General features: G+C 37.9%; 3 protein-coding genes and 1 pseudogene across 4 annotated transcripts; 1 reads left to right on the forward strand and 3 right to left on the reverse strand.

The window, feature by feature from the left end:
* Positions 1-15725: 15725 nt before the first annotated feature.
* On the reverse strand, positions 15726-16339 carry LOC144648186 (uncharacterized). Its single transcript, XM_078507815.1, has 2 exons — positions 16330-16339; positions 15726-16153 (listed from the first exon to the last, which is right to left on the reverse strand). The coding sequence occupies exons 1-2, from the start codon at positions 16337-16339 to the stop codon at positions 15726-15728; spliced, it is 438 nt and encodes a 145-aa protein (XP_078363941.1).
* A 3165-nt stretch (positions 16340-19504) lies between these two features.
* On the forward strand, positions 19505-40201 carry LOC144649816 (mdm2-binding protein-like). Its single transcript, XM_078509410.1, has 27 exons — positions 19505-19619; positions 21552-21671; positions 22244-22326; positions 23326-23423; positions 24611-24678; positions 25582-25639; positions 26177-26266; positions 27274-27400; positions 28187-28272; positions 28699-28821; positions 29153-29222; positions 29680-29788; positions 30396-30587; positions 30927-31025; positions 31307-31397; positions 31753-31829; positions 32333-32399; positions 33442-33500; positions 33967-34055; positions 34598-34643; positions 35127-35190; positions 35547-35798; positions 36121-36200; positions 37594-37658; positions 38414-38527; positions 39367-39432; positions 40152-40201. Exons 1-27 carry the CDS (start codon positions 19562-19564, stop codon positions 40197-40199), a joined length of 2499 nt encoding a protein of 832 aa, XP_078365536.1. The 5' UTR covers positions 19505-19561; the 3' UTR covers positions 40200-40201.
* A 2320-nt stretch (positions 40202-42521) lies between these two features.
* On the reverse strand, positions 42522-50198 carry LOC144649806 (collagen triple helix repeat-containing protein 1-like; annotated as a pseudogene). The gene is made up of 5 exons (XR_013569946.1): positions 50180-50198; positions 48749-48823; positions 44529-44666; positions 43385-43557; positions 42522-43098 (listed from the first exon to the last, which is right to left on the reverse strand). The product of XR_013569946.1 is annotated as a collagen triple helix repeat-containing protein 1-like (transcript).
* Positions 50199-67575: 17377 nt separating this feature from the next.
* On the reverse strand, positions 67576-72061 carry LOC144649776 (uncharacterized). Its single transcript, XM_078509362.1, has 2 exons — positions 71841-72061; positions 67576-69056 (listed from the first exon to the last, which is right to left on the reverse strand). Exons 1-2 carry the CDS (start codon positions 71950-71952, stop codon positions 68200-68202), a joined length of 969 nt encoding a protein of 322 aa, XP_078365488.1. The 5' UTR covers positions 71953-72061; the 3' UTR covers positions 67576-68199.
* Between the last annotated feature and the right edge of the window lie 28 nt (positions 72062-72089).

The raw sequence follows: 72089 nt of genomic DNA on the forward strand, positions 1-72089 counted from the left end.
GCATGAAATTATTTAAGTCCATTCCAATAAAATGTTTCATTTGCTATAAACTCAAAGTTCTAATTCCTATAAATGCATTAAAAAAAGTTACTATGACACTTTTGAAATGAGCAGTTCAAGTTATAAAATTTTGGCACTGGTGAAACTCTTGACTTAAACTCCAACTTTGTTTTGTTGAATACTTTTCTTTTTTTTTTGCCAGCCCAGCTAACCCATATCCATGAATGAGGGTGTTGGAAGCAAGGCTGGACAGGGCATCTGCAGTGTTGGTCCTGTTCAGTGTGTTATACTTGGCAATGGCACCGTTTTAGTAGCAACATTATCCATTGTTGACTTAAAAATAGAGTCTAATAGCAACCAAATCCCTAAACGGTTGCGCATGCAAATCTTCTCCATAACTTGTCAAATGTGGTATGGCCATTTGACACTGTCAAGACAAAGGTGCAGGTTTCTGCAAAAATGGACATGAAGTTAGCAATAAACTCAATGCTAATTGGTTGTTTCAGTCCAAGTGGATGTATCTGTGATAGGCCTGTCATAAAATGCAGCAGTCACAGTAAAAGCACATTTCAGCCAGTCTGGCTAACTGTCTTCTTTATCTTTTTTGTTGTTGTGTGTGACTGAATAGTGAACTTAAAGTATTTGGTACAACCTGACTTTTTTAGGCGGAAACAAGAATGTGCCGCAGGAAAAGCAATTGTCCTTTCCGCCGACAGATTGAAAGCTTTAACCAACAACTCCACTGAAAATACCTTCAGACTGTACAATCGCGTGGACAAGTATATACAGTAAGCGGTTGACATTACCAACTTGTGCGCCATGTAATTATGTTTTTGTCTGAACTTGATTCAACCTGTTTGACTGATTACTTCAATGGTTTAAGGTCGCGCAGAACCCTTGCAATCATTAGTATGTATTTATTTAAAGAATATGCACAAACTGCCGGACTACTGAAGCCGACAACAAACGAAATATTCATGAGAATGTTTGTTTTTAAATTCTTTTGTACAAGTAATTACTAGTAATTGTTCTCAGCTTTGTGCCACGTGCACTGGAACATAGGGAATTATCATAATTAGATTCACAGCTTTGAATATATCACACGTTATGGTAAACATTGACTCGGAAGGTCTTCGGAAGCCTCAAAACCTTCAATTTTGTGTCCAAGTATTCTCCGCCGATATGGAATTTCAAGAGTTGATTCGCGAGGAACATAAACTTGGTGTTCTCTATTGTGCCCCGGCGAGAGCGAATTTTTAAATTTCCTTCTCAAAATGAAGATAGCATGTTCAAAGTTTAGATTTCACATTTTTACTCTCTTAGAAGCCATATAAGCTTGTAGCAGTTTTTGAAATCGAAAATTTCGTTCTAGTGGGAGCACAAAAGAAGTTACGATTTATCACTAGGCTATATAATCATTTAATTTGGTGCGCTGTGCTAGCTGAAAACTTGGACACAAAATCGCAATATCTTCAGTTAAACTTTTAAGGGCTTGTAACATCACAGACAATGGTCATCTCTCAGTAAAAGGACAATCATGATGTAATTCCATCATCCCTGAGTATCCTTATTAAATTTTAGAGGAATCTATATTTAAAATGTAGTGAATTAAAGCTTTCCAAGATAGCACTCCAATAAGAAATTTGGCTAATGAATATATTAATGAGCAAGGGTCCTGCGCGACCTTAAGTCATTCAGTGATCGGACAGTAGAGTCGTTCGAACAAATTGGTGTTTCATGCAAACAGGGACTAGGGTCTTCGGACATGTCGGCGAGCACTTTGGTTCCTGCTACAACAATCGCCATATATAATCTCCTGGAAAGAATACTAGCACTTCCTTGGGTTCTGTTAATGGATGGTTAAAACAAGAGATCACTGAGGCTTCCGTTCTTTGGTCTTTCCCATCCGCCTGAATTGGTTTTCGTTGTTTTAATAGTAAGCTTTCCCAGGGAATAAGCAGTTTCGTAGAGTTCCTACAAAAGAGAGGTTTCTGTATTCTCTGTCTTGGACGCTTTGAAGAGGCAACATTTTGGCAGCCTTCGATGCCAGGTTCAGTTAGATTGGAGGAATGAACATCGCTTTGAGGTTTGTAGAATAGAAAGTACGACGGAGTAAATACAAATCGTCCATTGTAGTGACTGTAAATTTGCTGGCTTAAACAATGGATATTTTTCAAAGTTAAAAAATTATTAAAAGTTAAACCATTATAGAATAGAACATCAAAAAAAGCTAGGACTCAACTTAGTAGTTTCAGGAAAAGAATCCTGCGAGGAAGGTCTGACAACAAATAGAAACAAGGCTGAACAAAAGCTGGAAGGCTACACGTGTTGCTAGTTGTATGTAAATTTTTTGTTTGTTGTTTTTTGGTTTTCTCCTCGCTTCACGCTTGGATTTTATTTAATAATAATTGTTAAAATAATTATTATACACAGTATATGAAACCTGGATAACTGTAGCTTTATGTAGAGAAAGAAATTTTGATTTTTTTACATTTTAACTTGCAATTTGCAAAGCTTTTTAGATGCTTTAGCCTACAATTATCATTTTTCATTCATCAATAAAATACCAACCTCCACTTGTGATTTAAATCACAGATCCAGTTCTTTGTCTCCTCATTCCCTTTTGTTTCAAATTATTCACTTGTTTTTTTTTTTTTTATTCCAAGTATACAACTTATACTTTTTTTTGAAGACTACTCCCGAGCAACGTTTCCAGCGAATAGGGTAGCCCTACGATCATTCCTCGACTTACAAAGTGAAAGAAAACAAATGGTTTGCCGCAAAGCATCGTGGGTATACTTTCCCACTCCCGCTCAGTGGTTGTAGATATAAAATACGTTCTTGCCAGAATCTTGCGGCTTTTCTTCTGCAGAAAAAGAAGCACGAGAATAAATAGTAGAAAGAATCCCTTCCATTCAACCAAGCAACCAATACAGAAAAAAAAACTAACATATAAACAAAGAAAGACACTCAGTGGACTCAACGCTGTCATTCCGTCGCACGCACAATAAAATTTGGCAGAGTTATCCCGACGTAAAACAACAATACTTTGGACAAAGTATTACCTCAGAAAAACACCGCCATGGGTTTTATTACGTCCAAGTGCATTTGCTCCTGGCATTGCCTGTGGTTAAAGAAGGCCCGGCGGGTCTTGAGGCATCTGAACTGCTTCTTGCTTAGGGGTTGCTGAAAACGTCTTTGCGTTGATCATAGTTCTACTAACTGTGCGTTGATGGAGCTGATGAAACCACATTCGAGGTTCCCGCGCAAACTTTTACGCCGAGCGATTCAGTGCATAAGTTCAACACTGATTGGCGAATAAACTCGCGCAAGTCTGCCTACAAATCAGTAAATACGCACTCAAATACTCATTTGTGGAAACACCCAGCCTGATGGCCTTATTCCGCAGTCAGGTCAAAAGGCTTGCGTTGCTTGTTTCCGCTGAAAGCTTGAAGAAAGGCACGGGTATGTTCCGGGAGCCGGAGCACTTGAACAATGTCAATTTATTCATGATTTGTACTTCTTGTATGCAATGTCGATAATTTATGCAGTGCGAATAGCTAACTATAGTTATCACCGTCTTAACTATAGTTAGTAGTCTAGATGTGGCCGCAGCCGGAAACTTTAGTTAGTTTGTATTGTTTTGCATCACCGAAGCGTAAATTTTCTTTCTAAAGCTAGTCTGAACAGAGATACGGTCACATTATCGACATAGTTAACTATAGTTATCCCCGTCTTAACTATAGTTAGTATCCTAGATGTGACCGCAACCAATATGAGCACTTGATGTGTGTGTGGAACACGTGTCATGTTTTATTTGAATACTTGCACGTTTTTTTCTTCAAAATAAACACTCAATTTGTACAACAACAACAAAAATACACGACGTTTCGTAGAAAAATTCAAAAAAATTGTCAATAAAGAAATTTCTTAAAAGCTCAATATATTATTAACTATGAAAAGTTCTTTAATTTCAAGAGGCCATTTAACAAGTCCTTTCCATTAGTTGCTTTCAAATTTCACCATAACCCATTTTTCAGCGTCAATTCGCCATCTTCTTGTACATTTTTATCAGCTATAACTAAAGCAGTGTAATCCTTGGAACAGAATACAAGGACCTCCTTTTGTTCAAGTCTTGTGAAAACTACTCCAAACTTTACTATCATCAAATAGCATGGTCAAACACACTGGTCACCTAATGTTTGACCAGGGTCTGCACACAAGCAATTGTGCAGAGAAAAATCTGTTTAAGAAAGTTGCCTGCGTACCTTAGACACATCCTCCGAGAGTTGGATTGCTTGTGCGTAAAATAACGGACCACAAAAAAGCATGTACCGTATTTACTCGAATAAGCCCCGCCCCCGAATAAGCGCCGCCCTCGAATAAGCGCCGCATTTGGGACAAAAAAGTTATTAAGCGCCGCCCCCGAATAAGCGCCGCAGTCCCGATGCGGCGCTTATTCGAGGAATTCCGTTTAACTAAAAACAACACTACAAAGCAACTATAAAACAAAGTTGGACATTTCTTTCCATCAAAAGCGATGTTTGGCAGTTCAAAGTGATTGTTTCACCACTCGCTCATTAGTTTTTCTATCCAAAATTCTTACAATACGTTCATGTACGTTGTTCTGTAAATGTTGCAAAGGCCGCGAACTTTCCCAGGACTGCTAGCGTCACTTCTCTCTTTAGAAAGAGACGAATACTGACAATTAAAAGACGCTATTTTCAGTTACTGTAAAAAAGAGATTCATTGTGGCGACCAAATTTTAAATAAGCGCCGCCCTCAAATAAGCGCCGCATTTGAGGTGCGAAAAATTTAATAAGCGCCGCGGCGCTTATTCGAGTAAATACGGTACTCACGATTGAAGATCTTGGTGGAAAGGTACATCAAGATGTGATCATTGGAAAATCCTCATAAACTTAAATTCTTGAAATGCTCTTACTATGGCTAAAATGGTAAATAATCACGAAACTTGGCAGTATAGCACAACATGGGCTGTTCTATTCAGTGCAATTCTCAAAATGTACGTTTTTCTGCTGAGTCAGCATTTCGTAAGTTACAATCAATATATCATTGTTCCTTATTGCCCTTGAGGGAGCATAGAGCTCACAAAGTTCTATCATCGTGCCAATTTGGGCCCGGGGGGTGGGGGGTACTCCCATATGTGGCCTATATAGGTATGTGCCGCCCGATAGGGTATGGTTTTTGGATTCTCGGTCCTTAAATAGGGTATCATTTTTGCTCCTTTTGGCAATGTGTTCTCGGTGTGATCCTTAGATAGGGTACCTAAATTCTATTAGCTAAAATAAACGCCCAGCTAAACGAAAAAAAAAAGGTTTCTTAAAACTGAATTTTCTGTTCAGGTTTTAGTAAAGCGATTTTGTAAAGATTTGTGTCTTGCCGTGCGCGGTTAGCCGTTATTTGGGTCATCACGAGACGCTTCTCCTCCCCTTGAATAGGGTGTCATTTTTCGGTTTTGTGCCTTAAAAAGGGTATCAATTTTCTCTTTCTTTTTTAAGAACCTTGGCGGCACACCCCTATCCGAAATCTATGGGAGTACCCCTCCCCCCGGAATTTGGGTCAAATGCAACTTGTAATAAAAGTTTGTATCATGAAATTTATCACAAAATAACAATATGAGCACTTGATGTGTGTGCAACACGTGTCATAAATACAACTATTAAAAGTGATAATTTTTTCAAAATATACACTTAATTTTTACATAAAAATATGACGTTTCATAAAAAAATTCTAGAAAATTGTCAACTAAAGAAATTATCTTAAACGTTCAATATAACATAAACTATAAAAAGTTCTTTAATCTCAAGAGGCTATTTAACTTGTCCTTTCCTTTTTTTGCTTTCAAATTTCACCATAACCCATCTGTTCGGTGTCAATTCGCCATCTTCTTGTACATTTTTATCAGCTATAACTGAAGCAGTGTAATCCTTTGGACAATAAACAAGGATCTCCTTTTGTTAAAGTCTTGTAAAAACTACTCCAAACTTACTTCACTATCATCAAATAACATGGTCAAACGCACCACCTAACTCTCCGACCAAGGCCTGTATACAAGCAATTGTGCATAGAAAAATATGTTTAAGAAAGTTGCCTGAGTAGCTTAGAAACCTCTTCCGATAGTTGGATTGCTTGCGCGTAAAATAACGGACCATAAAAAAGCATGTGCTCAAAAGTCTTTCTACATTTTTGAAGTGCTCTAAATATGGCTAAAATGGTAAATGATCACGAAACTTGGCAGTATAGCACAACATGGGCTGTTCTATTCATTGCCATTTTTCTGCTGAGTCAGCATTTCTTAACTTGCAATCAAAATATCATTGTCCCTATTTGCCCCCGTGGGAACATAGGGCGTCACAATAGAGCTCACAAAGTGCTATCATCGTGCTGATTTGGGGTCAAATCTAACTTGTAATAACACGCAAGTATAAAGAATTTGATAATTAAAATGTATCACAATAAATGAACAATATGAGCACTTGACGTGTGTAAAGCACGTGTCAGGTATACTTTTTTTAAAGTAAACACTCACTTTTTTATTTAAAAAAAAAGTCGTTTCATCGGAAGAATTCTCAATTCAATAAATTATCTTTAAAGTTCAATATAATATTAGCTATGAACTATGAAAAAATTCTAACTAGCTTCTAACTAATTATGAAAAGTTTATTCATCTAATCTGGAAAATTATTGAATTTTGACCAAACAGTGACACTTTGAACATCAATCAATTTTGTTTTGAAAAAACATAGCCATTTTCAAAACATCGAAGATTTAGAGTGTGGCTATACTTTGCCATTTCAGTTGAATAAAAAAGTTACGACACAAAAAAGGGTAGATCCTCGTACATGAGACTCCATGCAGTTCCAAAAAGCACGTACGTGACTGTTCACCTGCCTGTGGAGAGGTCGTGGAAGTGCTTGTTTCCGACAGATCCAGATAGTGATACAGAGGAAATCGGGGAAGTAGTCGATGCCTTATGACTTAATTTTCACAGCTGAGGCGGCGGAGGGTTTTTAAAGCTGGGGGGGGGGGGGGGGGGGCAGTTGTATACCAAGCCAGACGCCACCCCCAGGGCATACACGTAACACCATCAGGGGGCTGGGGAAATACAGACCCACCTGCCCCCTCTACTCTGCCGCTGTTACTGTACAGTTAGAAAGCTACTGATAGATAATCAGGTGATGATATATGATAGTCCAGTTACTGACTAGCAAGGGTTGAGAAATTACCATTTTAATTGTTAATTTTAGAAAATAACACTTTTTTGTTGAATATTTGTTGGAAAACGGTCCATAATAGAATTTAAATGTACACTGTACTTAACAGTCCTTGTTTTTACATGTTAAGTTTAACTAAAAGTGGTAAATGCCTTGACAGAACAGTTTACAATGGCTAATTAAGAGTGTGCCCGTGAGACAACAGGGCAGAACCATGCAACAGGTGATACAGCTCATATCACCGATTTCGCCCAAACTTAGCATAAATGTTGGGTATGGTGAGCTATTTACTATGGCAAAACATCAACTCAAAATATTTTATTCCCTTCAAGTTATGGCAGCTTTTGCAAAAATGGCCATTTTTCACTAATTTATGCATATTTAATTAGCTGACTTTGATTGACCAGTTCTACAAGAAAAAAAGACTTCTGAAAATAAAATTCACTGCACTATATTCTGTGGTTATTAGGCTTTAAGTACAATAATTCACTTTAACCGTCAAATTTGATTTCGTCTCCTCAAACGGTCTTTTGGAAGGTACACATTTCGTACTGTTGGAAATAGCCTTTAACTAGTGCCCAATATCTCCCATGAGCAACAACTTATCTACATTATTCTTACATGGGTAATGAAGTCCATCATTAAACTTCACAAAAATGCAACAAAATGTCTGGGGACTTCAATATTTTATTAGTATTGAGGAACTAAACACACGTGACTTAACGATTTCTTGCTATTTCATCAAAATTCACCGAAACACAGAAGCCATTTATTTGCCTCAATTTGGCATAAAATCGGTACGAAATAGCTAATCAAGCATGAATCTATAGATAACAATCAAAATATTGGCGAAGAAAAGGCAGTTAGGAAATTTTTCGGAGCGTTTTCAGAGCCATATAATTCGGCAATGTTGTGATATAGCAAATGTAAAAACAGCAGCGAAAGATTTTCTTCACAAGCTCGCTCAATTCAACATTTAGGCACATCAAAGTAAAGAAACAAGAAAGTAATACTACATACATGCCACTTATCGACACACAGATGCTTTCTTTTGAAGAATTTGTTCTTCCTCGCTGCACTTCGATTCTTTGATCGATCTCAATTGACATCATGTCAATTGTCAATGGTAAATAAAAGTGACGGGCCTACACGACTCCTACGTTCGTGACATTTGTAAACTTTGCCGTTTTATGTTGAGTTCGGTCTTTCGACCTTGTTTGCTTCTGACTTCTTTCTGAGGGTACTGTTATTATTTGGAGGCTTTATGTATTGAATAGAGCCGTAAGATTGTGGCCATTTAAGTGGTCATTAGTCCGCGCTGCGTGGTTTCCGTTTGTAAAGTTGAATGACACCTCTAAATCTGTACTCTGCCACATGTTGTGCTAGTTCAGTTTGTTTGGCTCAATTCTATTTGCAAGATATGCTTTAGGCTCTCAAAATGTTCGCCCTGGAAGGACAAGATCTGAAATGTTCCGTGAAAATGTAAACTACTTGCATTTTATTGAAGCCGGGCCCGGCATTTTAATCAATACTGATGCAAGATGTATTGTCTTATAACGGATTTATCTTTTGTCCGGCTTAGCCAGAGACTGTTTCAGCTTTACTATGAAAAAGCTGAAAGTTGGTTTCAGAGAGACATTCTGTGTTGTAAAGGCTATGCTTCTTGCATTATTTTGATGGAGCGCTCTGTCTTTCAAGCTCGATTTTTAGGATTTTTAACCTCCTTTGTTCGTTGCGTAATGTTGGCACCACATGATTCAAATATAAATTTGAAAACTTTACGCGCAAGTCCTGCTGACTGTCTTGCGTTTTGTATATGCCACTATATGGTTTAGTTCAGGCAAGACCATGGTTTCGATCCTCCATGTGGATCTCATCAGTTGCCGGTATTTGGTTTTCTTTAGTTGCTAGCGCAACTTGTTCATGTACGAGAATGTTAGACATTCTGCGGCTTGGCACAAACTGTTGGTGGTGTTAACCCTTCAGGGGCGGATCGAAAATGTCTGGTTTCTATTGGCTAACACAGTTAGCCAATGACGTTGTGTTCTTTTCGATCCTCTTGTCTTGGAAGCTCTAGTGTGTTTCTTCGACGGCATATTTCTAGGTTTTTTGAGCACTCTATCGTTTGTTTTAGCGTGGAGATGTTTTTGCTGTATAGCACATGTTCGTTCTGCAAACCCCTACTAATAAACGGGATTGATGCTACGAGTTGTGTGCGTATTTTTCTATCTTTCCACTACTTGATGTCTGTGGAGTGCAGTCGTTTGTATTGCTTGCACGAGGTAGAACGGGGCCCGTCCATAAAACAATAGTCAATGGTAAATAAAAGTGACGGGCCTACACGACTCCTACGTTCGTGGTAAATAAAGGTGACGGGCCTACACGACTCCTACGTTCGTGACATTTGTAACCTTTGCCGTTTTATGTTGAGTTCGGTCTTTCGACCTTTTTTTGCTTCTGACTTCTTTCTGAGGGTACTGTTATTATTTGGAGGCTTTATGTATTGAATAGAGCCGTAAGATTGTGGCCATTTAAGTGTGTAGAGGTCATTAGTCCGCGCTGCGTGGTTTCCGTTTGTAGAGTTGAATGACACCTCTAAATCTGTACTCTGCCACATGTTGTGCTAGTTCAGTTTGTTTTGGCTCAATTATATTTGCAAGATATGCTTTAGGCTCTCAAAATGTTCGCCCTGGAAGGACAAGATCTGAAATGTTCCGTGAAAATGTAAACTACTTGCATTTTATTGACGCCGGGCCCGGCATTTTAATCAATACTGTTGCAAGATGTATTGTCTTATCACGGATTTATCTTTTGTCCGGCTTAGCCAGAGACTGTTTCAGCTTTACTATGAAAAAGCTGAAAGTTGGTTTTAGAGAGACATTCTGTGTTGTAAAGGCTATTCTTCTTGCATTATTTTGATCGAGCGCTCTGTCTTTCAAGCTCGATTTTTAGGATTTTTAACCTCCTTTGTTCGTTGCGTAATGTTGGCACCACATGATTCAAATATAAATTTGAAAACTTTACGCGCAAGTCCTGCTGACTGTTTTGCGTTTTGTATATGCCACTATATGGTTTAGTTCAGGCAAGACCATGGTTTCGATCCTCCGTGTGGATCTCATCAGTTGCCGGTATTTGGTTTTCTTTAGTTGCTAGCGCAACTTGTTCATGTACGAGAATGTTAGACATTCTGCGGCTTGGCACAAACTGTTGGTGGTGTTGACCCTTCAGGGGCGGATCGAAAATGTCTGGTTTCTATTGGCTAACACAGTTAGCCAATGACGTCGTGTTCTTTTCGATCCTCTTGTCTTGGAAGCTCTAGTGTGTTTCTTCGACGGCATATTTCTAGGTTTTTTGAGCACTCTATGGTTTGTTTTAGCGTGGAGATGTTTTTTCTGTATAGCACATGTTCGTTCTGCAAACCCCTACTAATAAACGGGATTGATGCTACGAGTTGTGTGCGTATTTTTCTATCTTTCCACTACTTGATGTCTGCGGAGTGCAGTCGTTTGTATTGCTTGCACGAGGTAGAACGGGGCCCGTCCATAAAACAATAGTCAATGGTAAATAAAGGTGACGGGCCTACACGACTCCTACGTTCGTGACATTTGTAACCTTTGCCGTTTTATGTTGAGTTCGGTCTTTCGACCTTTTTTTGCTTCTGACTTCTTTCTGAGGGTACTGTTATTATTTGGAGGCTTTATGTATTGAATAGAGCCGTAAGATTGTGGCCATTTAAGTGTGTAGAGGTCATTAGTCCGCGCTGAACTTAGTCAATCCATCGTGGTCATCCTTCGTGAAAGGTGTAAACAGGTTGTCAATAAAGTCATTCAAAGAGCTGTTCAAAGTTCACGGAAGGACACTTGTCTCAGCCAGTTTGCATGAAATAAATTTAACTGGAAAATAAACAGCCGCCATGTTGAATTTCTACCTTTGAGCCTGTCGTTTCAGTCAGCGGTACGGCTGTTCACTGGGCATCACGCGTCCATCACGCGTGACCACACGCGCGATCATTTGCTTTTCCTCCGCGAGTGTTCGTTGGATGCGTTTGTGATGAAAATGAGAATATTTTCAAATTGTCGTAGGGAAAACAATTTCCTCCGCTACAGCTTGACGTGTTTACCGCAATGTGATGCTGAACGAACTCTAGGGTGCTTACCATTTGTTGGAGAGAACCGGTTGGAATGACCACTGAAAAATGGAACGGCTTCTTTCCAAAATTAGCAAACTAACCGAAATAGATGTCGCTTACCATTTGTAGCTCAGTTTCCTGTTATTTCTTTCCGTTGGTGGGAGACCTGAAGGATGGGAGACTAGAACTGGGAAACCTTACAAATGGTAAGAAAATTTCTGACGTTCCGTCAATCTCCGAAGAGATTTTCCAGAAAAAATACTGTTCCATTTGACTTTCACCGAAACAGAGTTCTTGATTTTTCTGTTCAACGGTCGGCATGCACGGCAACCAAATAAAAATAATTGTTTATGTTCCAAAATGACGCTAAATGGCGGTATAAAACTGCTCCGACGTCTCGGCAATACTGCCTTTTTGGGGGTGGCACCCTGAAGAAGGCAGTATTGCCGAAACGTCGGAGCAGTTTTATACCGCCATTTAGCGTCATTTTGGAACATAAACAATTATTTTTAGCATAAAAGACGCTACACAGTTAAATAAATCAAAATGTCAACGTCTCCCAGTTACTTTCCAGACATTTGTATTTTTTTATTGCTTGTTCAAATTCCCCTCCCCTGGCGGAAATAGTGATTAATACCGCGCATAACGATTACATTTTTTGACCAAATTCCCCTACCCCCGGGGCATAAATGGGAAAAAATGAATAACTCAGCAAAATTGGAGAATAACGTTTACCACGGGATAAATCACTATACGGTGGATAGCGAGGTAGGTTTTGTAATCGTTTCTTGCGCAAGTGCTTTAGTTGGGGGAGCGTCTGTGCTGAACTGAACAAAGTATTCACGTACGAAATGCCTTTAGGGACGCAGTCTATATGGCGCTAGCCTGTTCCAAACTAACCGAACGCCTGGAACAGGCTAATATGGCGCAGCAAATATATACATATATCTATAAAGGTGTGAATGTAGAGAGAGAAAACAACAAAGAATAAAACGGGTTTCCCTCGCGTTGACCTCGAAGAAGACAGAAGACTACCTGTGCTGGTTGAAACATTATATTTTAGCTAATAAGTTTTGCCGTCTTGCGTAGTCCTAGTCTTGCAATAAATTTGTTTAGTTTTAATGCGGGGTTTAAGCTCTCTACAAAAGTCTGCATTCGCGTCTTTGTAACTCACATAGCCACTTAAATTGAGTCGGTGATGAAGAAAATTATCATTTGAAGCCGCAATTCGTCACTTGCAATGTGGGCATTCAGGAGGAAAAATTTGTCCCCATAAAAGCCCTTTTCTAAAACAAATTAATAAAACTGCAGTAATGACGTTTATCGGTAAATGGACAGATGGAGAACTTTGTGGGATCCCGAAAAAGAGAGTGGGTACAAATTCAGTCTCCTAGCTGCCAAAGTGTAATATAATATAGACGATTTGAACAGAAGGAATAGATGTACACAGGCCAGGCTGACAACCTGACCGCCATTTCTTCGAATGTCCATATTCACCCCCTCCCCCACCTCCCAAAAAAGACAGAAACAACAACAACAAAAAACAATAAACATACTAGTTTTAACCTGATATAAGATGGAAAAACTTGCTCTGATTAGTTAATGGTTTCCGACATTTCAGAGCTCAATTTCAGAGCATCAAAACCGATTGCATCGCATACATTACACTGCATCCAGTGTATTTCTCTTCAACTATTTATCAAAAAAATTCAATGGAGAAGTTGAAAAAAATTCTCACTTTTACAAGAAACGCACACTACTTATAAGGCTAAGATCAAGCCCCGGTTGTTCAGAGGGTAGATAACACCATCCGCTACTTATTCCGACGAAAACAAACATTTGCGGAGGAAAAGCAAATGAACACGCGTGTGTATAGCTGTGTATAGCTGTGTTGGGCTATGTATAGGCGTGTATAGCTGTGTAGGGCTAGGCTATGTATCCCCTCTATGAACATCCCTAGATAGGATTTAGTAAAACAACTATATGATGACTACACTACGTACTTGCCCAAGTGTACGGCTTTACCGCTGACTGAAACGGCAGGCTCAAAAGTACAAATACAACATGGCGGCTGTTTATTTTCCAGTTAAATTATTTCATTCAAACTGGCTGAGACAAGTGTCCTTCCGTGAACTTTAAACAGCTCTTTGAATGACTTTATTGACAACCTGTTTACACCTTTCACGAAGAATGACCCACGATGTATTGGCTAAGTTCATCGCGCCTCAAAGCAACAGTACATGTCAATTGAGATCGATCGAAGGATCGAAGTGCAGCGAGGAAGAACAAATTCTTCAAAAGAAAGCATCTGTGTGTCGATAAGTGGCATGTATGTAGTATTACTTTCTTGTTTCTTAACTTTGATGTGCCTAAATGTTGAATTGAGCGAGCTTTTGAAGAAAATCTTTCGCTGCTATTTTTACATTTACTATCACAACATTGCCGAATTATATGGCTCTGAAAACGCTCCGAAAAATGCCCTAACTGCCAATCTTCGCCAATATTTTGATTGTTATCTATAGATTTATGCTTGATTAGCTATTTCGTACCGATTTTATGCCGAATTGAGGCAAATAAATGGCTTCTGTGTTTCGGTGAATTTTGATGAAATAGCAAGAAATCGTTAAGTCACGTGTGTTTAGTTCTTCAATACTAATAAAATATTGAAGTCCCCAGACATTTTGTTGCATTTTTGTAAAGTTTAATGATGGACTTCATTACCCATGTAAGAATAATGTATATAAGTTGTTGCTCATGGGAGATATTGGGCACTAGTTAAAGGCTATTTCCAACAGTACGAAATGTGTACCTTCCAAAAGACCGTTTGAGGAGAAGAAATCAAATCAGACGGTTGAAGTGAATTATTGTACTTAAAGCCTAATAACCACAGAATATAATGCAGTGAAATTTATTTTCAGAAGTCTTTTTTTCTTGTAGAACTGGTCAATCAAAGTCAGCTAATTAAATATGCATAAATTAGTGAAAAATGGCCATTTTTGCAAAAGCTGCCATAACTTGAAGGGAATAAAATATTTTGAGTTGATGTTTTGTCACAGTAAATAGCTCACCATACCCAACATTTATGCTAAGTTTGGGCGAAATCGGTGATATGAGCTGTATCACCTGTTGCCTGGTCCTCTTATGGATACACTCTTAACATAAAAGCATGGCAGTCTAAAATACGTGAATTGTTTACGTATTTTTGGGACAAAAATATGGAGAGGCTGACACAAGCACTGGATTTTTTTTTGCAGTTTTATTCTCAGACGAACTAAAACTAATGTTTTCCAAAACCGTCAATTAACAGCCGAATTATTGTATTAATGTTATATTTTTGAAATAGACCAAAACTAAGTTTAAACTTTATCTCTTGGCCATTCGGCCTGCTCTCGATTAGCAGCTAGATGAGAATCAAACTAAGTGAAGTGAACTGAAGTGTGGAACGTTTGACATCATTTAATTTGTTTTAGCAAACCTTTATTTGTCAGTTTGTTGTTTTAAATTTTTTGTTTTATAATAACTTTTCCGAGTTTAGTAGCTAATAGCCACTTTGATTTTATTTTAAATTACTTTCAGGTATACAAATATTTTTATAAATGTTTTTACTTAAATATCAATTGAATTCATTTGGTCTTCCACACTCTCCTCTAAATCTCAGTTTGACCAAACACAAAACACACACAACCGTTGGGTGTGGCTCGCTTCAAGCCAAGCGTTCGGTTTATTTCTAAAGAATACAGAATATAATAGTGCAAAAGAAAAACGTAAACTAACAAATTAAACCAAATTATAGACAGTTACAAAATACTCAAACGCGATAAAACTTAGATACTGACAAGCGAGAAGACAAAGAGTCTTTTACATAACCATCCTTAGCCGAATCACTAGACCAGCGGCCATGATGCTTAAAGAGACGGTCTGGAATACCAGCATTAGCGGCAGCAGTAGCCCCGCCACTCCTGAGGCTATGCGTACCAATGGCGGAAATGTCAGGCACAATGTCTTAAAACGCTTCTTACACTAGTTCCCTTAATCAATCAGGTTAATAACCAAACTTGGTTTTCGATAATTGACAAAAACAAGGGCTGTCATCGGAAAGCTTCGCCCTGTCTAAATAACGTCTCATCAAAGCTACAGGACAAGTTACTTTACCAGATGAAGCTACAACAACCCAAGCTCCATCCCTGTACTGATCCGTCTTACTAGATTCAATAAATAATTGTAACATGTCTCTCTTGCTTTCAACATCAGAACGAACTAAGTTAGCAAGCTCATCAAAACGAAGAAATGCAGCAAAGGCTAGCAAACAAATTACAACAGAACGAATATTATAGAAAGAGGCCATCGCATCGGCCTTGCAGCTAACTTATTGTTCTAACTGAGACAGTGATTGGCTCCTTCTTGCTTGTGTGGTGGGCCAACAAACGCTGCGCACCAGCAAGAATACTCTTCACCAAAGGATGCCCCGTTGGAGAGGACTCGCCACCCAACTGATGAATCCAAGCAATGCTGTGAACCGCTGACTCCAGGGGGGACGCTGTCTTCGCCTCAGTCATCAAATGACGCAAATAAAGAGCAAAGTGAAAAGGAGATGCAGGGAAAGCAGACAAGCCATGATCTCGCGCCCAAGACTTCCATCTTATGTAGGTGGATGAATACTTAGACGAAGTACTAGGAGCTCTGCCAGCCAAAGCCACGTCTAGAAGAGAATTCGCAAGAGAAGATAAAACATCATCATCCTCGGGAACAGCTGCCTGAAGGTCCGTCCACATAGAAGAGTTGAAAACATCTGCAAAATAAGAGAAGAAAAAGAAAACACACACAAAAGAATGACCAAATTAAACCAAAAACAAAACAAAACAAACAAACAAAAATCCGAACGCTGAGTTTGCGAGACCGAGATTAAAGACCTATTCATCACACCCGAATATACTAGATAAATACTCCGGCTAATTACCTACATACCAGCGCACATGCCTAATCAAACATAAGATACCGACGAGAGCATATTTTCCTGCTAGTTCCACAGTCAAACGCAGAAAAATACTACAGTCGAAGCTCTCGTAAGCGGACACCCTCGGGACGCGAAAAAAGTGTCCGTAACTGGAGCTGGCCGCTTACGAGAATGGTTCTCGTAAGCGGCCACTAGAGAAGTTGGGGATAGATGGCCGCTTACGGGAGCTTGCCCAGCTAACAATAACCAGGTGGACGACAAAACAAGCACTGAAATGTGGTCATGTAATTACTGTAAAATCATTTTCACAAACGGCGATGTGAATTTGATTGATAATAACAAGATATGGAGGTTGTTAGTAGGATTTTCTTTCGGGTGTCCGCTTACGGGAGCTTAAAAACAAAGAAAAAGTCTAAGTCGTAATCTCTGAAAGTGTCCGCGGCCGCTTACGAGAATGTCCGCTTATGAGAATGTAAAAATACAGAGTTTGTATGGGAGTTAAAACGGGGTTTCAAACCAGGCGGCCGTAAGTAGAGCTGTTCGCTTACGAGAGTGTCCGTTAAGGTCGCGGGGGATACCTGTGCATGAATAAATTCATGAGGCGAAATTTTGTTTGTCCTGCATCTTTTAAAAGGCTAATATTTCGGTTGTTATGGGTGCGATTAAGCTTACATTTTACAACGACCTTAAGAAATGATGAAAGATTATGACTACCATCTTTTATTTGGTGGATTGTACTTAACGGCGGTGATATAGCCTCGTAAGTGACAAATTACGAGATACATGATTTGGTGGCAGAGTTTACGGATCGACTATGAGACAGCACACTGTGATCTTGGCAAAAACTGATCAGTCTAGTGTGTCATAACAGAAGCGGATTTTTTAATTTTAAGTTTGCCAGGAAGTTATGATGGTTTAAATGCGAAAATTTGACTTTAATGCCTTCTACCTCTTTCTAAAAGCGCTCTTTTAAAATTCCGCTTCTGTTATGACACACTACAGTATTCCTAGTTTAACTCTCTGCAGTGGTAGGTCATGAAGTTCTGTATCCGCGCTGAATTCTCTGCCACAAAATTGTCGGAAAAGTCCAAACTCTGATATTTCCGAAGGTGTCCCGATCAAAACACGATTTCCAAAGAGAGATGTAATTATGGTAATACAGTATTAATAATTATATTCCATGCTTTAATTGTAAGAACAATGCGTTTCAAAAAAGACACGATTGTTTATGAATATTATTGTGATTACTCCTCCTACAATCTATATAAATTCATAAAGCTAAGTGTTGCTGTAAATTGGTTAAAATTCCTTTAGAGTTCTAACACTTTTCTTTGTTTTAGAATGTAAGGAAAAAGGAGAATTTTTTAAGATCCATACGTCAATTTTGAGTAAACATGCACGCGAACACATCAAATCTAGGCATAAATAGATTGTGCTCGGCAACTTTTGAGCAACTTTTTGTAGTAACAGCAACCTAGGGCAACTTTTGAGCAACAAATTGATATAAAACTGATCAAAACCATAAAAGGTCGTTTCATTTCGAAGAATTTTATTAAAACTGGTTTTATTTTACTTTATTTCTTTTCTTTTCTTTTATTTATTTTAATTTGTTTTTAATTTTTTTAAAATAAAATACTAGTGAGCAGCACACAGCATAACAATGGATTTTTGGCCTCTTTTAATGATTGTAAGAATATTTAATGAAAATGGTAAATGGCAACAAACAAACAAAACGACTCTAGAGAGCAACCTTTCTAAATTTTGGTGGCAACTTTTTGATATTTGAGCAACTTTAGAGCAACTTTTGTGTCTATTGTGAAGCAACTTTTCCTGAATTTACTAGCACGATCTATTCATGCCTAATCAAATCACGCGCACGCGCTCATATTTTTTTCCAGTCATAAATATCTTGTAAAGTTGTCGATGTCAGTCGTTGCACTTCGTGCATACGCTTTAAATAAATGCATAATGATGAGCATAAGGTGTCCCCCGCGACCTTAAGAGAGCTTCGACTGTAATCTGCAAGCTTGATGTATCACTTCCATTACTGGTTTCTCCAGGGGCAGTTGAGGAGATCCAGGCGGGCCTCTCTTGATCTGGAAGGAATTCAAATGTTTAAAAAGAAGATATTTGAATCCAATGCAATAACCCTCCCCCCTCCCCCCCTCCGCCCCAGTATTTCCAAAAAAAACCAGACTTTTTTGAGAGGAGTCTCTAAAGCCCCCCACTTCAAGTAAATTGTCCCCCCCCCCCCAGTTGGAAAAATGCTCCGCTGTCCCTGCTCTCTAATACGGACACTTCACGGAATTCATTTGGTCTCCCACAATCTGCAAGGTTTATTTATTTATTACAATTTATGGCTAAGGCTAAGGCTAAAAAAAAAACAAGGCCAAAGGATGAACTGCAAAAGAGTCAAAGACCCCATATTACAAATTTTGCTGATCCATAAAAAACTTTCTAACTAATGCTTTAAAAGAGTTCACACTTGTTGCCTCACGAATGAAAAGAGGAAGCGAATTCCATGCTCCCACTACTCTATAGGCTCGATTTCCAGCCGCTTTTCGGGAAAAGACCGGACTCGAGAAGGCGGCGGAAATCGAGCCTAACTACTCTATGAAAAGAAGAATATTTAAGGACGTTCGTTCTTGCATATCTCATCTTTACTGTTAACTTATCATTATGTCTAAAAGTATAGTGATCAGTTTCCTTATAAAAATCCACATAAGGTTCAACGTCTATGTCAATGATCCCATTAAGAGCTTTGGTTGATGAATGACTTCCATTGATGATTTCTCCAGGGGCAGTTGTGGAGACTGAGGCGGGTCTCTCTTGAACTGGAAGGAATTCAAATTTTTAATATTATTATTAATGGAATATCTGGGTAGTTATATTCGGGTGACTGTATGGTAGCTAACATGGATTATATGCCCGAAATGGGCAAAAAAAAATGACGACGTCTTTAATCTAAATATTTCTATAATTTCCACCTCGCAAACTTAAGATGTTAAAAATGGTTAAGCAGTTTGAATTCGTTGTAAAAAAAAAATTGGGATATCGGAAATCAGTTCTCTGAATAGTTTAGTTCAAGGCTTTGATTGCTCGAGACTTTCGCGATCCCGCGAAATCGCGAATGCCATACGAAGGATCACTTGTCTGGTCAGCGGTAGTGTAAAGAAAAGCCCGCGAAATGCGCAAGCAGGAGAGAGCAAACTTGTTCAACAGCTCCTCTCAGTTCGCGAAAATATGGATAGGTTTTTTATGTTTCTTGTGGTTCATGGCGATAGAAGTGCAGAGCAAGAAGGTAAGTTGCTTCGAAAAATATTGCTATTTACGGCCTTTGTTTGCCATTTTACATTTTGCATCTGGTTTCGGCTTGAGTTCGTTTACGAACTGGTCGCGTTCGAAGGCGATCGCCTTCGAAGGCTGGTTGTCATGTAATCGCCCCAATCGTTTCCATGGCCTCTGTTATTTCAAAATGTTTTCTTGCGATCGGACGATTATAATGTCTACGGCGATTGGGGCGATCACGATCGCTTGTGTCGCCCTTGTTCTATCCTTCGAATTCTAGCTTCTCTTTTTTCTTCTTCGTCATAAAACAGGTACAGCAATAACTGAGAAGATAGGAAGCCACGAGTTTTGCTCTGTTATTGAAGGTTGCCATTGTGTTGGATCCAGGACTAAAATGATTGTCTTAGCTTATATCAGACGATCATATGAGAACCCCCGATCGCTTCGATCGCCTGCGATCGTCTCAGTACTAGAACTAGGCTTTATAAACTTGCACACACTAAAATGACAACTATAAATTAATAGTTTTTGCTACGCATCCCCCGCCATTATTTCTGTCTGTGTACTGTCTTTTATTATTGGATGTGAAAGCACTGGTCAAAGTCAATGGAATAACCAAATAAAGAGCTACTCCCTTAATGAGGAATTTCTTTAACTGATGTATTAATTGCATGATATTAAAAGCCAAGACAGTATGTCTCGAAAATTATACAGTGTTAATTAAGCTTTGGACTTTCAATACCTTGTTGCGTGACACTATTCTATTTTATCAAAAAGTCACAAGTCGTGTTCGGTATACATTGTACATGTTTTATTTGCATTCAAACTTCATGCAATACATTTACATTTTTAATTACATTTCTACTGACATGACTTTTCGCTATAAAGAAATTTTTGTTCAAACAGTGCTTCAAGATGAAAGAAAGTGCTTGCAGTTTCGTGGAGTTTAGACAAACCCTGAGAATGTCCATTCTGAAAACAACATATTAATTTTATTTCAAATGTAGGCTTTTACATGATTTATCCTGGCTATCGAAGAAATTTTTGTCTCTGACTTCGCATGTCAACACATGTGGGCAACTTCCATGTACAGTAAACCAGGCAAGTGCAAAGCCAAAAAAAAAACCCTCCCCCAACCATTAAAGAGAGCAAACTGCAAGCAAAGTGTAAGTTTAACTTAACGGCTACCCACCCTTATAAATTATGTGTTCAAAATTTTCCCTCAGCGCACATGCTCAATGCATGGCATGGCATGGGGATGCAACATGAATTACGTGCCCAGTTAGGATGCATATAAACAACAAGTGCAAATGACTTTTTGAAATTTGCACAACCTTTTGTACCATAATCTTGAGTCTGTCATTCAGACAGGGATCAATTTTTCCCATTTTCCAGTAAGCATTTAGGATTCATCTTTCATGGTTCATTCTATTCACTGGTCAACGTTTCTTCATCAGGGTCTTTGTATTGTGTGTGCATGTTTTTTTTTTCTCCTGTGGAGACACTTTTTATCACCATCAGTCTTACTTTGTTCTGTGATGATTGCCATTTCTCATGCAGACTTTTGAACTCATCTTTAAAGCTTGCAACATGTTCTGCATTATCATTCCTGAGTTGACTGTTTTCAGACCGAAGGTTTTTATTCTCTGTTCCGTATTCCTCGTTAATTTTATGGAGCAGAACTAGCTATATACAATATAAATCCGCCCGGTCAGTAAGCTGCTTCAAGCTTCTTGTTTTGTTTAGTTGTGTTCAACTGGGGATAACGTGAAAATTATTTACAGTTATTTCTAGCAACACTCCCCCCCCCCCCAAAGGCATTTATTTACCATTATCACAAACTGCATAAACTTAAAAACATAAAGAAAATTTCTGCCTTTGAAGGATGTTTGTGATGTTTTTTTTTGTTGTGAGATGACAGTTTGATTCCTCTCTGTGCTCACAGATTGTCAGTGCCCCAAAGATGTGATTCCTGCTCTTCAGAGTTTGGTTAAAGATCTTCTTGCATTGTCTGATGAAAGTGAAAACTCTCCCAGAGACCTTGAAAGTACTAACCTTTTGTCCGGTGAGTGGTCAGTATTAATACTGGGAGCATCCTGTTAGTATGCAGGATGTTTGTCACGTAACCTCAGTTTAAATGCCTAGCCACCATGAGTCTCGGCAAACTCAGTGCTAGGCATGGTTGGTACAATCTTGGAAAAGCCTAAAGGTCTTAGATTTTAGCAGTAGTCTCGAATAGATCTTTATTTGGTTCAGGTCCTTGAAAAGTACCATAAAGTTCCATGGAAAGGCCACAGAGAAAAGGAAAGGCAGTAAAATGAATATTTTACTTTTTAACATTGTCAAGCACCTTTGAACGTATGGAAATGGCGCTATACAAATGATTATTATTATTATTATTATTATTATTATTATTATTATTATTATTATTATTATTATTAGTAAACAGCATGTTTTCAACTTGTTGTATGTTTACAATGTTTGAACTTGAAAATGGTGCAATGTTGACTTAACTGTAGGTTCAATTCTATCATTTTTCTTTTTTCTTATCTTTTTATTTCATAATCTTTTTATCATTTATCTCACTTGCTTGTACAATATTGTTGCATTTTTGTTTCATTTCTTCTTTTCAACCAGATCCTCTTTTAGAAATGAAGAATGTTACACCTTCCATCTATTTTACTCTTGTTGAAGATAAGCCTTTTTCAGAAAAATTTGAGGTACATGTAATGTTAGTTGAGATTGATATCAGATTGTTAACAGGCAGTCTGGTGTACCAGTGTATTGCTCGCAAATATTAATTGAGCTATAAAGGCACACATTAAGTGCAGAGTGATTTTTAGCTCATGAGGGCCAACAAACATGTACATGTAGATTGCTTTTTAAAATTTGTTTTAATGCTGCTCATGTACAAAAATTAATTGATTTCAAATTTGTCAAGGGGTTTTTAAACAACTTCAAAATCCTGGGATGTTTTTATGTCATGCGAAGAATCGTAAGCTAAGCAAGCTGTGGGATTGATCTACACTAAACATTTTCTGCTGTGGATTTGTAAAATTGTTGCATGCTACAGAGTTAATGATGATTTCCAGTCCGTACTGCGCATTCTCCTCCTGTTTTTTTGTGTGTCTCACAAAAATATTTTTTTTTATTAAAAAAAATAAATTTCGGAAAAATTTTTTTTTTTTTTTTTTTTATTACCCTATATATCCTAAAAAAAAAAAAAAAATGAAAAAAATTTTGTTTTTTATTTTTTTTTTTTTTATTTAAAAAAAATTCCGAAAAAGAAAAAAAAAATTTTAATTTTTCTAACCTAATTTTAACATTTAAAAAAAAAAAAAAAAAAAAAAAAAACAAACCCTGACTCCCCAAAGGACCGGAAAAAAAATTACTATCTACTTTGACTAGTATGACAAGCAATAAATTAACAAGATCAAAATTTTTAATTATGTAAAGTTGTTAAGTATATAGGGATTAAAAGTACATACAGAACAGTTCATACTGTACACACAGAACAAGTTTGATCGTTGGTTAAGTCCCACACCTGCAATTCAGTGTTGCACATTGCAAGTGCATGTTACATGTAAGTGTTGCACTTAGTATAACATTTTCAGGTTTTAGTTTCCAGCTAGTATTTGCCATTCATGTTGACAGGCTATTATTAACTTAGTATTTACAAATGATTCTTCATTCTTATATCTGTTGTATTTTTGTCGTAGTTGTATTCAAAGTGGCATAGAGGAGAGCATCTCAAGGAACTGTTGAGTTTACTCGAAAAGCCAGATAATCATGAAGATAATAATCCAGATGAATTTGGGTGAGACATATTTTATTAATTTTTCTCTATGTACATGTATCTACAGACCTTTGTTCTTGTACAGGTATTGAAAATGTTGAAAAAGTTGAACATAAATCTTTTGTATGTTTCATTTATCTTCAGTTGCCGATCTTTTTTTTTCTTTTCCCAAAACTATTTCTGTTGCAAAAGAGAAGCCATTGTGCACATGCAAAATATTGTAGACCAAACAGCGAAAGAATGATGCGTCTTTATATTCTATAGGCTGTGTGGCCAGTAGTGTTAACCGTCGCAAATTTTGCACAGTTCTTGGAAGTTTTCCAACTCTCTGATATGTTTTTCGACAAACAAGTATTGTCAGTGATTAACTGCGGTATTTGCTGCAGCTGCCATTTTTGGAGCTGGTGTGACATCTCTTGACAATTTAACAATTAGACTACGTGTCCGTTTTTTTTATGTGATATTTTTGGGCGCGCCGTTTTTTTCTCTATAGAAAAGGGTTTTTTTTTTTTTTTTTTTTATAAATTTAATAATTTTCCAAAATTTTTTTTTTTTTATTTTAAAAAAAAAAATAAAAAAATTTATTTTATTTCTCTTTTTTTTAAAAATAAAAAAAGGAAAAAAATTGCTATTAAGTGCTTGCTGAAGAGCCTCCACCAGACATTCCTCTGTGGTTTCTGTTGCGATCTGTAACTACTGTTTACATCAGGGATTGGTTCAAATGAAATAAAACTAATAGACCTCTTTTGCTTTGTTTGTTGGTTGTCCCATTTCAGGTCTACCACTTGATGTTACCCTTGAGGACTATCTCTTTCAAAGTCAAACAAATTCACGTTAAAATGAATCAGATGAATAATTTCCAGATAGACAAAAAAAAAGAACAATTCTCTGGAGAACATCGCATGATCTGAAATGGGCAATTTACATACGTAGCCAAAGAGGTGTATTGCTGCCACCATGTTTCAAGCATTATTTACTAGCGGGAATGATATGTAGCAAAGGACACAGCTGTCTCAAAGGCCTACAAGTCTGAGTGTACCAATTGCATAATATGGTTGACAACTATTGATCAGAAACAATATCTTTTGTAACACTTCCTATACATGTAGTTTTATTTACTTCTTAAATAGACCTTTGTTTCTTTTTGTTACCCATACATGTAAGTGTATATTTTCATTTACTTTTGTTTGTTTTTTTCTTATCCAAAGTAGTTTGGACAGTAACATTGATGTTTCTGAAAGACTACACCAACTTGCAGATGATTTACCAGACCAAGGTACATGTAGGTCTACTGTACAAAAGTTCTGTGGTGCATGAATGATATAAACTCTTCAATCAATGATTTAAAAAAGGAAATAGTTGATTTCATTCGGTGTCACAAATAAATCCCATATTACTGCAGAGGTATTGTTTATGAAGTGCTTGGCACTTACTTTTTTGGGTTCTACACTGTAGGCACTGGGCTAGTAAGTAAAAAAAATCACTAGCTCATAAGGACAAGTCACTACCCCACACTTCCCCCAAAAAATCGGAAGCAGGTACGGAGGGCCTCATACAAGATGGCGTCAGGTTTGCGAGTCGATCATACAATAACCTGTACGATATGATATGGATCTCAAGCTCTCTGGTTCAAGCTATGGAAACTAGATCCTGATGAAAGTTTCTAGGAGAAAAACTTCCTAAGTAAAAGGGTTGTGGTATTTTTCCAGGAACTAACTAGTCTATTGAGGCAGTGTACTTTTACTAGCCCAGCATAAAGTCCTGGTCTAGTGTACTAGCGTTAGTGTCGAGCGCTGTTGTAACTCTCTGTGCACATTTTCAGAATAGATTTAACCTTATCAGACCTCTTGTAGAATCCTTTTAGTGTTTGTTTGCTTTGCCCCCTTGACCAAGACACTTAACTTTCACTCTCAGTAGGTTCAGGTTGTCAGTAACCTGCATTCATTTTTGGACAGGGAGTGAGGGAGGTACAAGAGGTTGAAGAAAAAGTACAAATGCTACAGTATTAGTCAGTGAATGATTAAAAAACTGGGAGAAGTTTCTACCTAAAGGCCCAAATAATAAAAAATAATTAATTTGGATAATTGGATAATAATGGCGAATTTTCAGCCAACTGTTTTAATGTTTTCAGTTAATGTTTTAATTAATATTTGGCCAGGTTGTTATTTTGTTTCCTTAGGTGGAGTTCCCATTGATGTTGTCTGGTTCATTTGTGGGAAAACTGATATACCAATCAGGTACTTCTTAACTTACTAAGACGAAATTAATACTAAACATGTTTTTTCTCTTAAGAAATGACTTGGGGATTGTAATTTATTTTTACACCTGGTTTAATACAAATTAACTATACTACAAAAAGTTGATTTGCTACTAAAACCACCTAGAAAACGGACCCAACTTAGAGTAGCCATTTTGCTGGCCAGTTTAAATAAACACTACAAGTGCAGGGGGACAGGGCACAGGAGCTAAAGAGACGTGGTCAGGAGGGATGATGGAAGCTGGGAGAAGAGAGGTTTGAAGAGAAGCTGACATGGGTTTCCTTAGGTGGCGGAAACAGAAAGAAATCGAGAAAAACTTTTGCAAAACTGCATAACATTCTGCAATAGGTTGGCAGGGTGAGGCAGGAACCGTGATAGAAAGAGGGAAAGAGGCAGAAACTAGTGTCAAACAGTACAACAAATGGGGAGTTTAGAACCCCTGTACCCCTTTAGGAGTTATTTATTGAAAATTATGTACATTTATTTCATTAATATAACTGTATGATTTACATATAGGTCCCATTTGCACCTGTTTGGAGCATTAAAACGTCTACAGCAATGGCATAATGCTAGCATCACTGTTCTCTGCAGCAATAGCTTTGACAGGCAAGTTATATTTTCTTGCTGTGCACATTGTTTAAAACTGTACATTTTAAGTGGGCCTTTGGATCTCTTCCTGAGGCTGAGGCCAAGTTTTCACAGTAATAGGATCTTTATCCAAGTACAACTGAGCACAAACACTTTAAACTCTGATTTATTCTCTGTGATCATTGGCACCACCAGTTAAGGTAATTCATGTGAAATAGAACTGCTCATAGATTTCCAACCAAACTTTGCCGGTTTGTTGTTTACCTAAAAAGGACTTAAATTTAAAAATAAAAAAGGGGTTCACCATATTCGTTTGGTAGCAGGAAGACCTTGTATATTCCACATAATTCCTTTGCGAGTACTGGCAAAGTACATGTTTTCGGTGATTAATGTATTATTCTGCCCTAGAAATTGATCTGTAGTCATTTTATGAAAAGTATTTAATCGCTACTCTCGAACTAAGAGACAAAACCATAGACTGTCACCATACTTGTTTACGAGAAAACAATGACTTATCTCTCTCGCAAGCCAAGCCGCATAAAAAAGGAGCCATTTAATTTGTATGTGCATGCTAGTTATGCGTAGAATTCTGCGTAGTAAGGATGAGCAATGCAATACTAGAGAATCACCTTAAGACATACTGTAGCATCACCATTGGCATGTTCAGCTGCCTTGGCAAAGTAACTTAACACTTCAGAACCCTTAAAAATATCTTCCACTAGATAGTCTGCATAAGTTTATTACCTTTTTTTCTGGATTGATCGTTGCCTGAGGCTTCGAAATAATTATTTTACTGGGCACTCAAACAAACAGCCATCTTTTTACAGAGCAAAGAAAATGGCAATGTAATTTGATCAGTGCAATGCTTTACGAGTTGAAATTTTTTTAAATGCATATTGTGCTTTGAATACACTGTAAATATTAATGTATTAGGCGAGATATAATTGGTATACACGCAGGCAGCTGTTCTGAAGAATATTTTCATTATTAAATTAAAATGACATTCTGTACTGTTGTTGTTGAAGGAGTTCCTTTATCAAGTCCTGGCAGAAAGGTCTGAACTTTTCAGTCAGACAACTCAATAACAATGATGCAACTACAAATTTATTGAATCCATCTGCTGTGTGGCGAGGGTCGTTGGTCTTCTGTGAGGTATTTTCTTTTCATATTTACAAGTATTTTTCAAAGAAAAATGTAAATGGTTCGAGTGCCGATGACATGCAGAGGGGAACTAAATTAAAAGATGAGACCCGGACAGCAGCGCCGGCGACACAGACTGTGCCGTATAGCATGAAAGAAAATTTAAACTACATTCATGGAGGGCGGTTGAGCGATCCGCTTTGATTGCTGCATAAAACTTGTTTTCGTGCCTGCACTTGGTGATAATTCAGATCTCTATGAGGAATTAAAATGTAATTATGTATTTATTCACCACACCGGCGAACGAAGGTCATAGGCATGAGGAGCACAGCTCAAAACTAGAATAACAACCACAAGGCCTCAAGCATCGTAAACATTCCCACGACACTGTCCTACAAAGTACACTGGGACCAAAGAGACAAAAACACCGATTTCCAATCAAGTGGCATTGTCACGCGAGCAAGCCTACAGGGGAAACCCGCTCGCTGCAATTTGTGTCTGACAGAGAAGCTCGCATCTATCTGCTGACAGATCTACTCTCCCAAAAGAGATCGAATAATCACCAAGTGCAGGCACGAAAATAAGTTTTATGCAGCCAATCAAAAGAGGACGCTCAAACCGCCCTCCATGAATGTATTTAAATTTTCTCACTATAACGGCACAGTCTGATGACGCCCGGCGTGAAACTTTAAGTAACTGTCCGTGCAGTCTCAATCTTTTAATTATAGTACAAGTATTTTTCTATGTTTTTATTTTATGTCATGGCCCTTTTACTATCTGTTGTCCTTGCTATTTTAGGGTCAATCACGAACTGAACTACCAAGATTCAGTTTATGTTGTGAAAGGAGCAAGACAAACATTGGCACAAAACTTCATCAAAAAAGGTGAGTGATTTGTAATTGCCTTTGTTGCATACTATTTTTATGAGACAATTTTCATTTTTCAAGGTCGTTTTTTGTCAATAATCTGTTTCCCTGTGACTAGTTCAAAACACTGTAAACTGTCTTTAATTCACGTGAATCATCTTTGTACGTATTTCTTTATGAGAATGAAATGGGTATCAAATGTTAATAGAGTGGAAATAATTTAAAGTTGTAAGGTGGAATTGCTGAAGACTGTTTTAGTAATAGCAGCCCTCTGTAATTTCAATTTGTGGCCAGATGCAAAACCTTGTAGACAAAGGACAGCCCTGGACTTGAATACATTCTTTGAATCAATTTGTTAACATACAGGTTGCAGTGTATTTTGCAATTTGTTTTCATCGATTCACTGTTTGAGCATTGATATTCATGTCTTTTGTTCATTTCTAGAAAAAAGAAACGTTCCGCTGATATTGGCAGCAGTTTCTGCATTGCACCTGAAATAACTATCCTCTGCAAAGTTCAAAAGAGCACTGTTCCTTTCCACATGTTTCTGCCAGTGAAATTTGGGCTGTATCCTTTGCAGTAGATACTTGCGATGATGATGATGATGATGATGGTGATGATGAGGATTGTTATTATTATTTAAGAGTTGCAAGGTTTTCATTTAAGGAAATGAAGCTTATTAAATGGAATTTCCAGAGGGGGGAGGGGGGGGGAGGCTCTTAGGAAAAATCCCTTCCATGTGGGAGGTATGTATAATTTATGGAACTACAAAAATAATAGTAATTAAAAAAAGTCTTTGCTTTATATTATTACGCAAAATATGTGTTATATGAGTTGCTTGCAACAAAATAAACGTGATAAACGTTCCTTGACTGATGTCTTTGTAACCGATACTCAGTAGCGTGGAGTGCTCTTTCACAAAACTTTCAGCAAGATTCATTGAATGGCTTTCTCTGGAAAAGCATAAGGTGAGTGTCACTGCATACAAGTTATCAAATTGTGACTTAGTGTTGCCCTTTATGTGTTTTTCAGTAGATAGGTATTCTGCTGTTAATTTTCATTTTGTGATCCTGAACAAGGTCCTGAAGGTGTAGTGGAATTGAAGATAAGTTGTTTTCTCCTCTTACTTGGGGACATAAAGGCCCTGGTCCCGTTGTCTGGTGGTCCTGAGTTCAGGACTGCTGCTAGCTAAATTTGTTTTTAGTTGTCCCAAATTGCTTGATAAAATAACCAGCTGAGAGTGTCTAATATTTAGCTATAATTTAGACAATGTGTGCCACAATCACATGCTTTTTCTGAACTGTTGACGTTGAGAAAACTGTTGACGTTGAGAAATGATTTTGCATGGATTGCAGTTCTTTGAATGTGGTAAAAGGTATACACTGTATGTAATAGATGTTTTAAAATGTGTTTTTCTCTTCAAAGGACATTGCCTTGATTGGAAGTTTACAAGTTGTTACACCATCCAAACACTTTTTGAAAAGAAAGAATAAAGAAGCTTGGTTCAATTTTGTCAAATCTGAAGATCATACAAGTAAGTTCCATAACATTTTGTATTTTTTTTTGTGTTCTGGGGTATTTTACCGGTAGTGGTTCAGTGAATCCTAAAATGTAAATGACAAGTCAAACTTGCCTGCTCAGTAGTTTTTCCACACTAAAGATGTGTGCGATTTAACTTAAAAAGTTAAAATGATGATATTGATATGTTTATAACTGTGATTTAGCTTAACAGAGATCCATATGTATACACCATTTTGAATTTTAACTTTTCCCAAATATCTTATGAAATTTCATTTGTGCCTTGACGTATAAATAAAGTATCTACTATTGTACTAGGCCGAGTGCATTGAATATTAAATTTTATAAATGACGCTTGAGAAAAAAATAAAAATTCAAAATGGCCCCTTGACTTATTAAAATGGTGTATACAAACATCTCAGATTACCGGTAGTTGTTACTTGCATGAAACTTCAAAAGTGTTCAACAACTTATCCTAAGCATGACACAGATCTCTGTAGAGCTGCATCATCAGAATGGAAGTGTTGGTGTCTAATTTTGGGCATCTTGTTTCTAAGGAAAGAAATCAGTTATGTTTTCTTGGGTTACAACTGATTTCAGTAAGTGTTCTGGAATAATTTCAGCAACCAAAAAAACAGAATCCAAAGATGGACCTGAAGACCTGGAGTGCTGCAGACGAGTGTGTCTCATATGTGGGAGTACTGAAAAAGAACTGAGTCTCTTCGTTTTAAGGTCACCTGAACAACTTAATGGCTGGATTCAACAAGAGTTGTCATTAATCCATAATTCATTTCTTATTTCAAATGATCAAGAAGGTGGGCAACATGTTAACTGGAACTTTTTTTTTTTTTAAGACCCATCACTGATTTATCTTTCTTTATTGGTTAGTGCTATGGTTAACTTATTAGACAAGTGACCAGTTTTTGTTAATTATGTGTGGCATTATTGGTAATCAGAGCAACGGCTTTACTGTTAACTTAAAGGGCGTGCCTAATAACTCAACAACAAAGTTGATGGCCCCATTTTTTATTATTGAGTAATGATCAGCTCGTTGAAATAAACTTTTTGCAAAGTTTAAAAAAATCTATGGCGGGGGTTCAAAGTCGCCAGCTTTTTGATTAAGTATCTTACTATGGTTTATTCATCTCTTGTAGTGGGAGGACCCTTACAATTTCCAGACCTGACAGATAGTTTCTTGGAAACAGAGCAGAATTTAACCGAGGTCTTGCTGTGCAAGCTTCAGCAGGAGCTGAGTGAGTTTCTGATAACACTGATGAGGTTCTGATATATGTGATATTGACCATGTGTAAGGAGCTGCGCCTTGGTCCATAAACATGCAAACAAATGAATAAGGCTAACACATACATGTATCTTGACTCAACATACTTCTCCAATATAGGATTTATTTTATGGCATAAAGAGCACTATTTTTGGTGGGTCATAGCAGGCAATCCCAATCGAGTGAGATAGCTCCCTTAACATCAACAAGATATGAATTATACAGTAATGTCTGATGGATTTTTTTTCTTTTCAGAAAATCCAGACGACATATTTTCAGCTCATTCTCCTTCTGACAAAGTGGAGGAAATGATTTCAGCAAAATGGAAGTTGCTGAAAGAGAAAAGGTGACTGATACATGTACTAACACCAACAAGTGTACAATCCCAAAGTCTTGGCCTCTTTTATTTCCTTTTGTTCCTTTCATGTGTCTAATGTGCCACTGAAGAGCATCTTGTACGTGTACTTGGGTCTGTGCTGCTATGTGGGGATGCAAATATGTGCGGCTGCATCCAGGAACATGAAATGAAATGAAAAATGCTTTGCGTTTACAGAATGTAACTGGTTACCGTGTTTTCATTTTTTAAAAGGAAATAGTACGACGTAATAGTCATACAGCTACACTATAGAAACCTGTAAACATAGTCTACAAAGTGACCAAATCAACAAGAACTAAAGTACTGTTCATTGTTTTTTTTGCAGACAACAGTTGATTCGTGATAGGAAAGAACATCAACTCAATAATGTTAAAAGAGAGGATTTACTTCAAGACACATTAGGTAAACGCTCACAGATTAAACAAAAATAGATCGACACCCAAAAAAAGGAAAAGAAGAAGCTGTGAAAAATAGAAAAAGGCTTTTATCTCACTAGGAGGAAAACACTTTCCATTTTATTTCACTAACCTTTGCAGAGGCGTAGCTTCATGTATGCTCAAACATGAACGCAGGTGCATACCTAAAAAAAAAGAAAATATATTTTTTTTAATAATAATGAATATGTAAAACGTGTACGTGTATGTTTTTTTTGTGTAACTTTCCCCAGCGCTCCCACTATACTGTTCAAAGGAACTCCTGATTCAAATATACAGTAACTAACACATTCACCAGTAGTCTTGTCATAGACCTCTTTGATTGACAAAGGGGACCTGTTGTGATGATTTGTTTTAGTTGATCACTGTTTTTATTGATATCTGGGAATGTCTGATAATCCAGCAATTTTCCATGTGGAATGCAATTTATTATAATAAGTTTAATAACGTGCATTTTGTGGTAATTTACAGCGTTATCGTTGTCTCCAAGTGAATGGCCTGAGAGAGCGTGGCTTATAAAGAATGATCCTTATGCAACGTAAGTAAAAAATTAATGTCTGTATCTGATATAACTCGCAAAAAAAAAAAACTGCAAAGAGTAGACAAGTAGTTTGGTCTCATGTCTATGTGTTCCTCATTATAACAATGATTACTAAGATGGATTCGTTACCTCCAGGGTTCGTACGGGTCCTGGAAAACCCTCGAAAGGCCTGGAGTTTTATTGTGGCACTTTCCAGCACTTGAAAGTCCTAAAAAAAGCAATCGGTCCTGGAAAGTTCTAGAAATCTGTTAAACTCAAGTAACACAAGAATTCGCAGAACTAACATAATAAGACATGTATGGCAGACAGTACAAAGGAGAAATAAAATTGAGATCTTGGGAGTGAAAAGATTAATGTAAATTTTGGCGTCCTGGAAATATCAATTAGTTCTGGAAAAGTCCTGGAAAACTGTTTGTAAAAAAGAGTACGACCCCTGTACCTCAGCCAGCTTTGTTGTGAGGAAAAAAACTGCCAATTTCTATGCATCTTTCTTAAACGTATGGTTTAGTGTTTTATAATTATAATATTTATTGAACTTCACATGTCCAGGCGCTCAAGATGCTGTTTGAGTTTGCTTTGATCTAGCTTCATGGCAACATTGTTGGGTAAAAAGTAATGAACATGTTTGACCATGCCATTGGATTCAAGTCAAACTTACTTCTTGCACTTTTACCTTTTGTAAAATAGTGTGCAAAATAATGTTCAAATTCTAACATGTGTTAGTTTACTAACAGAGATGGTCTAGAATAAGTGCCAGTTTAATCAAATCTTTGTTGAAGCACTCAAAGAAGTTCCAAATTATATCATTCAATCAAACACCAACTCGAGAGCTCACGCGTACCCCAAAAGCAGTCATGGGAACAATTATGTCATGTTACTTACAACTTCTGGGATGAAAACTGCTGGGTCAGTCACTTTTCGAAGAAGAGATGTCGACATTAACTGGCACTTGTTTCCCTGACTCAACATGGTTATGCAAATTACTGGTTGAAATCATTGCCGGCGTATTAATATTTTTTGATCCATTAATTTTGTTTAGTAGAGGAAAAGCTACTTCCGAGGAGGACATAACGAATCCTTTTCCGTTGATAACATCAGGTAAGACATTTCTCTAGTTTGCTCTTGTCCTTAGCTTGTCAGCTTGCTAAATGTGATTCCTTTAGCTCAATGCAACCAACTTCGCGACAATTAATTCAAAAGTGTATTTAATTTTTTTTAGGTAAACCCATGGTCACACGTGTTAAGGTTTTTTAAGCAAGCTGTACTGACAAAGATGTGTGTAACCATTTTATATGCAAGTGCCACACACCCTGTCTTATTATTAAGTGCGCTTGACTCTTGAATGCGGTCATTACAGGCAACAGTCTTCTCTGTGCCTTTGTGTATCAGTGGCATTGCATTTAGGGGGAGTAAAAATACTCATGTTCGTGTTTTGGTAAGGACACCAGAGATGAGCTCCATCCGGCCTGATGGGCCAATGAGTAAAGCTTGAACCATGACTTTACCTTACAACTATTTTCCAACTTAGAAAGTAAAAGTGTTTTTTTCTTTTTTTGTTCTGAAGTATCATCGCTGAGTATTCAAGATATCTTGGAGAAGTTTAGCATGGATGGAACGCCTGCCAGAAGTGATCTTGTGCCTGTTGAACCCAGGGTAAGATGGGTAAAAAGGAATATCAATAGTTCTATGTAACTTACACATGATGGCTTCTTGTGGATAAAAGCTATATGGATGCATTTCGAGGAATCGTTGGAATCTAAAAAGCAAAATTAAAAAGATAGATTAACCATGAAAAGTCTCAATTTGTCAGTTTAGAGGGCCACTTACGTAACAGGGCCCTTTCAGTTTTAGAATAGGGCCACTTAGAAACAAGAAACATTCAAAGGTAGGTGCTTATTAGAAAGGGGGCACTATCTGGAATGAGAGCCTGCTTAATCGAGTTATTTAACAATTATCTGGTGGGTTGTTGGGGGGGGGGTTTTTTTTTTTTTTTTAATTTTTTTTTTTTTTTGCGCGTTCCTGGGGGGGGCGGTTTAAATAATAAATTGGGGGCCGAATACGGTATAGTCGATAAAAATACATTTTAAATTTATGTGATGCACTGCCAATATTGTCTTGCTTACTTTTAGTGTTTTCATTTGGTTTTAAATAAAGGTGATTTTTGTTAAATAGCTTTGTGTCAAATTTATTTGTAGGAGGAAAGTTTATGTGACAAACACATCCAAATATGCACAGGAAGAAGTAAGCTTGTCTTTTGCTTGGCAACTTTTTTTATCTTTTACCGAGTTATTCTTCATAAATTCTTCGTGAAGTAGCCTATCTAAAGCCGAAATAAATTTAAGTTGAAGTTCAAATATAGTCTCCTTTTTTGTTCTTATCTGTTAGGCTTAATATGTATAAGTTTTTAATTTTTGTTATTTTCCATAGTTTTTCTTTACATTTCTTGTATATTAATTATGGGCCCCACTGTAAACCACGCTGCGAGTGTGACGTATGGATTTACACAATAAAGATTGTTTTTTTGTTATAACTCTTTTTTTAATTTAAAAATGAACCACCTGATTTACGAGTATTCGGTAGTTAAGCTACATCATATCACATTACGTTAAGCTATAATAAAAGAACAACTCAAATCTTGCAAAACGCTGCTTACAATTGCTCTAGGATGCCATACTTTCCGTGGACCCACATTTTATTAACAAAATCATATTTGTACTTGTCTAGTTGCCGATGATGTCAAAGAAAAATGTTACCCAGAGGCCCTTACAGCAGCGTACCACGGCATTGAGTACAGTTTTTTCTTTTATCATGTTGGGTGTTTACTTTTATATTTATGACAAAAACCACATTCTTTTAAATTTTTCTAGTTAATCAAGCAATCGATCGATTACTGGTAATCCATCAATCAATTAACCAGGTTGCCCTGACATTTGTGTGTCAGAGTTTCGTGTTTACATTGCATGACAATTAAAATTAAATGTAAGTAAATGTGTAAGACATTTTGGTAAAATTCTAAACAGTAATTTTATGTTTGTGTTTAGAGTTTGTACAATTATATTCCCTTAACTATGCTTTTCACACAACACATTTTATGCTTAATGTTCAGGTCTGACCCATTGATGTTTTCTTCATGTATTTTGTCAGATACTGCCTTGAAGCTCGTGAAGCTATTTCTAAAGATTCGCAACTAGCAAATATTCAGTATTCACATGTAAAGCTTGAAACGTTGTCATCTTGCGTGCAAAGAGACCACAAACCACAGGAAACCCGCCCAAAACGAACTGCGACAAAATCGGCGAAAAGTGACAAGAAACAAAGTTTAATGAAGCTCAGCGTACCTTTAACCAAAACAAGGACTGCGGGAAAGGGAAGGAAAGCAACTACTTTGATAGGAAGGTAAGATCATGGGCGTCCCGTGAAATGAGGTTATAGATGTTAGAAAGTAGTATCGAGTGCGTAACAAGTTGATTCGAGTCGTTACGAGAAAAAGCAAGCCCTGCCAAGCCGTAATAAGGCGATCATACCAAGTTCTAATGCGGTGTACCTTGCCAATTTTAGTAACGAAAAGGTCATTTATTATCTTTCAACTTTATAATCACTCAGATTAAAAACATTTTTGCTGATTTTCTTGATTGCTTCACCTTGACGAATACAAAACTTAGTTTGTATAAAGTATGGAACATTGAGTCAAAATATTTTGTGTTTTTTTTTTCTTAAGGACGATAAAGAGGAAATCACCAGTGGCAACAAAGCCAGCCACTGCTGCAAAAAGAAAGCGAGAAGAGCTAGAAGTGAAAGGTTTGTGTTGTTAATCAAGGTTATGGTGAACAAGTTTACTTTGAAAATATTATTTCACAGTGAGAAATTTTACGCGCATGCAGAAAAAAGGAATGGAAAAAAATGGCCTTGAAAACTCGTCCATGCAACTTCCCAGTCCAATCTCTCTCATCCCTGCTATGCACTCCTAGGATTTTGGAGATTATTTGTCACTCCTTAAACGCTTAATCTCGTGATAATTTCAAGAGTTTTCAATCAACTAAATTAAACAACTGCAGCCAATCGTTAAGTATCTGAAGTATTTTTATGTCCAGAGCTTTTGGTTACTGATAAGTAATTTGGTCCCCTTCAAACTTCGGAAGTAATTATATATTGTAATCCTAAGGGTAATGAATTTTAATGAGCAAGGCTCAGCCAAACTGACTACAACCCATCGAAAACAAGGGTGAGTGATCTAATTGTTTTAGTTTGTAGACGCTGCAAATGATTGTAGTTGAGAAATCAATTAAACCTTTTCCTTCCAAGCAAAACACGTGAGCATAGGTCTTCCTAGTCATAAAACAGAAACCAGAGGGAGAACCAATCATATTTGCAGATTTCCAATAGAACAGAGTGACTACTAGTTAAGGAGGGACTTTGTTTACTTTAGGTTTTTTCTATTTGCAATACTAACATTTACTCACACTATAAACGACAGTTACAATACTAACGTTACTTAATTACATTACTGGCGTTACTTGCAATATTAACGTTATTTGCAATACTAACATTTACTCACAATATTAACGACAGTTACAATACTAACGTTACTTACAGTACTGGCGTTACTTGCAATATTAACGTTATTTGCAATACTAACATTTACTCACAATATTAACGACAGTTACAATACTAACGTTACTTACAGTACCGGCGTTACTTGCAATATTAACGTTATTTGCAATACTAACATTTACTCACAATATTAACGACAGTTACAATACTAACGTTACTTACAGTACCGGCGTTACTTGCAATATTAACGTTATTTGCAATACTAACATTTACTCACAATATTAACGACAGTTACAATACTAACGTTACTTACAGTACTGGCGTTACTTGCAATATTAACGTTATTTACAATACTAACATTACTATCAATACTAACTTGTCTCACAATACGAACATTACTTACAATACTTTTAACACTACTTACAGCACTTTACATTATTAATTAACAACACAACACGTTACCTGCAAAACTTTAAGTTTAATTTAAATAACTTACAGTCTAATGTTACTTACTTGATTATTTGCAATACAACAGAAAAAATATAATTTATATCGAAATATTCTCTTTGAAAAGTCCTCTTCTAAATTATAGCTAACTTTGTTTACGTTGCTTATTGGCCACTACTTCTTTTTCATATAGAAAGTACAGTAAGCGAGGCAAATGACGATAAGAACAAAGAAACTCGTTCAGAGAGACACAAGAGAGTAAGTACTGCAGACAACAGGATGAACTTACCACAGATATCAAAGTCCCAGACCTCAATCGTGCACACCTCCTACAACTGGAGACTGGGGATAAGTTATGCCTCCTTTATTAATTACTCCCGTTTCTTCTTGAGAATGTCTTCGGCTTAAAGGGGCTGTGTCACAGCTGAGTTAAGTATATTTCATAAAGTTTTGCCAAATACCCGCTATGAAACTGATGTTTGCAAAGAAATTGCTTCTATGTCTCTAAATGACAAATCCATAGCTTCATTGCAACCAAATGTGTCTCCTCTGCGTTTAAATTTAAAGTTGCAAGGAAACTAGATTAACTTGAAAACTGTTCAGCCCAACAATATTTCAAAAACGCATATAACAATCCGTTTCAATCTTCGTCAATTTTGGCCATCCGTACCTTCTTTTGTATTTGCTGTGTTATTGAAATGTTCCTTCACTGTTTTAAGAGGTTATAGTTCATCGAATTTGATGGTCATGCCTAAATTTGGCTAAGCCCACTATAAACACAAACAACTTGGTCTTCCAGTAGTTACTTTCCATTTACTAGTTGCTGTTCTAATTTAGTTTTAATATGAAGGGTGTCCAGTTATCAACGTAAGGCCGTAAGGACGCTATTGATTTTCATAAAGCAGGATTTTTTTTTACTTTGAAACCTGGTGGGACTGACTATTAGTTTTAGCAGGGGGGTGGTAAGGAAATGAAAATAATGTTTCACACATTGCATGTTGGTTATGTTTCAGCGTCTCCGCCAAGTTGTTCAGAAAACGCTCGAAGACAATGGAATTGACCAAGATCATCCATTCTACAAATCATGCACTGAAAGATTGTACTCTCTGTGTAAAAGTTTCCTTAAGGTAAGTCTTACTGCCCCCTCTGTTGGTATCGCCCAAATCAATGCAGTCCACTCTCTCTAAGACGGACACCCTCCGGACCGGCCGCAGCTGTCCGCCTTGTAGAGTCGAGGTAACATGATACCAGTAATTCCGAGATAATAAAGCTAAACCTTTGCACAATGCAACAAACCTTTGCTAACTGCAACAAGACTAAAATAATAAAAGGACCGTATTTGAGAGTTACTGCAAACTGTAATACTGTAAGTAGAAAACGACCTCTTTAGTGTCCATACACATAAGCAGAGAAGTACTCCGCTAAAGTGTCATTGTTTTTGGTTAGTAAGCTTGGTATACATGTATCCTTAGGGCGCTGACAAAATTTGCTTTAGGTTGATACGAAGTTTGGAAGTATTTCCACTAATTAAATATAATAAAAACACTTCTCAAATGTCCGTTAATGATTTCAAAGTGTCCGTTGTCCGTCTTAGAGAGGTGTCCGTCTTATAGGGAGTTTGGTTACAGTAAAATGACTGAAAAACGACAGGGACCATCACCAGGTGTCCGTCTTATAGAGATGTCCGTTAAGAGAGAGTTGACTGTATTCTAAACTGCTGTTGATTGTTTAGCGAGTTCGAATTGTGACAAAACATTGGTTAGACGTTTTACACTAAACCCACCGTTATAAGACAATAAAAAACCTATTCCTTGACGTCATTTTGAACCTCACCATCATTTTCTCCTTGGAAATATTGGGTCCCTTAACTTTGGCTCGCCCGCCATTCTTAGAGAATGTAATTTCGCATTCAAGAAACAATAAGACATTACTGCAGTTTTCAAGTTTTGTTGCAAATGTTTTTCAGGATCTTCGCTCTTCTCATGGTTTAAACGAAGAAATGAAAAGATTGGCAAAGAGTAACGTTCAACAGGTAATTTTAAAATATTAATTAGAAATGGTCGATTATAACTGTTTGCTATATATTTAAACCCTGGAGGGAAGTGTGCGAGTAGGATGAAATCGCCAGATTTCAAGTAGATTATTGTGTGAAAACTGCTTCCACTTTCTGTACATTTAACCCAGCGTGCTACACTTGTATGGTTGCCACAGACACCAGTTTTCAAATGTTGACTTTTTTCTGATAAAAAAATAAAATTTCCTTGACCAAATAAATACAAAATGTTATGTATGGTAGCGACCTCCAGCCTCAACTTCCAAAAGAAAAACATCGCGGAGATCGCATTTACCTGAAATGTTATTTCCAGCATTCCATAGTATTACATCAGAGATGTTATAATTTAAATTTTCCCTGACTTTTCTTCCAAATGTCAATTTTCCTGGAATCGAAATAAAATTCCCTGACCTTCAAGCATTTTATTTTTCTCTGGCCATATTTACCTGTGGCAACTCTGACTTGGCTTTGCATAATATAGGTTTCTAGTAACTTCATTTGACTGCCCTACAAATGTGATTTACCCAGAAACACAGAAGCAGATGGATCATAGTTTGACTTACGCGATTATTTTTTATTTATAAATTATTTGTTTCCTCTGTTTCAGTGGCATGCCTGTAAACTAGCTATCTCGTTGAGATATGAAGCTAAGTGCATGACCACTATATTTATTTTATTTATTTATTTTATTTTTTTAGGTGATCGACTTTGAGACGAAAAGAAAATCAGCAGCACAGAAGACATGACCTAAAGAAAAAGCGCTGCAAAATGATCAGTATTACAATACGACATTGTAAAGCAAAAAAAGGAAAAATCGTTGGCAACGCTTAAATAACTTCGAATAACAAACGAAAATACCTATCTAACAGAAAAACTGTACGAGCAGAATCCACGGTACGCAAAAAGATGACGACTGGTACATTTGCCCATAATTCTAAGCACACGAAAACCCTAAAAACGCTTATAAAAAGTCTAAAACTTTAAAAATATGGGTGCCTTTAATTTCGGCTCACGGAAAAATCATTTGTCAACAAAATTAAATTAATTTATCTTACGCCCCGTCCACACTGACCCGAAACGGAGCTTTTTAAAAATGCTCTCCAAAGTGGGTATTGTTTTCAAATTTACCCGGGTTAATGTGGACGGAAAACATTTTACGCGGCGTTTTCAAATTTCTCCGTTTTCAAATTTTCCCAGGTCACTGTGGACGAGGCCTTAAAGATCAACTGTCAAAGTAAATCAGTGTAATATATAGATTTAGGCAAACCTAAAAGCGCAGCTCCCCATTTATTTAATTTTTTCACTGGAGTTTACAATGTTTCTTTTCTGATAAATATGCGGTCAGAGCTTTAATGTATATGCTGGCCTTAGGTGCAAGACAAATTTAAATCGATCATGGTTACATGTAAAATGAATCGTCTTACGGTACAACAAAAATAATCTCGAGGTCGAACAACTCGTGGCCTAAAAAAAAGAGTTAACTCTCTTCTCTCTAAGAAAAGAAAACAAAAAAGCGATCCTCTTATCGTTTTGCTTTATACAAAACAGACGTCGATATATTTGGACAACACATACGCAAATTTAAAACTTGTCTGGGATAAATCGCGGTGGTCATTTTTATTCCCTATCGTGTGCACAGTTTAAACAAGTTTTAACGTACACTAAATCATCTCTATTCAGTGTAAAAGTAAGCTTCACTAAAACAAAACAAAAAATTGTTTGCCTACTTTTAAAAAAATATGAGTCAGTTTGTATTCACACCGCGCTCGAGCTAGATGGGGTAAACATGATTTTCGGAACAAGTTAAGTTTAAATAAACTAATTTTGTTCGAGCTTTCTGCTTTGTCGTCGCTTCAGCAGCACTTCGAAAAACGTCACTTATACTGTATGAATTTCTTCTGCCGAGAAAATTTGCGGCTGAAAGTCGGAATAAACTCACAGCAATAAGAAATAAACTCTCATCTGACAGAACATCACTGTACGGGATTACAAATCAACTTTATAAGGCCAAAGAAAATCAATTTACGGCAATAGATAATCAGTAAATCCATAGTAAAATAAAAAGAACTCAGGGGAACAAAAAAAATGAGCTGACATGTAAGCATAAGCTCGTGGCGTACGTTTTAATTTGTAAATTTTCAAATACTTTGATTACGCGCACGTGCGGATTTCCATTAGATGGCATTTCACTTTTTCCACTGAAGAAGGGGCAGTAACCCCGAAACGTATGGAAAGAATTATCTTCCATCTGGCGCCATTCGCTACACAGTCGCACGAAATTTCAGTTAGAGATTTCTATGTTACTAAACTTAAATGTACTACATATTAAAGCGACTGAAAGCGGCAAAGTATTTACGGAAAGATCTAAACCTTGCCGACACGGAATCTATCGAAACTGCGTTCAGAAAGTAAGAACATATGACATTTTTGAATCAGGCTCAGCAATTTAGTACATATCAGGGTCCTATCTCTTTCTTCAGCGGACATGATCCATGCAGTGGTTCGCTTCGTTTTAACACAATTATTTACTGTATTCTTGATGATGACAGCCTTAGATTCAACCGCAAACAAGGTTTCGGTACACTCACACATGCAAAAGGACAAACAAAATAGAGCAGTTGGATAATAAACCTCTCAGACGTTTTGCTGTTAAGTGTCGCTGATCATGAGTAATCTTACCCCTTGTGTACATTTTGTCTTGCCCTGCGAGCTTTATTTGCTGTTAGTAATTTCCTTATTTTTCTTTAGCCACGGGCGGGCAACCTCGTCCCCAGGCCTAATCTGTGCGTACGGGCTTATGCGACCCCCAAAACCTCTCGGCTTGACGGACTACCATTTGCTTACTTATGGATGCTCCGCTCGCCGCGCGCGGACGATCCGCTATAAAAGGCGTATTTATTTGCAACATACGCGTATACAGTTTACAGTTTTTATGAATGATAAAGTGTAAATGTAAAAGCTTTGAGTTTATTTGTGTTTAAAAAATCGCGACACGCCTTTTTTCACTTGGTTACATAACCTACCAATGAAGCTTATTTACAAATGTAAGTAAAATAAACAACAAGAAAGACCTTGCGTTTACTCTTTAATGGTCCACATTTTACATTTGTCAGCTTATTGATTCCCATAGAAAATACATTTCAACTCTACGTTTTACAGCTTTTTTTTAATTCAAGTGCACAAGTAAACTGTCACTTTTATATGTTAATAACAACCATGATGGATGTGCTTATAGGTCTTATAGGTTTGAAACCCGTTAAGGCGTACACCGTTGTAATGATTTTTGTCAAGTTAAGCAACTGGAGGTTCCACTTCCTCAATGATGATCCTGTTTGCCTGATTCCAACTGGTCCAGGCATCGCCATTAGTGTTGTATGGAACGCGACAACTGCCAACGCTAAAACCAACTCGTACTTTGCCAGCAGCAATCCCGCCACAGTAGCCTTCTATGTTGGCAGGTCGGTGAATGTTCAGGTTCATGCCTTGGTGCAGGGCTCCATCAATGGGGGTAGGATTTTTGCACTCTGCATCGTTGAAAGTGAAGTACCATCTCTTACAGCAGTTGGTACAACCTTGGATCCGAATGTTACCCATGTAAACCACACGAAGGTATGAATCACCCCTCAGCTTGACAAAATCACATTCCTGCAACAGTACAAAACAAAGTGCAAAAATCAACAAATAACCCCAAGTTCAGTCATAAAATATGGTTGTCTTTTTCTTTCAATTTGAGCAACTTTTTAAACGAAGCAAGCGAGTGACATTCATTAACCCTTTAGCCACTAATACCAACACACAGATTCACCTAATTAGCAAATAAATCCGGCAAAGCTTCTTTATAACTAGTATACAATATAACTTATGATCGTGCAAACAAAACGCATGATGTATGACTTATTTATAATTCTTATTTTGAAGTTGTCATCCTTACATGTACTTGTCCACTGTCCCTGCCATCCTTTGTACCATCATAATTCCAAGCACACTGCTTCCATCGTCTGGAGCCTCCCGGAGTTCCTGGTGTCGTCCTGGTGTCCCTGGTGTCCCTGGGGTACCAGAAGTTCCTGGAGTTCCGGGTGAGCCGGGTGGGCCTTGAGCACATTGCTGTGAGAGAAATTATAACAAACGTTAAAACGTTTGTTGTTGTTAAAACGGTTTTCGTGAGAGGACAGCAACACATGCATTTTTCGAAGGGTCTCTATGAATTTATTTAAACTTTCACCAAAAGTATGATATCACAGTAATTACATAAATTTTATTTAAGGAATTAGTCATTCATAATTTGATGATGAAGTTCTTTCAACTACCAAGAATAACGGTGTCATCATTATAAATTTAGCCTTCTGTTACAGTGCAATTGTGATTCAATATCAGTTTTTTTTCTTTATTGGGGGGGGGGGGGGGAGAGGGGCTATTACTTTCCTAGTCCTCATGAGAGGGGGGGGGGTTAATAAAGGGAGGAGCTTAAAATCACAGAAACTTTGGGTAAATGTGAAACAACCTACATTTCTGCAAGAACTTTTTCCAATATTCAGTGACACTTTGATTAAATCGGGATAGATTCTTCTCGTAATCCCTGACGGTTTTCAATGTCTCTTGACCATACCGCACATTTCACCGCGGTCAAACGTCTCAGGCAGCCTTTCTTTCTATTTCGGGAAATTTCGTTCATTATGAAGTTTCAGTATGAGCAAGGATAGATAAAATAGCTCCTGAGTGTTAACATATTCCCATTTCCTCAGGTAAACGAGTGTTTTTACTTTTTAATGTTCCGCATCCGAACCAAAGCGCTTTGACAAAATGGCGTCGACAAGTCCGCATATCGCTATTTTCAAACAAGTAGAACTTTTTTAGTAAAGCTCCAAAAAACTTAGTAAACTCTTAGGATACCGGTTATGAATCGAACTTTGAACTGTGAAGATTAAAACCTTATCTTTCAAGTACTTTTCTTGTTTTTTGCATATTTCTGACGTTTGACCGCGGTCGAACCGCACATATGTGATACAGTAAATAATCTTTTTCTTTGGCCATCGTATTTCAAGAATGCGGTGGGATACATCTTCATACAGACTTACCGATTGTCCATTGCAATGATACGCAGTCAAGAAAATCAGCAAAGCGATGGAGAAAAGATGCAGCTTCATGATGGCCTCTTCACAACACAAGGATAATTTTAATCTGTACCGCGGCTGTAGCTGTTTAATCGTTCGTGTCTGTTGAAAGGCGAATTAAAGGATTAAAACCAAGCACTGTTTACAACTACGTCGGTGGATAGATAGATGATGGTATTATGACTATATTTATGATATCTTAAGTAGCCTCCTTAAGGCTCTACATGTTTCATTAACACTCATACTTGTGGATTTTATGCAGTTATAAGTTCCAAAATGGACACTGACTGATCTCAGCTTGTCAATTTCCACCAACGACGCCTCTTCAATATTTAATCTCTCTACCACAAGGTTACGAAAATAGGGACATCAAATTAAACTCGCTGCAAACTAAGGGCTACTGGTTGATGTACCACCAGTAGTTGAATATTTTTAGTTCCGAGGTTTGGTCCAAGAACCGAACAAATCCATCGCAAACAGGATACTTGATTCAGATGGAAACACTTTCTGTGTTGGTATTTTTTTTATAGCGCATTAATGTCCTCGCAAAGATAGATTCAATAGCGCATTAACTTTGTCACAAAACCCACAAAGATACTAAGACTACTGTCGCAGACTACTAAGATAGAAGCAACCGACAAAGAAATAAAAACACAAGAAAGTGTGATCACTGAATTATTAATAAATAATTAAATAAATATCGTATTTAAGGTCGCGGGGGATACCTACAGCATGAATAAATTCATGAAGCAAAATTTTGCTTGACCTGCATCTTTTAAAACGCTTATTTCTCGGCTGTTATGGGTGCGATTAAGCTCAAATTTTACAGAGACATAAAGAAATGATGAAAAATTATGTATGTCATCTTATATTTGGTAGATTGTACTTAACGGCGATGTTATAGCCACGTTAGTGCCAAATTGGGAAAAACATGATTTTGTGGCAGAGTTTGCGGAACGAGTAGGAGACAGCAGACTGTGATCTTGTCAAAAACTTATCAGTCAATATCTCTAGAGTGTCATAACAGAAGCGGATTTTTTAATTTAAAATTTGCCAACAAGTTATGGCGGTTTAAATGCGCAAATTTTAATTTAATGCATTCTACCTCTTTCTAAAAGCGCTCTTTTAAAATTCCGCCTCTGTTATGACACACTACAATATCCATAGTTTACCTATCTGCAGTGGCAAGTCACGAAGGTCTGTATCCGCGCTGTATTCTCTGCCACAAAATTGTCGGAAAGTCCAAACTTTGAGATTTCCGAAGGTGTCCCGACCAAAACACGATCAGTTTCCAAAGGAGAGATGTAATTATGGTAATTATATTCCACGCTTTTATGGTGAAAACAATGCGTTTATGAAGGACACGATTGTTTATGCCGAATATTATTATAAATACTCTGAGTTGCAGAAACAAAAACAAATTGAATAAAAATTAGCTCATAGACTTCCTACAATCTATATAAACGTATAACGCCAAGTTTTGTTTAAAATTTGTTAAAATATCAAAGAAACATGCACCCATATTTTTATCCAGTCATGAATATCTCGTAAAGTTGTCGATGTCAGTCGTTGCACTTCGTGCATACGCTTTAAATAAATGCATAATGATGAGTTAAGGTGTCCCCCGCGACCTTAAGTTCTGTAAATTCGACCACACCGATATGCATATTTTAAGCGTTTTGTGTTGCACTAGTCAGCCGACTGTATATATATATATTGACCTCTTGGGCAGTTCAAGTGAGTCGACTAAAACCTGAATGATCTTGTATATCACTGTATAAATAGTTGGAGGCCTATATCTATCAGTGTAATACTGATATCCAGCTTGACATGGAAGAAAACAACTAAAAAATCAACGAAGAAAATATAATGCAAACTACAAAGCAAAATAATCACTAAATACAATACAATTTTAAAACAGAAAATGAAACAATGGCGAGCTAGGGACCGACAAGAACCAGAGAAACGCCCTAAAATAGTAATGCATGTTGTCTTGCACGTAACTGAGTAGGGCTGGTTGCACGCGATATATTCACTACAGATTTTGTGATGAGTGACACACCCATATTAGCTCACGAGCGAGAAAATGAGTCTTTTTAATTTTTTTCTTCAAGGCTTTAGCGCCAAATTACTTGCTAAGACTATTGTGGTACTGAAAGCTAGTGAAGTTGTATGTAACACTTTTATAATAGCAATAAAAGCTATTTTTCTGGATTGTATTAAATTTGTATTTCCAAAGTTCTCTCTTTAGTTTGTAATATGTTACAAATAACAGAAAATAAAATAATGGCCAGTTAGAGCTAGGCCTTTCTCGATTATGCTAGCATTTTTTTCGGCATTTTTTGGGAAAACGAGCATTTTTTTTTTCGTTTTGTCTTGAAAAAGAATTGCCAGCATTTTCTGTCATTTTTCATGACTGTGATCCAGATTTCAGCACTCAGAACTCAGAAGGATAAATAATCCTAAAGTTTCACAGTTTTGATTACTTAATTTGATTGTTTTCTGTCTGTTTCGACTGTTTGTACGTTGTGTTACTTGTGTACTTGTGTTGTGTTACTTACGTGTGTGTTTTTTTAATTTTTTTTAAACAAAAAATTTAATATTTTTTATTTATTTCTTATTTTTATAAACAAACAATTATTATCACCTGTTGTTGATATGAGCATATAATGTAAGATTTCGTACGTTTTGTTTGAAATAAAACAAAGCATTCTTTGGAATTCAAGTGGCATTTTTTAAAGAAATCAGGCATTATTTTAGCATTTTTTTGGCTTTATGCGAGAATTTCTAGTAGCATTAAATGCCAGTTTTACTAGCATAATCGAGAAAGGCCTAGTTAGAGACCGATAAGAACAAAAGAAAAACCCCATAAAATCGTAATTAAGACGGAATCCACTAGGAAGTCGAGTAATATTTATTAAAGTTGGACAAAAATCAAGTACCAGAACAATTTAAATCCTATTGCGTTATTTCCTACCCTTAATAAAAGGTAAAGATGTAAGTAATTATCCGTGATAACACCAACAACAATTTCTTATCAGAGTCTGAGAAAATGAATTTCAAAGTTCACAAGATATAGGCAAAATCTCACGTGTAGCCATTTTGGAAATTCGTCTTAAGCGATTCAGTGGAATTCAGCGGAACTTAAAAAATTGTTTTCGATGTTTGGTGTTGTTAGAAAAAATATATTTTGATAAGATATTTGAAGCAGTGACAAAAAAGTTTGCAATAAGGTGGAAATAATTCTGGTACAACAATTTCTTATCAGAGTCTGAGAAAATGATATTCAAAGTTCACAAGCTATGGGCAAAAGCTCGCATCTTTTAAGCGATTCATGGGAATTCAGTGGAACTTCGAAATTAGTTTTCGATGTTTGGTGTTGTTAGAAAAGATTTCTTTCGATAAGATATTTGAAGCAGAAACACAAAAGCTTGCAATCAGGTGTAAATAGTTTTGGTACATAATTTTGTCCAATAACTACTCGAAGTCCTGGCAGATTTCCTCTTAAACGTTTTTTTGCACATAACCGAACAGGGCTTGTTTCACGCGATATATTCGCTACAGAATTAGTTATGAGAGAGCTATCCATAACATTATGCTTTCACGAAGCGAAACTGAATTAGTCTTTTTAATTTAATTCCTCAAGGCTTAAGTACCAAATTCTTTGCTTAGACTATTGTGGTACTGAAAGCTAGTGAAGTTGTATTTAATACTTTTATAATAGCAGTAAAAGTTATTTTCACAAACTTTATCCCTAGTCTGCCGTGTTGTCTGGTCACCTTCCTTCTAAGGAAACTCAAAAACTTGACGGTGGCATATTCTGTCAACGAAGTCAGCAACGAATGACCCGACGCCGGCTTTTCAAGAAGGCATCAATTGAAACAGAGGTCTCGTTTCATTTAGTAGCGTAGCAACGAATGACCCGACGACAGAAGCAGGATAGAAGCGTTAACCGGATTAAGTCTGGAATGTAGCCGCGAAAGTTCGATATTCGATTGCATTTGCATTTCCAAAATTTCTCTTGCTAATTTGGAGCACAGTTTTAATGTTACTAGTCAGTAAAATAAATACTGTGATTTACCATCTTAAAGCCAATGAGACTGCTGAAATACAATTTTTTCTTTTAAAATTACGTTCTAGTAAACCGATCGAGTACAAGGCAAAAACTCATACTTCCAACTTACCCAAACTGTATCTGTGTGTTCTTTAGGGCGTGCTCGAGTTAATGGAACGTGATACAACGGAGACGGTATGCTTTACTGCTTTATCAACCAATTACATAAAAGACATATGACAGCCAATTACAATTTACACGTTACGCAATTGGGAATGCTTACGCGATGTAAGGCCAGATTGCACCTGAATCGTCCCCAGTCGTCTTCATATAGCACGCGGCAAAGGGAGAAGCACGCGCGCGAGGTGGGGGAGCAGGGGATGATTTCCCTACCCATCTCCCCTTGCGCTCCCTTTCTCGGCACCCATCTCTCCCTCCGCTGTATCTTTGTCGCGTGCTGTATGAAGACGACTGGGGACGAGTCAGAGATTGCACCATCATTTCGACGCTAGCGGGACTTCGAACGCGATGTTCGACGAGTTAGCTTCACCGAAAGATCTCTGATGAGTCTCTTGGCGGAGACGAAACATGCGTGTCAGACCAGCCACGAAAGTATTCAATAACATAAGTGCTTACTTAAATTGATTTAGCAAAGGATGGTTTATCCAATTATGGTACCCTTTAAGGTCGGCACACACTAGGGGACTAGTCGCAGGGACTTGGTTAGTGTTTTAAAGAAACATGCATGCCACGACACGAAACGGTTTACTGAAGTGGGCTCTTGTTCCAAGCAGTCGAAGAGTCGAATATCGAGAAATACATATTCGTCGTTAGATTTAGTTGCTGAAAAAAGCAACCGACAAAGAAATATGTACATGAAAAAGTGTGATCAATAAAAGCTATTTTTTTCTGGCTTGTTTCACGCGATATATTCGCTACAGAATTAGTTATGAGAGAGCTATCCATAACATTATGCTTTCACGAAGCGAAACTGAATTAGTCTTTTTAATTTAATTCCTCAAGGCTTAAGTACCAAATTCTTTGCTTAGACTATTGTGGTACTGAAAGCTAGTGAAGTTGTATTTAATACTTTTATAATAGCAGTAAAAGTTATTTTCACAAACTTTATCCCTAGTCTGCCGTGTTGTCTGGTCACCTTCCTTCTAAGGAAACTCAAAAACTTGACGGTGGCATATTCTGTCAACGAAGTCAGCAACGAATGACCCGACGCCGGCTTTTCAAGAAGGCATCAATTGAAACAGAGGTCTCGTTTCATTTAGTAGCGTAGCAACGAATGACCCGACGACAGAAGCAGGATAGAAGCGTTAACCGGATTAAGTCTGGAATGTAGCCGCGAAAGTTCGATATTCGATTGCATTTGCATTTCCAAAATTTCTCTTGCTAATTTGGAGCACAGTTTTAATGTTACTAGTCAGTAAAATAAATACTGTGATTTACCATCTTAAAGCCAATGAGACTGCTGAAATACAATTTTTTCTTTTAAAATTACGTTCTAGTAAACCGATCGAGTACAAGGCAAAAACTCATACTTCCAACTTACCCAAACTGTATCTGTGTGTTCTTTAGGGCGTGCTCGAGTTAATGGAACGTGATACAACGGAGACGGTATGCTTTACTGCTTTATCAACCAATTACATAAAAGACATATGACAGCCAATTACAATTTACACGTTACGCAATTGGGAATGCTTACGCGATGTAAGGCCAGATTGCACCTGAATCGTCCCCAGTCGTCTTCATATAGCACGCGGCAAAGGGAGAAGCACGCGCGCGAGGTGGGGGAGCAGGGGATGATTTCCCTACCCATCTCCCCTTGCGCTCCCTTTCTCGGCACCCATCTCTCCCTCCGCTGTATCTTTGTCGCGTGCTGTATGAAGACGACTGGGGACGAGTCAGAGATTGCACCATCATTTCGACGCTAGCGGGACTTCGAACGCGATGTTCGACGAGTTAGCTTCACCGAAAGATCTCTGATGAGTCTCTTGGCGGAGACGAAACATGCGTGTCAGACCAGCCACGAAAGTATTCAATAACATAAGTGCTTACTTAAATTGATTTAGCAAAGGATGGTTTATCCAATTATGGTACCCTTTAAGGTCGGCACACACTAGGGGACTAGTCGCAGGGACTTGGTTAGTGTTTTAAAGAAACATGCATGCCACGACACTGTTGGATAGCTAGACCATGTGCTCCTCCCCAGTCCCCTAGGTTATAACACAACATCTCCCTCCCCCGACAGGAGGAGATCAGAGAACGTACAACATCTCCCTCCCTCTTTAGGAGATAATAAAAAAGGAACGCAAACATGTAGAAAAGGCACATTGTCAGATTGTGAGCTTCAGGTACTTTCTGTTGCGGATGAGCACCGAACCACGGTCAGTTTCGACAGCAAAGGTACGGTTTGGTCTAATTTCAATAACAGTTCCAAGAAGGGACCAGTCAGTGTCATTGCGAGAGCGAATTGCGACACGGGATCCTAGTTCTAGAGGAGGTAGTACTTTGGTATGTTTATCATAGTAGAGTTTCTCCTTACTCTTGGCATGTAGGATTTTCTTCCTTGTGGTGGGAGTTAGAAATTCTTCCTTAGGGTTTGGGACTCGAGGAAGAAAGTCATGCAGTGCTCTGCCAAATAACAACTCAGCTGGACTCTTCCCACAGGCAAGTGGAGTGTTGCGGATTGCTAACATACCTTTCCAAAATTCATCATGATTCATTGATCCACACTTCTTGAGTAGCTTTTTGACATTTTTTACGGCTGCCTCAGCTTTACCATTTGACTGCGCATGTGTAGGTGATGACACAGTGTGTTGGAAACCCCATTCTTGTGAGAAATCTTCAAAGGCCTTACACGTGAACTGAGAGCCACCGTCAGAGACTACTTCCACAGGTGTTCCAAAGCGCGAAAAAGTCTTCTTCAGTTCCTTGATCACTAATGGCGCCTTACTGTTCTTCTTTAGATCATGCACTTCAGTGAAAAAGGAGAAATAGTCGGTGGTAATGAGGTACTCATTTCCATCGAGGCTAAATAGGTCAACACCTAGCTTCTCCCAAGGTCTTGTTGGTATTGGTGGCTGCTCCAGTGGTTCTTTAGAATTTACTGGAAGATGTGTCAGACACTGGTGGCATCGTTTCACCATGTCTTCGATTTCGCGATCTATGCCAGGCCAATAGATGGAAGCACGGGCACGGCGGCGAGTTTTATCAACACCTTGATGCCCTTCATGCAGAACCAAAAGCATCTTCTTTTGTAGAGAGGATGGAATAACAGTTCGTCCATTCATTACAAGAATAGATCTGCCAGTGGTTGGTGCAACGAGGTAAAGGTTGTGACGGATAGGCCAGAAAGGTTTTGCAACTGTTGCTACTTCTTCTAGTGATTTAGGCCATCCACAATTGATGTACTCTGTAACTTGAGAAATCTGAGGGTCTGTCTGCTGAGCTTGAAAAACTTCATGAAGTTGTAGGTCTTCAGTTGACTTATCAGCAAATTGGATCTTTACAGCTGCTTCAGCATGAATGTTACATAGCTCATCATCGAGTGATGGCTCATCCACTGGGAAACGAGAAAGAGCGTCTGCAGCCAAATGATCCTTGCCTTTCACCCATTCTGCAGTGAACGAATATGGCAGCATCTTCATCATAAGTCGCTGGAGTCTGGGATTCTCGACATCTGCAATTCCCTTAGAATTCAGTATTGGGATGAGAGGCTGATGGTCAGTAAGAAGGGTGAAGTGTGGTAAACCCTGAACAAACATGTTGCATTTCTTCATTGCCCAGCAGGCAGCAAGAGCCTCAAGTTCTATCATAGCATAGCGGCTTTCTGCAGGAGTCAAGAAGCGTGAACCTGCTTGTATTGGTTTCCAGACATCATCTACCAATTGTAGGAGGACGAAACCCAGTCCCTTGAGACGAGATGCATCAGTAGCAAGAATAGTTGGTTGGTTAACAGCGAAGTATGTTAGCACAGGAGTGGAACTCAGGCGAGATTTCGCTTCCAGGAAGGCATGTTCATGTTCAGGCAACCATTGGAACACTGTATCCTTTGCAAGAAGAGGGCGGAAGGGTGCCATAATTGCAGTGAGTTCCTTGGAGAAATTGCCAAGCTGGTTTACTAACCCAAACCATGAGCGGAGATCGGTGAGGTTTTGTGGGCGAGGAAAATCCCTGATAGATTTTAGTAGGTCAGGACTGGTCTGGATGCCAGTTTTCGTCAGACGAAATCCACCAAACTCGACTTCTGTAACGGCAAGCTGCGACTTTGTTTGTTTTAGCGTGACACCATGCTGACGACAGTGATCAAGGAAGGCACAGGTGCGCATCTTCAGAATAGACAGACTTGGTGCATAGATCAGAATGTCATCAACGATTTTGCGAACTCCTTCCAGGCCAGCAACGACCTTGTCCATGCGGCGGTTGTACCATTCAGAGATGCTGTTAATTCCAAATGCAGCTCGATTACACACAAATCGACCAAATGGTGTAATAAAGCAGGTGAGAGGACGTGATTCAGCATGAAGTGGAACTTGCCAGTAACCATGGCGAGCATCAAACTTGCAGAAGTATGCAAGCTCCTCTTGAGGAATGCTGGTTACAGCTTCAAAAGGAGAGTTACTGAGATGATATTCACGCTGAATAAATTTATTCAAGCGAGTGAAATCAATGCAAATTCTGAGTTCATCAGTGCCCTTCTTCGGGGCTATTACGATTGGGTGACACCATGGGCTGGGTTCTTCGCATGGTGAGATTACTCCAAGTTGCTCCATCTCCTGAAGTTGTTTCTTCAGTTGCTCCAAGTAAGGGATTGGAACTTTTCTTGCCTTTAACTGAGCATAGGGTGTAGCATTGGGCTTGAGATTGATCTTAAATGGTTCACCTGACATGGCAGGAAGAAAAGTCTCATCAAAGATGTCTTCATAATCGTGTAAGAGGGATGAAAAATCAGAGTCTTCTGAACTCTCGGCGATGGTTGGCTCTGAAGAGGTTCCAATCACATTTACTTGTACGTCATCTGCTGCATGGTGCATCCAGTTCAAGTGAGACAACAGGTCATCATCTGGAGGCGGAGGTAGAGACTCAAAATTGTTGGCGTCAGAGTGTAGTTGGTCCTGTAATGTGCTGCCAGGTAAAGACTGGGCAGGGTCTGCCTGCAGTGTTTTTACAGTTGAAGAAGAGGGGTTGACTTTTTCTTCCAAAGTAGACAATGGCCACTGGTCATCTATGACACCAAGAGCTCGACAAGCAGGAGTGCCAAGGACAACTCCATCCTCACCGTGGATAATGTGGAACCATTGGCTAGCTGAGAGAATTGGGTCTTCTGGGGGCCAGGAAATCTTCAGAAGTACGCGTGCTTCAACTTTAAGGTTGTGACCACCAGCAGCTTTAACGGAACCACACTCTAGGTTATAGTTCCATTCAGGAGTTTCAAAACGAGTGATCCAGTCATAACCAACACAGTTTATATTGGCACCAGGATCAACCATGCACTGCTGAATCCAGTTGTGATTGCCAATAACAAAGTCAGCATAGCAGTGAGTTCCAACACTAGGAATAGCAGAAAGGTTGATAGTTTTAACAGATGCAGTGTGGCTTATTTGAGACTTTCCATCAGCTGAAATCAATTGAAGAGAAGGATTTCCAGAGGAGCCAGGCTGTGCTGCATGAGCATCTGATTTCCTATCCTCGCTGGGTCGCTTTGGACCAGTCTTAGAATTATTGGGACACATGAGGGATTTGGCCCAGTGGCCTTTGGTGTTGCAGGCTTTGCAAATAGAATCTTTTGCAGGGCATAATTCCTTTCGGAATACATGGAACCTCATACAGAATTTGCATTTCCTAGGGCTGTCTTCTGACATGTCAGAAGGAGGTGCATTGCTGTTGTCAGAGTTATTGCTTGATTTGCCTTTTCTGTAGGCAGAAGCACCAGTTTTGTTTATTTGAGAAGAAAATTGGTTTGCTTGAAATGAAGTGGCTTCATCAACTTGAACATGTTGAACAGCTTTCTCGAGGGTTAGATCTTTAATACACAGAAGACTCTTACGAACCTCATTGGACCTTATGCCAGCCACTAATCTTGCAAGAAGAACACGCTCTTTACATGACATTCTAGTTTCAGTCTTGCAACAATCTTCATACTGGCATTTATTCAACAGGGACTGTAAATCAATGTAAAACTCTTCAAAAGACTCATTTGTCCCTTGGGACCTGTTGTGAAACTCGTATTCATGAACAAAGATACTTGTACTTCCACATACCTGGGTTTGGAAAGACTCAATGATAGCATTGACATCTTGTAGCCCTAAGATGTTCATTCTTTTAACGGTGTCATCGCTCAGGACGTTTGTAAATAGAGCGTGTTGGGTTTCTCTAGGAAGATCGGAGAAAGCTGTAATTGTCACTGCAGAGTTCCATCGCTGCTTCCAAATTTGGAATCCGTCTGGAGTAGAGGTTGCAATATCCAGCTTCGGCACTCGTGCAATTTCAGAAGAAATAAATTGAAGGTTTGGTCCAGATGTTGTTGTTGGACTCGCACTGGCCCCCTCGGAGGGTTTTGGAATTGGCTTGGGTGGCATTTCCTTTATAGTTGAGACAAACGTCGCCCCTAGAGCGAAGAAATGAAGCTTCTAACGTCTATGATCGATAGCGATCGGCGAGCAGATTGAAAAATGGCCGCACAACTCGATGTCGACTACGCCATGTTGGATAGCTAGACCATGTGCTCCTCCCCAGTCCCCTAGGTTATAACACAACAGACACGAAACGGTTTACTGAAGTGGGCTCTTGTTCCAAGCAGTCGAAGAGTCGAATATCGAGAAATACATATTCGTCGTTAGATTTAGTTGCTGAAAAAAGCAACCGACAAAGAAATATGTACATGAAAAAGTGTGATCAATAAATAGCGAAGTATTAATGTTAATGTTCCATAAATTCGACTACACTGATATGCTATTTCGTGCATTTCGTTGCACTGGTCAGCAACAAAAACACACAACTGTATATTGACCTCTTGGGCAGTTCAAGTGAGTCGACTAAAACCTGAAAGATCTTGTAGATTACTGTATAAGTAGTTGGAGGCCTATATCTATCAGTGTAATACTGATATCCATTTTGTCATGAAGGAAAACAACTAAAAAATCAACGAAGAAAAACAATAGAAACTAAAAACCAAAATAACCACGTATAAAGAAGTTTAAAACAATACAAAAAACAGAAAATGAAACAATGGCGAGCTAGGGACCGACAAGAACCAGAAAAAAGCCATAAAATCGTAATGCATGTTGTCTTGCATGTAACTAGATAGGGCTGATTGCACACGATATATTCACTACAGATTTTGTGATGAGTGACACACCCATATGCTCTCACGAGCGAGAAAATGAGTCTTTTTAATTTTATTCTTCAAGGCTTTAGCGCCAAATTATTTGCTAAGGCTATTGTGGTACTGAAAGCTAGTGAAGTTGTATGTAACACTTTGATAATAGCAATAAAAGCTATTTTTTTCTGGATTGTGTTAAATTTGTATTTCCAAAGTTCTCTCTTTAGTTTGTAATATAATACAAATAACAGAAAATAAAATAATGGCCAGTTAGAGACCGATAAGAACCAAAAAAAACCCATAAAATCGTAATTACACGTTTTTTTTGCACATAACTGAATAGGGCTTGTTTCACGCCATATATTCGCTACAGAATTAGTGATGAGAGAACTATCCATAACATTATGCTTTCACGAAGCGAAACTGAATGAGTCTTTTTAATTTAATTCCTCAAGGCTTAAGTGCCAAATTCTTCGCTTAGGCTATTGTGGTACTGAAAGGTAGTGAAGTTGTATTTAACACTTTTATAATAGCAGTAAAAGTTATTTTTTTGGATTGCATTTGCATTTCCAAAATTTCTCTTGCTAATTTGGAGCACAGTTTTAATGTTACTAGTCCGTAAAATAAATACTGTGATTTACCATCTTAAAGCCAATGAGACTGCTGAAATATATTTTTTTCTTTTGATATTACATTCTAGTAAACCGATCGAGTACAAGGCAAAAACTCATACTGGTCTATGAGCCAGTAGGTTGGTCGGTATCATCTGGAAGGAATAACCCAAATGGTGATTTTTAGGAAGATGGAGTGGTAAATAGTCAGAAAATGCCTGATAGCAATTGATCGGTGGTAGCTTGTGGACTTGGGAGCCTTTAAAAGTTTTCTCTTAGCATGGAAACGCGGCTTAGGCTGAACTGTTGAAAAAGAGCGCAGTAAAAATAACAAAAAAAATTCAAAAAGCTTTATAATATCTTAAATCGTATTCTAGAGACTCAATTTCAGTTTATTCGCTTCTTTTAAAAGTCACATGATCTGTCACGTGATCATTAAAGGCTAGCGTTTTGTAAGGAATACTGAGGCAGACTTTGACTGTTTGGTGTTATTTATCTTGGGATAACATTAAACTTTTGCATCCGTTTATCTTAAATTTGTAAATTATCTTTCACAATAGACATATTCCTGATAATTAAGGAAAGTTGGAAGACCTTTAATTACATCTTATATATTAAAACTTTCCGCCTTTACAACATTGGTCCAGAAAAAACTGGTCGATCTTCACAGTTGGGCAGTCTACACACGTCTTCGCACCTAATTAAATTAGCCAATCAAAGTCATCTAGAACAGATGACTTTGTTTCTATTTCGGTTGCATGAGCACAGGTTTAAGGGGCCTCCATACTGCAGCCTCCCCCGTATTAGTACAGAATTGCAGGTTTTTTGCTTCCACGCAAGTAACCATACTGTCACGCGCTGCAAAAAATAAAATCCAAAGCTATTGAGTTAAAAAAAAATCAAGAATATTACAGGTTATGGAAAATTACTAGATATTCGTCGTGTTCAAGTCTCAGGTCTGTACGGTATTCCGTACTCGAGATATCCGTTAAAATGTTCCACACAAATTTAAAAAGCACAGTATGGAAAACGCCATGTTAGAGTCCGTGTGAAGGGGCACCAAGATGGCCGCCGGAAATCAATGAAAACATTTGGCATTCACTTCTGCTATTAAAAGCGGTCAGTTCACCTTCATGAACACGTAAACATAAACATAAACACTTCTCGTAAATTCTCAACTGTTCAGATTGTTTAAAATAACGGGATGAGGCTTTTTTTAAGCATATACGTGACAGCCTTCAGGCTGCCATCTTGATGTCGTGTGTCGCAAAACTCCGAAATTCAAAATGTTATATCTTAAAGACGGCGAATGCTATCGAGCTGAAAACGTTCAATAAGATATATATTAAGGACGTCTAACAGCCAGTGGAGGATAAAAAGTCAGGGGTCTCCCGATTCTGGATTTTACAATTTTGATGACGTAGCAGCATAAATTTGGCGGTCAAAGCCGTTCAGATTAACCTTTTAATAAGAGTTTCCACGCCCTACTTAGCCTGGTAATGGTTTTACGGCTTTCTTTTTCACTTAATTGCTAGTTTAAAAATAAGTGCCTTTCCTTTTTAGGCAAAGGTAAATCCAGTTTATACGCGCATTCCAACAACAGCCTTGCAGGCGTCCTGACGAAAAGCGTTAACAACTCTGTTGATGCCATAAGATTTCTGTGGTTTCTGATTCCACATTTAACGAAGGACTTTGGCGTCTTCAGATTATAAAGGAGCCATGCTCTTATTAGCCTATTTGAAATACATGTAGGACATGTCAGAAATAAGCGACCATCTACCTCATCTTGCTTACATTGTATTGTAAACACTTCCTATTCTATCGTCTTCTGACTGCAGCATGTCGGCTTCCATTCACGGCAATAAAAAAGCTTAGACTTGCTTTATTGTTGTTTTTTGTTAGGAAACTCCGAATACTTCCGATGCTGCGCAGCGTGATGCCGTTTTCCTCTCCTTGCAAAGATCTCTCTGACTCCCCGTGCTGACAATTCTTGATATTTATCAAATTACATATTTTCTTGAACTGTTCACCGGCTACCCTCAGCATTCAAAACTACATTAGCAACATTAAAGAGAGCTTATCCAACAGTCACTTTCACTATTTGGCTACACTGTTCCGCTATATGTGCGTCAGTTGACATGAATGCTTAAGCGAAACATTTTTAAATACAATTTGACAAGCATTTTGTGCAGCGAATTGCATGGTCAGGATTGTCATGAAACTTCCTGATACAAAACTAGAGAGCGCTGAGGCTTATTTGCTAAAGTTTGGGAGAAATCTGTCATCGGGTTTTAAAGTTATAGACATTTTTGGTGAAAACTAAATTTTGAAAATATGTTCAAATCTCAAAAGATTTTATTCCAACTGAAAACGAATGCCATATTCTATAAATTCGAACATTTTTCATTCAGGACGCAAAAATTCGAAGAAATCGGTGAAATCTTTTCCGCGAAAAAGCCCGATTCAAAAATTCAACCATCACGTAAATAAATAGGATCGCGCCACCTTAAACATTACATAAAAATGGGACTCGCCGAGCTCGTTTCTGAGTTATAAGTACTTAAAGCAAAAATCAATTGTGAGCTTTTATCAGGTTATACCGTTGTTAAATACCAAAACTGTTGCGGCAACTGAAAAAGAGTCGTAGTATCGATCCGTCAAAGTTGAGGTGCTGAAAAATACAGGAAACTGTTTTGAGCCACCTTACTCAAAAGAATATACTCCAAACATAGCAAAAGGACTAGCAGAGAAATTGTAGGTTTCGCGTGCGTAGTTCCCGCCAAAACTGTTCCAAACTTCTCCATACAAAGTGTTAAATCTTCCAAAAGCTTTCGCTTTAAAGCCAAAAATTAACGCCGTCCCTGGAAAGTTAAGGTTTATACGCCGCTTATGGATAGGAAATTTGATAATTGATCTCCACTGAGTTTCCCAGCTTGAAATTTGTTTCGCCGTTCTATTTCTATAACAGTTTTCTACGAAAGTTTGCACACTTTCGAGTCACATTATTACAAAAGTTCGAGCGGCGAAAACCGGAGGTGAGGTCATTTTGCCGTTTGACCGCTGTGAAGGGCTCGAGCACACAGCGGTCAAACGCCACGCACGTGCGCAATTCCTAATTTCCAAAAGCTTTCGCTTTTTAAAAAGCCGAAAAATAAGGCCGTCACAGGAAAGTTAAAGTTTATACGCAGCTTATGGATGGGAAATTTAATAATTGATCTCCAGTTTCCCAGCATATAATTTACTTTCACCGTACTATTTCTAAAACAATTTCTTGCAAAAGTTTTCACACTTTTGAGTCAAATTTTTAGGAAAGTTCGAGGCGGCGAAGACCGGAAGTGACGCCATTTTTTGCGTTTGACCGCTGTGATGGGCTTGAGCACACAGCGGTCGAATGCAAAAGTTGACGTCACTACCGGTTTTTGGCTCCTCGAACTTTTCTAAGAATTTGACTCGAACGTGTGCAAACTTTTGTAGAAAACTGTTATAGCAATAGCACGGAAATTTAAGACGTTTGTATGGATCAGGTTGGAGCAGTTTTGGCGGGAGCTGCGCGCGTGTGCAACGTTTGACCGCTGTGTGGTAGGCATAAATAGATTCGGTGAGGGTAAAAAGCGGAATGAGTTTGCGGAATGGCATGTGGCATGAGTTGCGGAATGGCATAATTATGCGGAATGTAATTTACGCGGAATAATTCATTGACATAAATTATACTAAAAAGCGCGCCAAATTTTAAAAGAGAAGCCGCCTTGTTAAATACTGCTGGCTCAAACAATCAAGGACTGAGCAGTATGAACGAGGAAACTTCCATAGAACATCGTTGTAAAGATAATTTCACCGTTCAAATCACCGATTTACGCCGAACAGAAGCAGAGAAATCATTTTCGCTATTTGCCGTGACGCTTCCGAGGACTTGAATTATCGACTAGCTGGCGTTAGACTGGCGTTGGCTGAGTACAGTGTGAGTAGTTCTGTTAACATAAATCAGCATAAATGAAAACTGTCGTCTATTTGCCTCAAAATACAGAACGATATTCGTTCTAAAGCTACGTACTTCAAGGCAAGACACACAACTGTCAAGTTCAACCCATTTGAAGAGAACGCATTTAAATAAATGAAAGCAAGTGACGTGTTGTTAGTCGCCCGCGAAATAATGTGTGACCGTGTCACTGCCTTGTTCCAGGAATCGTTTCTTTCTAAATCAAAACTTGCTAGGGGTGGGAAAAAGCTAGTGGTTTCATTGAAGACAACTACTTTTGGTATATTTCTAGCTTTTTATTACAGCGATGAAAAGATCGTGACACGGCTTCTCCGCTGGTGTGACACTATTTACACCGCAGTGTATTTTATCGATGTGCGTCTCGTGATCTTTGCGGTAAAATAAAATGTATGTTTAGCGAATGATTTTCTTTTCCTAAGAGAAAGCCAAGTATTCACAACAAGTAGGCAGTGATAATTACTCGCCGGATTCCTTATCTGCCTTATCGGTATTAAAATCTGCAATGCGAGCTAGATTTGAAATACGATAGCTTGTTTTTACCGTGCAGTGACTGTAGTCACTATATGAAAGTTTCGCTCTACTCGATCGGCGGTCAGTTGCCGCTTTTTTAAGTTAATGTTCAAGTCTTCCACTAAGTTTATATAGTCTTCATCTAATGGGAGGCGAAAAGCTAGTCTCCTTCTACGCAGCTCGGCACTCGAGCCGAACCGGGAGCGTTGCGTCATTTCGGCCCGAGCGGCTGTGAAGGAGACTAACGAAAAGCAGGGCTAGTAGACTTCTAATGAAACAAATATGCCGTTGTGTTCGTAATCTCTCTGCTTTGTACCCTCTACTTACTGAGGCTGAGATGACATCCTCGATGTTTTGTTTAACTTATACAGTATTAATAACCGCTACATGAATATTAAGGTACCTGCCCAGGCAAATTTAGTGCATTTTTGACAATACAAAAAATAGGGATATTTTCACTCTAATCTCACCAAACCTTCCACAAAGAGTCATTTTTATTTGATGAATGAGTTGCCAACATTTTATTGACATTATGGTACATCAATTTGTTAATAATTAACTTTATTATTAACAGCATATATTTTACATTTTCAAGTTTTTCTAGCAGCCATTTAGAAACAGGCGAATGATTGAACTGTGTTTTCATTCTTCATCAAACAACGCAAAAATCTGTGTTTGGGGAATCGAATATCTAAGTGCGACTTCCTAGAATTATCAACCAGACAGCGGTACAAATGGAATGCACGTTTTCGCTCATATTTTGTCCATAGATAGGTCCTGGTGAGAAACTAAACGGACCGTAGTTAGTTTTTCCTAATACATTTTCCTTTCGTAGAAATATGTCAAAAAAGATTTCGCCCCAATTGGGCTCAAAATCCACTTCCGGTTTGACTGATTTTTTTGAAAATTTGATCGCCTCGCGCATTTTACTGCCGCTGTTTATGGATCTTTCAATAGTATTTATATTCTCTTTAGGTCTTGATTGTATGACTGAGTGAAAAATAAAACAATTCGAGATTAATTTTGAGCCTGAAATGGGGATAAAATGATAGGCAAAATTTGCAATTGGGTCGCGAGCGAAATTATGCAGTAAAACTTTGCCATTTTTTTCTATGTGCGATAACTTAAAATAACGTGAGTATACATTTTATGGGTTAAAGAGACACCCATCTGATAGCATATCGTAAAAAATCTCTGGGAAAAAGGTTTTAAGTGGCCCGCTTTGGCCTGTACTTATTACTAATTTCGCCGAAAATCTGCCGTTTTAGCGTGACAGGAATCACGTGACAAGGCTAGTAAAGCGCGAGGGAAGTTATCTTTTTGAAACAAATACTTTTAAACAACCCAAGTACAGAAACGGTCATGTGCTGAACTCTTTGAAAAGGTAAAAGCAATAAGAGATTTTCCCTTTACCCGTTTTGAAATAATTGCGTGATCTTAACACGCTCTTTATCACAACATGCTAGACGGCCCGTCGGAAAGGTTTAACCAAGCGAAATTCTGTGTTAGTAGTTTTAAGCTGTCAACCCCTCGATCATTTTCAAAAACCGGTCGTATAAATAAAAAGCATTCTCAGTTCAATTATAAAACGTAACAACGGGGCAATATTGTTTGGTTTATTTCTTTACGTGATCTGAAGGGAACTAGCAAATAATTAAATTATAAGTATTTGCCGCCGGAGTGCAATGATGTTGATTTTGTTCGTTGATGCGTTGTTGTTTCTTTTTGTATCAGATTGCCGATATTTTACAATTATTATCCTGGCCTATAACCGAAGCAAAATATAAAACAAAAAAATGTTGGTTAGAATTATTTACTAACAGGTATCAACACTGAAGGTATTACTGAGGGCTATAAACACCTTTATGGTATAAGATCTAACAGAAAACATACAATTGCCTTATAGCTTTTTAAGTTATATTCAGAGTTCTACGTTTTTTTGCCCGAATAGTACATTTCAATGAACTGAAACTTCGAAAATGATTAGCACCAGAATTCAACGCAATATTTGGATCAGTCCTAAATCGATTTTACTTGCGATAAGCAAATTGTTAAATTAAATTATCTAAGTTTGAGAACACGTCCTTATCCGACAATTCCTCACTTCAGTAAACACGACTCTTCGAACAAGATGAATGCTTGTTGTTCTTTTAAGTCATTAGTTGGTGGTCAGTGCTCCTTTGATCGCAGAGACAGAAAGCAGTCTACGGAGATCGTCCCACTTTTATCGTGCACTACAAATGTAGCACAACACAAGTCACTCTTTCAATTCCATGATGTGGAAAGTGAAATTGAGTTAATACTTGCTCGTGCGGCGATGTTTACCACTCCACAAAATGTCGAAGTGATGACTGTGTTATTCAGGCTAACCTGAATAACACTCAGGTTAGCCTGTTTACGGTTAGCTTTCGCTAATGGTAATGGTTTCTGTGATTATGTTTCGTTTCGCTCGTTTCAACCGTTTCGGCGGTTTCGTTTTGGTCGTTTCAGTGGTTTCGCTACTTTGGTTTTGGTCATTTCGTTTAAGTGGTTTCATTTCGTTGTTTTGTGTTTTAGTACCTGCCGTCAATTCATACCCTGTCCCCATTCTACACTTTGATTTTCTTTCGAAAATTAGGGGTGGTCCATGGACCGGGTCCACAGGGGCGGTTCATGGACCCGGGTCCATGTTTTGTATACGTCCGAACAAAGGGGACGCCAAGGGATCGGTGAAGAAGGTGGCCTTTCCCTTCCTATAAGAGGGATGGGATGTGGAGTCTAGTAGGTACTGTTAAAAAAGCTATTTTTATCCGCTTTATCAACAGCGAGGTAACATGTCTACAAATATAATGTGTTTTTAATATGAAATACTTATTGGCAATATCTAGCGATATTGGTGCTTCCCATGTTATGATCATGATAACTTGACCCAAAAGAAACCTTGCATCGATAAGCTTCAAGGGGTAATGAAGTCTGGTACCTGCTTCAAGTGAAAACCAGCAAAGTTCGTGCTTTACATAAACGTAGGTTTTCGCAATATTTTAAAACTCCGCTCTGAAAGCCCTTTAAAACACCCCCCGTCCTTCCCGGCCACTGATATGCCACAGGCTCGTTGCAATAATCCCACCTACGAATTTGTAGAAAAGTTTTGAATTTAAAACAATGTTGATTTCTTTATGGAACTGAAACCGCTTTATGTGGACAGCAGGATGGGAGGTGGGCATTTGAGTCTAGTTGGCACTGATTTTAGGTGAAAGTAGAGTTGAAAATACTTGGCAATTTTCAGTGATCTATACTAGAACAGAAATATTACTAGATCTAAAAATATCCCTACAATGATCATGCATGAACGAAAGGAGTGAAAGAAGGGACATCTATAAAAGTATGCCTAGTAAGGCATACTTTGTTTCCAATATTCCCGGAATATTGTGTGCTAATCCATGTTACCTTTACCAGTGAATTCTCTATCTAACCAAAAGATTTGAACTGCTAGCAGATACTTTTATAAAAATTTCATATCGTTTTAAGTGACAGTTAATTTCACCATAAAAATTGTAACAAATTGAAGTGTGAGAAACCATTGTAAGTTGGTTAGTTACGCTCACGGCTATTAAATCTGCCAATCTGTATTAGGTGTTTTTGAGGATTATTAAATGAAGTATAAAAGGAGCGACAAAAATTATCATTTCTCTTGTAGCAGAACGCCCTGGTCACAAACTCTGTCATGAGTGGTGCAATAGGAAGAAAAAAATCTTAACTAAGCTCTTTTGAATTCTTCTGAATTACTTTAATGAAAAGTAGACAAAGCACGTACATTTGCCTGGTTCTGAATTTCAGCTGAAGAACACTTAACAGCACAGCCACTCGCGATATTGGTATAAAACAAGTAAAAGTTTCCTTTCCATTTACATTTGGCATGTGACATCTATCCTTTTCGTGTATTTTAAAATGATTAGATTATTTAAAATACAGGAAATTGTGAAACTGTCAGCGGGTATTGTGACAAGCAGTGTCACGCAATTATTTACATTTTTCTGATTTACGGCAAAACTAGTGATAAACAAAGGCCAAAGCGGGCCACTAAAAACCTTTTCCCCAGAGATTTTTTTGAATATCCTAGTCGATAAATGTCTAGTTAACCCATAAAAATTGTTTTTACGATATTTTAAGTTATCGCACATAGAAAAAAATGGCAGAGTTTTACTGCATAATTTCGCTCGCTACTCATTTGCAAATTTTGCCTTTGGATTTATCCCCGTTTCAGGCTAAAAATAAATCTCGATTTGTTTTATTTTTCGCTCAGTCATACACTAAATACCTAAAGACATTATAAATGTTATTGAAATATCAATAAACAGCGGCAGTATAACGCACGAGGCGATCAAACTTTCAATAAAATCAGCCAAACCGGAAGTTGATTTTGCGCCCAATTTGGGGCAAAATCTTTTTTTGCATATTTCTACGAAAGGAAGCTGTATTAGGGAAAACTAACTGCAGTCCGTTTAGTTTCTCACTAAGACCTATCTATGGGCAAAATATGAGCGAAATCGATTTTTCCAATTTGTGCCAGGGATAGGCGATATTAGTCGATTTTTGGAGAAAGCCGCACCTAAAATTGCCAAAAAGATATAAACAATTTTGGTTATTTAATTCATACCTTAAGTTCCTGTGGCCGCCATAACCACAGTTTTTAGCCTTGCTCGTTTCCCAAGACCACGATAGTAGACTTACACATGTACGAACTACATGCCAAGTTTCATTTGAAAATGTGTTCTCGTTGAGGAATAAAATGTGATTTTCTGAAACGTTGCTCAGCAGGAAGTCCACATTTTACTTAAATGTGGTAAATATTTGGTGAAAATCCTCCAAAATCCGTGTTATTGAAGAGTTTTTATCCATGCGAGCTCAATGTCGCAATTTTGGATGAATTTCCGCTGTCTAAAAGGCTTGCAGACTGCAGAAACATTGTTTGTTTATGCGTTGCTAGGTGCGGTACTCGCCCCAGACTTCCGGTTGCTCAATTTTGACTTTTGAGAACTGGGACTAAGTTTCAAATCAAATATGGCGTCCACGAAGCGAAGAGAGCTCGAACAGTCAAAACAACATCGCAAAGCAGCTACCAGAATCAAAATATTACGGAGAAAAAGCAAAAAATGGATGCACAGCCTAACAACCGTCCCAGTTCCTTACTCCGAATTACCATTCACTTCCGGTAAAAGCACAAATTTTAGCTTTATCGTTCTCGGCTCCTTGTGCGAATTTTGTCCCAAAATCGATATTTCTGTAAAATAGGAGTACTAAGAAACATGATTAGGAAAAAAGTTTGGAAAATAAAACTTCAATTATAAAGATCTACGGTCGGATGCTTTTCCGTCGCTGTTTTTATCTTTTGACTAAACCGTCCACAGAATGGGAAATCCTTAGCATTGGGGAAACACTGGCCGCCGCAATATTTTTCGTAGAATCCTGAAGAACATCATACGACTCTATACTATCTTCAATCGATTGTCATCATTAAGCCCGCAGTATTTAATAAAGCGGCTGCTCTTTACAAATTGGCGCGCTTTTCAGTAAAATTTATGTCAATGAGTCATTCCGCGTAAATTACATTCCGCATAATTATGCCATTCCGCAAGTCATGCCACATGCCATTCCGCAAACTCATTCCGCCTTTTACCCTCACCGAAATAGATTGTGCTCGGCAACTTTTGAGCAACTTTTAGCGTTTTGAGCAACTTTCTGTAGTACCTGCAACCTAGGGCATCTTTTGCCTTTCTAGCAACTTTTGAGAAACAAACTGACATAAAACTGATCCAAACCATTAAAAGGTCGTTTCATTTCGAAGGATTTTTAACTTTTTTTTATCTTATTTTTAAATATTATTTATTATTTTTATTTTTTTTTTGTATCTATTATTGAAATTATGTTAAGTTTAAAGGGTATATTGATTACAACAAAGTATTTACATTTCTCATATATTATAACAATGGATTTTTGGCCTCTTTTAATGATTGTAAGAATATTTAATGAAAATGTTTTAATGACAACAAACAAACAATCACGTTTTGAGTATTTATCTAAAACGGCAAAACGGCTCTAGAGAGCAACCTTTCTAAATTTTGGTGGCAACGTTTTGATATTTGAGCAACTTTAGAGCAACTTTTGGGTATATTGTGAAGCAACTTTTCCTGAATTTACTAGCACAATCTATTCATGCCTACTGTGTGGACCTCGAGCAAGGCACGAGCAAGGGTTCGAGATTGGAATCTAGAGGTTTTGAAGAGAGTGAATTGGTTTTTTCCTGGTCGAGACTGTGAAATATCAAACAAAGTAAAGGATTTTGTTCATTCTTAAGTAGCTTCGAACTCGATTTATTCAATTTGTTAAAATGGCAATAGTTTCTTGTTAATCTTAAACATGTTTAATTTCCTTCAATTTTTATCGGCTCTCAAACAAATTGATTATTTTGAAGGCTTTAATTAGGAAGGGGGGAAGGTGAACGGAACTTAAATAAATAATACAATCAGTGCAAATATAATGAAAATTTTTAATGAGTTATAAAATAGTTATAATTCAGTAACAGCTATTTTCCAGGAGTATTTTTGAAATGCACTTTTTTACAATATAAACTGACTTTCTTCCCTCTTTAAGTGCCATTAAGGTTAGTTAATAATGCTAGTGTTCTGTGGGTTGAAACGGTAACTCAATATTACCTTATTGATTGCTTATGGTAGGTGCTGGGTGATATATACGATACCTGAGAAACATGCCGTTTTTCCAATAATTCTTTTTAGCAGCATATACAGTAAAAACCCGCGAGTAAGAACCTATTGTTTTTCAGGTTAGCCTAAATAGGTTCTTACATTAAGGGTTATTAACACAAATTTAAGCTAGTTAGGTTCTTAATTTTTTTCTTGTATAAGTTTTGCATACCACATAGTGTTTATTTCAAAATGAAGCACCAACCATATCATATTTTCCCAAAAGTAAACATTTTTAATCAATTTTAGAAATTAAGAACCTGTTTCCAAATTTTAGGCTAAATACGTTCTTATAAAAATGGTATCTTATTTGCAAATTTTAACCTAACAGGTTCTAAAATGTTAGGTTCTTACTCGCGTGTTTTTACTGTATATAGTGGAAGCTGCATCCTATGCGTGGCCTCCACAGCCTCCTCCAAAAGCCATCAAAGCAATTGGGCGGCTACCATCGCAACATAAGTGGGTAGCTGGATTAAATTCACTTCTTCCACAACAGCGTGAATTCACAGCTGACTTCAACTGCACATTACCATTGCAGCATAAGTTAGTAGCTGTATCGTACCCAATCCTTCCACAACAGGCTACAGTTGGCCGTGTCCTGGGAACTGGGTGACCACTGCAACATAACTCGGTAGCTGCATTGTATGCTGTGTAGCTTCCACAACAGATCGAGGTTAAGTCTGCTTTCCGGACTATGTGACCATGGCAGCATAAGAAGGCAGTACTATTGTATGCCAACCTTCCGCAACAAGCTGCGTTATGGCCTGGTTTGTGCACTGGGCGACCTTTGCAACATAACTGGGTGGCTGCATCATATGGTCTTCCTCCACAGCATCCTGGCATTGATGCTCGCATGAAGAACACGCGGTCATCACAACATACCTGGGTAGCTGTATTGTATCCGTTACTTCCACAGCAAGCTAGGACTGGTCCTGGCATGCCTCGCATGGGTATCGCATAGAATACGTTGCCACTGCAACACAATGATGATGGAGAGCCTGCATCGTACACTTGACTTCCACAACATGTTGGATGTGTCATTCCCGGTAATATGTCAGTTATGCTCCCATCGCAGCACATCTGGGTCCACGGATCAAATGCTTCGGTATCACAGCACCTGGTCTGGTTTCCTATCAAGGGTACGATTTCGTCATTACAGCATAACTCGGTCTGGGTGTTGTACTGATTTCTGTTACAGTAGCGCATGATGGCCTGACGACGGTGTCTTGCCACCAGCTTATTTGGCCCTGTTCATGATAAAGAATAATAAGGGTATATAAGCTTACGATTTTATTTCAAAGTCAAAGAAAGTAGTCACAATGGACTTTCTTTGGTGTGACAGAGGACGCAAAATGTATATGTGAATGATGACTCCAAATCACACTTCACATTAATTGAGCATATTCCGCAGAGTATAAAATAGTTTAATAAAAAAATGCCCCCCCCCTCTCTATGTGGAAGGAAAAAAAAATCTTAACAATTATTATGAGATGGCATTTCTTTTTTGGTGATGTTGTGAGAGGCGTCATTAGTTTTTTTTGTCTAGTCCTTTTATACTTGTGTTTCTTTTTTTTTTTTCAATTATTGTATGTGTATTTTATAGGCTATTTGTGTGTATTTTTCTCTATTAAAATAAAAAAATAATAATATAATGCCTTATTGCAGTTTTTGATTTTTAGCCATTATTGGGTGATCTTCCTGAGAAAGACAATAAATATTAGAATAGTAATTCGTTAACTACAGTGTTCTCCTGGCGGTGGTTTGTTCCCCTTTTGGGTCTTATGGCCTTTAGTCAGTTGAACCTCCGTGGTGGCATTGAACAACGAGGGGAAATCTGAATATCGAATGAATCATTCTTTTCACTGGAAAATGTTCCATTATAAAAAAGCCAATTAACCTGTGCTTGTCTAATGATACCGTATTTACTCGAATAAGCGCCGCCTCCGAATAAATGCCGCCCTCGAATAAGCGCCGCATTTCGGACAAAAAAGTTTATAAGCGCCGCCCCCGAATAAGCGCCGCAGTCCTCATGCGGCGCTTATTTGATGAACTTCGTTGAAATATAAATTTTTAGAACAAAGCAACTCTAAAACAAGCTTGAACACTTCTTTTCCTCAAGAGCGATGTTTTGCAGTTCAAAGTGATTTTTTTTTACTGCTTGCCCATTAGTTTTTCAATTCAAAATTCTTACAATACATGGTTCTGTAAATGTTTTGAACGCGGCAAACTTTGCCAGGGCAGCTAGCGCTACTTCTGTTGACTAATACTGACAATCAAAAGACGCTCTTTACAATTACTGTAAAAGATAAGATTTTTTGTGCCGTCCAAATTTTAAATAAGCGCCGCCCTCGAATAAACGCCGCAATTGAGGTGCGAAAAATTTAACAAGCGCCGCGGCGCTTATTCGAGTAAATACGGTATGTCAGTAATACCCCGACGTCGAGAAACAGAAAGTTTTCATTTGCTATTTCGGCTTTTTACAAGCTCTTTAATCGATACAAATATAACAATCACTGGGGGGCACTCGTGTTTGTATGAAAATAATTTCGTAACCAAATTGACGCATTATTGAATTTGAAGAATGAGGACCTCGCATGCCGTTCTTACATATAAACAACGGAATTTTTTATATTCAAAAAGCGACGAAATGCGACGAGCTATACACACGTGGTAAGCTAAATTTTTTCAGATTGACCGCACAATGAATTAGTTTGAATAAGAGAGTTTGTGATATACAAGATAGAGTATCGCTCCTGTTCGCTGCAAAGTAATCCATTTAAGGTCATTCCCCAGTATTGCATTGCGCATCCCTACTGCGCATAATTTCACGCGTGAGGTTTTGGGGGGCCTTAGCGCGCGCATTAAAAAATGGCGGCTTTTTCTTCACGGCTGGACCTCGTTAGAAATGCAAATCGTCATTTCCTCGAAAACGAGTACGGTGACCTATCATTTTTTTCTGTTGTTTTGAATTGAGTAGTAACTTTCTTTCTGTAAAATAAATATGAAACAATTCTCAGTGTAGAAAAAAGGAAATAATCGTCGGAAACGTGAATTTAGCAGGTAATCGTGACTATAATCATGGTGATATTATAAGGCTGCTGTTGCTCCTTAACGAACATGGGTACCGCCTATTTTTATTTCAAAATTTAAGTTCCTATAACATAAACAATCAATAGGCAAAGTTTGACAAAAATCTCAGTTCAGGTTAATTCTATTTCAGTGGAATAACCTTAACATGATTTTATGCTATTTGCTAACGAGCCGAAAGTTATATCGAATTTTATAGGGGTCTATATTTCAAGCACTCTTGCTTTTCTAAGAGACTCCCTTATCACTTGCATAACTAATATCAGTATATTATAGTAATTCGTACTACGTGATGGAAACAATAAAATTGAAAGTTGAACTGGCATCTTGATTAACTTCAATCATTATGGGAACGAGGTCAGTGAGTCTTCCAATTCGGGATGCGGGCGCTGCTGATTTTTATTTCAACTAGATGCGACTTCACTCCATCGTGACCGAGTGTCTAAACTGGACATAAAAATCAGTGCTGCTGATTTTGCTACATGTGATTACAGGAAGCCCAACCCAGTTTAACTTTGTGTTCTCTTTCGTCAAATACAATCAATAAAGCTTATTTCAAGACAATTTTTAAAGCGTCTTGAAATGGTTAGATCTTGATAAAAGGTAGTGTTAACTCAGATGTTACGCCGATAGGAGCAAAAACCTGAAAATCTTCTTTGCACTTTTCGAATCAGTGGCTGCTATCGTGCCTGTGAAAGGCTGAACCAAAGCTTTCGTTAGCGACTTTTGTCAAACATGGAGACGACCATAAAAAAGGTAGTCGCAAACTATCGAGCCCATAATGTTATTTCGTTTGGACATAACTTAATTTATAAAAAAAGAAAGAGGAATGTGTGCAAAATTATAAGAAAATTTATTATTTCGCCCGTTGGCCTATCAGAATTCAATAAGGGTAACTCAGTTGCTCAGTTTCATTTCTTACTAACTGCGTAAATTTCACTTACCAATTCCTGGCTCACTGCGTAGCTTCAGTTTAGAGTCTTTAATGAATGAAGTGCAGCTGCAGGAAGCGACGAATAGAAGTGCACACAGGCCAATTGAAACAGAAAACGACATGCCTACTGTCCCCCTCACTTTCCTCGCTTGTTTGAATGTCTGGGGTGCCGTGTTCAGCTGTGAACAGCAACTGTTTATGGTGTTTAGTTCGCATGACCTGGGTTTTTAAGGTTTTCTTGGTGCTCTTGAAATTACTC

Source organism: Oculina patagonica, chromosome 4 (genome assembly GCF_052425735.1).
Source record: "Oculina patagonica isolate OP01 chromosome 4, crgOcupat, whole genome shotgun sequence".
Lineage (NCBI taxonomy): Eukaryota > Metazoa > Cnidaria > Anthozoa > Scleractinia > Oculinidae > Oculina > Oculina patagonica.

Coding starts and splice junctions, on each gene's coding strand:
- LOC144649776 (XM_078509362.1), bottom strand. CDS start 71,952: ATGTCGTTTTCTGTTTCAATTGGCCTGTGTGCACTTCTATTCGTCGCT. Junction 69,057..71,840: donor ACGCAGTGAGCCAGGAATTG/GTAAGTGAAATT, acceptor TATCATGAACAG/GGCCAAATAAGCTGGTGGCA.
- LOC144649816 (XM_078509410.1), top strand. CDS start 19,562: ATGGATAGGTTTTTTATGTTTCTTGTGGTTCATGGCGATAGAAGTGCA. Junction 29,789..30,395: donor CAAATCTGAAGATCATACAA/GTAAGTTCCATA, acceptor GAATAATTTCAG/CAACCAAAAAAACAGAATCC. Junction 39,433..40,151: donor CAAAGAGTAACGTTCAACAG/GTAATTTTAAAA, acceptor TTATTTTTTTAG/GTGATCGACTTTGAGACGAA.